This window comes from Melanerpes formicivorus, unplaced genomic scaffold, assembly GCF_026170545.1.
Source record: "Melanerpes formicivorus ecotype bairdi unplaced genomic scaffold, bMelFor1.0.p_v2 SCAF_121, whole genome shotgun sequence".
Lineage (NCBI taxonomy): Eukaryota > Metazoa > Chordata > Aves > Piciformes > Picidae > Melanerpes > Melanerpes formicivorus.
In genome coordinates this window covers 635,121-696,151 of record NW_027142473.1, presented here as the reverse complement: position 1 = coordinate 696,151, position 61,031 = coordinate 635,121, and the positions used below count along the sequence as shown (strand labels likewise).

The window sequence follows — 61,031 nt, the reverse complement described above, 5'->3', positions numbered from 1 at the left end:
GCTCCAGGAAGTGTCACCCGTAGCCATGTACCAGTGGTCAGCTGGAGGCAGAGGCAAGGCCTCTGCAGGGATGTTTTGGCAGGGAGGAAGCTCCTGTGCTTAGAGTAGAAAACCACAAGACGTGAAAAAGCAAAGAACAATGCACAGCCCTGAGGCCTGAGGCGTTCTGGGGGTGCAGGTCACAGCCCACCTGCCTCACACAAAGCTGCTCTTGCAGAGCAGTTGCACAGAGAACCACAGAGCAGCTGCAGAGCCCAGCTGCACAGGGACCACTGACACCTGGGGGTGTGCACCGTGGCACAGCCCTGTCCTGCTTGCTGGAGGACCAAGCACAGAGAGCTCTGCCAGCCCAGCCAGGCCCCCCCAGCCAAGAGACCCAGCCTGAGGCCTGCAGCCAAAGCAGGAGGATTGCTTGTGACTCCTGCAGAGCTGGAGCTGCTGTGAAGCCCCAGACAGCTGGGAGACGGCAGCTGTGGTGGCTGATCCTGCCCCAAGCAGGAGCACCCTCAGGCTGAATCCCTAAGGAAGTCACCAGGGCAAAATCCTGCAGGCACCATTAGGAACTGGTGAGGACAAAGCAGCCCAAATCCTGCCCCAGATCTGAACTGCTTCAGGAAACTTTTCCCCCCTACACTTTGCCACAGATGCTGAACATCATCTCTCCAACCAAGAGGGTCCTGATGACATCACATCCTCTCCAATGAGCAACACAGCCTCCCGAGGCGAGACAGAGCAGCTCTGCTCCACCACAGCCTCCCCAGGGACGGCCACCCCTCGGAGACGATGGCCAGGACTCCCCTCCTGCTCCTGCTGCTCGGCCTGGGGCTCTGTGAGTACGGACACAGGGCTGTGCGCTGCCCTCGCCGGCAGGCTGCCACCGAAGGAGCTGAGGAAAGGGCAGCTCCTGATCTGACGGGAGGGGAGCTGGGACCAGGCAATCCTCAGGGTCTCTTCCGACCCAAACCAGCCTGCAGGTCTGTGAAAAGGCTGACTTGGAGGTTTGCTCAGGAGCTGTGGAGGTCAAGGTGGCATTGCCTCAGCACCGGGCAGCCAGAGGCATGGCTGGAAGGGAGGGGGAAGGGGAAGAAGGGAGTTTAGCAGCGTTTGGGGAGTCACTTCAGAGAAGCTGGGAAGGGGCAGTGCCCCTGAGAAGGCAGCTGAAATGCTCCTCTGAAGGGCAGAGCCCCTCCTTAAAGCCTGGGGGACTCGGCAAGGATGAGCACCACGCACCGCCCCAGCAAGGAGACCTTGGAGCACGGTCCTCCTGTGGCACCCCACCCTGTGGAGAGGGAACAGGGCTTGCCTGAGGGCACAGGGCCCTTCCTGAGCAGTTCCCATGAGGGTTTCTCTGCAGCAGGCTGCCCTGGGATCCACGGCCAGGAGAACAGCATCAGGATCCGGTATGGCGGCAGCCAGGCGGGGCGCCTGCAGGCGGGCCAGCGCCTGGAGCTGGAGTGTGTGCCTGAGAGGAGGGACACTGGCATGCTCTGGATCCGCCAGGACGAGGAGGAGGCCCTGCACTTCATTGCCTACATCTCTTACATGAACAAAGTCACGTTTGAGGGGAACCAGAGGACATCCCCACGCTTCGAGGCGAGGAAGGTCAGCAGCTCCTACCAGCTGGTGGTGAGGGATTTCCAGCAGCGGGATGAGGGCAGATACTTCTGCCTGGTGAACAGCAACCAAATGCTGTACTTCAGCTCTGGCCTGCCTGCCTTCTTCCCAGGTCAGCTACACCTCCACCCAGCCCCACTTCTGTCTGCCAGAACACCCAGCACCTCCTGCCCATTCACCTCTCCCCCAACCTCCCTTTCCCTGCTTGCGTGCCCAGGGCGTGCTCTGAGCCCTGCCCCGCTCCCTCCTGCTGGAGCTGTGCTGCCTGCTCTCTCTTGGTGTCACTCCTGCCCAACGGCAGGCCCAGCATCACCTCCCCAGCCCCACTGCTTCATCCTGGTCATGGCTCTGAAGGGGTCAGACTAAAGCAAAGCACCATCTCCTCCTCCTTCACCTCACACAGGTCCTAGAGGTCCTGCCAGCCTCAGGCTGTTTGGGGGTTCTGAGGATGGTGGCAGAGAGCAAGAAGAAAGAAGCCTGTGGCTCCCTAGTTGCTCTTGAGAGACCCTCATTGGGGGGTCACTAACCAAAAGGGGCTGTAAAAAGTCCCCCCAGAGCTGAGCCCTGTGCTGACCACAGGAGCAGCCATGCCCTGCAGGGGTGGGAGAGCAGGACAGGAGAGAGCTGGGTTCTTGCATTTCCCACCATGCTGCATTGCTTCACTTACAGTCACCACCACCACCCCACCTCCCACCACCCAGCACGGCACCACCACACAGGACTCCTGCCTGAGGACCACGGATCCAGGTAGCTCTGATGCAGGGAGGGAGAGGGGAATGGCTGGGCACTGGTCCACTGGTACCATAGGGCATCCTGCAGAAATTTGGGGATGGGAGGAGAGAGGAAGTCCTTCGAGCTTTATCAGAGCTGGCAGGGTTAAACTCCAGTGCTTCAGCCCAGGAGGAAAGGCTGCAGATGCCAAAAGCAGGAGCATGTCTCATGCCTTGGAAGAGGGGTGGTAGAGCCTTGGGGGCTGGTGCTGGTGTGAGCCTTGGGGGCTGGGGCTGGTGTGAGCCTTGGCAAGGACACAAGCAAACCTTCAGTTAGGTGTCCTCCTCAAGCCCCCTGGGCAGTGCTGAGCGCAACAGTACTGAGCCAGGTCCATGCTGCACCTGCAGGCACCACTGGCTGGCCAGGGGAGGCTCCCGGCTTCACCACAGCCTTGCTGAACAGCAGGCAGCTCCCTCTGCTGCACCAGAGCTGGCTGTGAGCTCTCCTCTCCTCTGTTCCTGCAGGCACCAGCAGAGAGGAGCTGAGTCTCTTCTGTGACATCTTCGTCTGGGTTCCCTTGGCTGGTGCCTGCCTCCTGCTTGCCATCGCCCTGACGGTCACCCTCGCCGTGTGCCAGCGTAAGCCACAACCCCCCCGACGCTGCTCCAGCCCTGCCCTGCAGGGCTTTCCCACTGGAGCAGGCTGCCCAGACAGGCTGGGGGGTCTCCTTCTCTGGAAACTTTCCAAGCCCACCTGGACATGTTCCTGCTTGACCTACTCCGGGTGGCCCTGCTCTGGCAGGGGGTTGGACTGGGTGAGCTTTAAGGTCCTTTCCAACCCCCAAGGCTGTGTGATTCTGTGATTCTTGCTAGCCCCTTCACATAGGCACCAGGCAACCAGGATAGAGCCAGCCCAAGGGAAGGGCCCCCATTAAAAATCAGCCTCTCTGCTTCCCTCATCAGTAGGCTTAGCCTAGAAAGAATTCTTGATCTCTAGACTGCAAGGAAGCAGAGCAGATAAACCCAGAACTGGAGAACACTCTGGTGGCTCTACCATCCTTAAACTGGTGTCCCAGGGGGTGCAAAGGGACTTGCAAATCCAAATGCAGAGACTCTCATTAGCAGCTTGAGCTGTAACCAGAGCCAACACTGAACTGCACAGGTTCAGAGGCTGCTGAGGTTAAAGCAGGAATGAAAAACCTCTGGGTAGGAAAAAGTCCTTTTGTGGAGCTTCGAGTCTGAAATACCTTTACAGTCCCCTGAGCAAGCAGTGAGTGCAGATGTGTTTAAATCAGTTTAACTTCCTGATACTCCCAGAGGTGACATCAGTGTCATTTCACCAGCTCAGATCCTCTGTCTGGCACACCAGAGTGGTTTGCTGCTGAACTGAGCTGGCCAGATGCTCACCAAGCCTGCAGCCTGGAGCTGATGCAGGATGAATTCACCAGCTGAGCCAGTTTTACAAAGCACCATTTGCCAGCACCCTTCAGCCCTGAGGAACACTGACCACCATGGTCTGCAGCAGCAGGAAGAAGTGCATGAAAAAAGCACTGACAAGCCACAGGACAAAAATCCTTCTCTAGGGAAACAGCAGGGTGCCAGAGCAGGGGGCCAGAGCAGGGGGCCAGAGAAGGGGGCCAGAGCAGGGGGCCCACAAGTGGCCCAAACTCCCTCTGAAGTCCCCATGGGCCTCCCCAGTGACCTGCAGCATCACTGACCTGCAGATGCCGCTCAAGGGTTCACTTCTGTCTCTGAATGCTGATGTGAGTGTTCAGCACAAGGCTGCAGCAGGCAGCCTGAGCCCCCAGAAGTGGATCTTTTCACCCTGTGCTAATAGTAACAGCTGGAATTTCCTGCAGGAGTGGTCAGGGACTGGCAGAGGCTGCCCAGGGAGGTGGTGGAGTCCCCATGGCTGGAGGTGTTGCAGAAACCTGTGGCCATGGCCCTTAGAGCCATGGTTTGATGGCCATGGTGGGGCTGGGCTGATGCTTGGACTCAGTGGGCCCAGAGGGCTTTCCCAAGCAGAGCAACTCAGTGGTTCTGTGACACTGGATTTGCAGAAGACATCCCAAAGGAATGAGATGGGAGCTAGAAGAGGCAAGAGCCTGGTCCAGCTCGGCTGCAGGCTGCGTGGCAGCACTGCCCCTTGCCTGGTGCAGGAACTCAGTGCTGCAAATGCATTTCCTGCAGCATGCCAAAGCCACTGGAGGCAGCAAGAACAAATCCACTGTCAGTGCTCCCAGCCTGACCCTGCTGCTGCTGCTCCTCACATGTAAATTTAGTTCATGAAACTACTTCAGTGAGGCATGACCTGCAGCACTGCTCCCTCGCAGGGCTGTCCTCAAACATAAGCTTGGCTTAACCTTTGTTAGTCTTAGAATCACAGAAAGGGCTGGAAAAGCCCTCTCAGAGCACCCAGCCCAACCCTCTCTGACTCTGGCAGGGCTGGGGCTGAACCCTGGCCCTCAGCACCACAGCTCTGCCTCCTCCTGGGCAGCTTGTGCCGGGCTGTGAGAAGCCTTTCAATCGAGAAGTTTCTTCCAAAACTCAGCCTATCCCTTGGGGAACCTGAAGACAGCAACCTGCAAGGGAGTGCAGCCTTGCTGCAGCACTTCCTGAGCTGGGCTGGGAGCTGGGAGCTGGGGCTGTGGCACTAAGACTTTGCTTTTTTGTTCTAGAGACCAGGAGCCGAAGATGCAGATGTAAGAGGTTAGTGCCAAGAGCTCCTCCCTTGCTCCTCAGCAGCAGCTCAGCCCCAAGTGGTCAAGCAGGCAGGTGCCAAAAAGCAGCCTAAAAATTCTTCATCTGACACAGGGGGGGTGGGAGGGGACTGGGCAAGCACTTCAGGGGGGAAAGGAGACAGAGGACTCTCTTGCCCTGGATTGGGCTTTTTAACACCAATCTGAGCACTAAGCAGGAAGCCAGGAGATGGCTGTGGCAGCCCGAAGCACTTGAGCTTGTAACTAACAGCACATAACTAATGTGCTTGTAACTAATGCACTACTCCAGCTCAGGCTGGAGGGTGACCAGGTTTCATCCCTTCTCCCCCCAAACTCTTCATTTGATTTCATCACTGGACCCTCAGCTCATGCCCATGGGCTAGATGCAAATTGCTGCATCCCAAAGGCACCTCTGCACAATTCTGGACCAACACCACCATGGCTTTCTGCCTCTATTTCCCCAGCAGGCCCCAAGCAGAGGCTGACACAGCCCTAGCTGCCTTCCCTGAGGAGCAGCAGTGCAGATGTGGCTGGCTTCAGGGTTAATCTGTTTTCTAGGGCAGACAGGAGCCCTTTCCTTAAGCTTTCCCAGGGCAGAGTTAGGTTGGACATGAGGAGGAAGTTCTGCAGAGGGAGGCTGGGGAGACACTGGCACAGGCTGCCCAGGGCTGGGGTTGAGGCTCTGTCCCTGGAGCCATTGAAGCTCAGCCTGGCTGTGTCCCTGGGCAGCCTGCTCTAGCTGGAGCTGTCCCTGCTGCCTGCAGGGGCTTGGCCAAGAGGCCCTTGGAGGCTCCTTCCCAACCCCTGCAGTCTGTGAAGGGTTTTGTTTTTTCAGGCAGAACACATCAGAAATCATTGCCTGAGCAGTCTGTGTTTGAGGGAAGAGCAGTGAGTGGCAGCAGCTCCCCATCAGAGCACAGCCACAACCTCCCTTCTGGACCTCTCTGAGGAGACATAGAATCACAGAGTGGTCTGAGGGGAAGGGAGCTCCAAAGCTCATCCAACCCCCTGCACTCAGCAGGGACATCCTCCACTGGAGCAGGCTGCCCACAGCCCTCTCCAGCCTCACCTGGAATAGCTCCAGGGATGGAGCCTCAGCCACCTCCCTGGGCAACCTGCTGCAGTGTTCCAGCAGCCTCCTGGGGCAGAACTTGTTCCTCACATCCAATCTCAATCTGCTCTGCTCTGCTTTGAAGCCATTGCCCCTGGTGCTGTCCCTGCAGGCCTTTGCACACAGTCTCTCTGCAGCCTTCCTGTAGCCCCTTCAGGTCCTGGCAGGCTGCTCTAAGGTCTTTCCTGAAGGGCCCAGCCTGGCATTTTCACCATGGATATTTTCACACCCAGCACTGATCCCCTCCTGGCTTCCCAAGGGCTAACTGATAATGCTCTCCTTGCTGCCTCCTTAGCACCATGCTTGCATTCCTCACTTATCTCAGGCCCTGTTGCCACAGATGTCCTGTCCCTACAGGGATAAACAGGCTGCAGAGCTCTTCAATCTTCCCCCACACAGGGACAAGTGCCTCAGGAAATCAGCTCCCCAAGGCCAGCCTGCCCTCAGCAGCACTGCCACGGCAGAGCTCTCTCTGAGCACCTGCAGCACAGCTAAGCTTTCCTTTGGAGAGGGAATTCCTGCTGCTCTGAGCAGTTCCTGCTCACCCAAATCAGGCTCTTTGGAAGCTAATAGTGCAATTCACTCAGAGAGTGCCTTAGGATCTGGCCTGGGATCCCTGCTGGCAGCTGAAGGATTCATTTTCCACCAGTAATTAATTTTCAGGGCAACTGGGTGCCAAATCTCCCCCTTGTTAAACCAGCATCAATCTATCAGGTGCTGGAGAGTAGCAGTTTCCCTCATTGTGGGAGCATGCTGGCTGTCCAGAAAGCCTCCTCCTAATCTCTGCAGGAAAGCTGCCTGCAACAAGAAAACGTCCTTAGGAACTGACAGCAGCTTCCTCAGCTCCACAAAGGCACAGCCCTACAAAGGCACAGCCCTGGGCTCTTTATTGCTGAACGTGGAGAAAGGCTTGGAGAAAGGACAGGAGGGTGCAGGAGGCAGAGGCCAATCTGAGAGAGCCCTTCTGTGGTGTCACCAGTGTAACAAGCACACAGCAGTGTGCCTCCTTCCACTGCCTGCCACCAGCTGCAGTGCTGGCAGAGCCTCCTCCAGCACAAAGTGGACTTAGGAGCACACACAGAGCCAACCAGCTTGGAAGAGACCTCCAAGATCACCAAGTCCAACCCAATCCTAACTAATCAACCAGACCATGGCACTAAATGCCTCATGCAGTCCCTTCTTAAACACCTGCAGGGACCCTCCCTGGGCAGCCCATCCCAAGGCCAATCTCTCTGTCTGTGAAGAGCTTCTTTCTGAGGTCAAGCCTAAACTTTGCCCTGCGCAGCTCCAGACTCTGTCCTCTCCTTCTGGTCCTGGCTCTTGCTCTGCTGCTGCCCTTTGCAGCCTGCTGGTGGAGGTGCCTGGTCCCTGACCAACAGGAGCTGATCAGCAGGCAGACATGAACTGCCTGCTTGTTCCTCTCACCCCAAAGTGGCTCAAGCCTTTTGTCTCCCCAGGCCTGCACCCGGGAAGCCCAAGGTGAAGCCGGGCACGCCGAGCCGGCACGCCTAGCCCTGCTGGCCTCTGGGGCTGGCAGCTGCCACACAGGAGCCATCACCCAGCAGGGCTGCTGCTGCTCCTGCCCTCCAGCCTGCCGAATCTGAGAGGATGGAGCAGAGACACAGAGCCAGCAGGCACTATCCCTGTGCACAGCTCCTGCCCAAGCCTGCCCTTTGCAACTCAGCGCCAGGAGCCAGCTCCCAGTGCAGCCAACAGAGAGAGGGCAGCCCCAGCCTGAGGAGAGCAGGGTGGCAGCAGCACCTCTGCCCAGGGCTCTGGGAGCTTTTGGTGGGTTGGGTTGGGGTTTTTTATGCAGCCAAAATTGGAGTTTGCTACAAAGTGACTTAGAAATCAGTGGCCTCAGGAACAGCCTGTGGTGCCAGAGGGCTCCCAGGAGCTGTGCTGTGCCCTGCAAGGTAACACAGGGCTGCACTGGGGAGGTAAGTGTGGCTGAAAGGGGCTCTGCAGTCCTGAGGGCAAACATTTACTGTTTCCTCCTTGCTGTCCCTGTTCTGCTGCTAGCCCCACGTCCCCCTGTGCTCAGCAGTTTGCTGCTTTCAGAAGAGAAAGAGTCATTAAAACTAACCCCCAAGCACTGGTCCCTTGTTTGGCTAAGCAGAGCTGTGAGCATGCTGACCTGGCCTACAGGGCTTAACTACAGTGAATCCTGCTCCTTCCTTCCCACACTGGCAAGTCTAGACCTGAGAAACAATAAACCCAAGTCAGTGTTCCTGCTCAGACCCAGTGACATCTCTTTCTTCACTTCCCAGCCCCAGACAAGGGAAAACAACAAATGAGGGTCTGTGGAAGTCTTGGCTAAGGCAAAAGCAGGGGTTTGAGCCTTGGGGTGCCAGAGTTAAGTTTCCAGCCTAAAATGATCTACAAGCATCTTCCCAGGGAGCTGCAAGATGGGTCCCAGAACACTTCCCCCATCCCAGGGAGGTGCTGTGGAGGTGAATGAGATAAGGACTCTGGAGACACTCAGCTGCTCTTGCCAAGGGGCTGATAAACACCTGGGGGAAAACAGAATCAAAGAAACCCTTTGCTGATCTCCTCCTCTGCAAATGAGCTGGGAAAGAGATAAGTTCAGAGAGAAACAAAGTTCCTTCAAAAGTAGCTTTTGGTAAAGCTTTACAAACTTCCTGAGGGCCTAGAGAAGTGCATCCAGGCACCCAAGAGGGACTGGCAGCTCTTGGAGGGGGGTAGGAGTGAGGAGGGGGCACAGCCTCTGCTTCTTGGTGGCAAGGGACAGGAGCAGAGGCAATGGATCCAAGCTGCCCCAGGGGAGGCTCAGGCTGGAGCTCAGGAAATCTTTCTGCCCTGGAAGGGATCTCAGAGATTGGCAGAGGCTGCCCAGGGCAGTGCTGCAGTGCCCATCCCTGGGGGTGTGCCAGCAGCCTGTGGTGCTTAGGGCCATGGCTTGGTGCTGAGCCTGCAGTGCTGGGTGGAGGCTTGGGCTGGGTGAGCTTGGAGGTCTCTTCCAGCCAGATGTGCTCTAGGATTCTGTGACTGTCTCTGCACAGGCACCCACAGCAAAGCCCCAGCATGGGGATGCCTGGGGATGCTCAGACACTGACAAACACTAAGACTCAAGGGTGACCCCCTGCAAGGCCCAGGTGCTAAGCTGGAGAGAAGCAAAGGTCTCCCCACACCTGCAGTGCCAGCCCCTGCCCCCTCTGCGTCCATGTCCCCACCAGGTGCAGCTACATGTTGGCAGCATGCAGGAGATCTCTCACCACCCTGCTCCTAGGCAGACCAGCTCCAGCCTCTGGCCCCACTTTAACACACAGGGATTAAATCAATCTGACCTCACCCTACAGTCAGCTCTGACCATGCAGATGAAAGATCAAATCAAATCTCTCTCCCAGGAGCTTGTGCCAGAGTCTCCTGCTGCCTCAGTCTGAAGTGAGTCTCACCACACAAAGCTTTTCTGCAGAGCAGCTTATCAGAGACAGGAAGAGCACAGCCCCAGAGAGCATCCAGAGAGTCACAGAATGGTTGGTTTGGAAAAGCCCTCTGAGCTCACCCAGTCCAACATCAACCCAACCCCACCATGGCCCCCAGACCATGGCCCCAGGTGCCAAGGCCCCAGGGTTCTGGAGCACCTCCAGGCATGGGGACTCCACCAGCTCCCTGGGCAGCCTCTGCCAGGCCCTGACCACTCCTGCAGCAAAGACATTTTCCCTAACTCTCCCCTGGCACAGTTTAAGGCCATTTCCTTGTACTAAGCAGAAGAGACCAACCCCAGGCTGCCCAAGGAGGTGGTTGATGCCCAATCCCTGGAGAGGTTCAGGATCAGCCTGGCTGTGTCCCTGGGCAGCCTGCTCTAGCTGGAGCTGTCCCTGCTGCCTGCAGAGGCTTGGATGAGATGAGTTTGGAGAGTCCCTTCCAATCCAATGCACTCAGTGAGTCTGTGACCCCCACCTGCAGCTCTTTTGCTGCCCTGGGTCTCCACACCACACCAGAGCTTTGGTCCACATCACAGCACATTCCAGTAACACAGGCTACCAGGCAGTGCTCCTCCTGACCTCCAAGTTAAGATCCTCTCCCACTGCCTCCACACTTCCACAGGCACTTCCCTCCCTCTCCAGCTCTTCTGCATACACTCTGTAGATAGTTCATAGAGCCATAGCCTGGCTTGGGTTGGAAGGGACCTCAAAGATCACCCAGTTCCAACCTTTGCCATGGGCAGGGACACCTCCCACCAGCACAGCCTGCTCAAGGCCTCATCCAGCCTGGCCCTGAGCACCTCCAGGGAGGGGGCAGCCACAGCCTCCCTGGGCAGCCTGTGCCAGAATCTCACCACCCTCCCTGCCAAGAATTCCTTCCTCATCTCCAGTCTCAGTCTGCACTTCTCAAGCCTCAACCCATTGTCCCTCGTCCTGGCTCTCCCAGCCCTTGTGCAAAGTCCCTCCCCAGCTCTTCTGTAGCCCCTCAGGTACTGGAGGGCTGCTCTGAGGTCTCCCCAGAGCCTTCTCTTCTCCAGGCACTGCTGACAGCAATGCTCCACAGTGCTGCACTGAGAGCCTTGGTCCTGCAGCCAGAGCCCTGCTGCCAGGATGGCTGAAGGCAGTGTGGCTGGCTGTGGGTTTGCTGTGTTTCCAGCAGCCTTCACTTGACACAGGAAGCGCTGCCAGCAGGGGCAGCTGCAGCTACCCTCCACACAGCACAACCCCAGGGCACACTGAGGGCTGGGTCTGACCTCTCTTCTAACCCCAGTGCCAAACTCAGGGGGCTGTGGGCTGCCTCCTGCCTCTTTGCACTCCTCATACTGACCCTCACCCTGCAGGCCACAGCTCACACAGCACTCCAGGGGAGGCTCCACTCAGCACAGCCTCAGGACACATCCTGCACCCAGCTATGCAAACCCAGGTCAGTACTGACACAGCTGTCTGCAGGAACCAGCACCTTCTGGTGCAAGCTCTGCTCCCATGGCCAGGTGCTTCAAAAGAAACCAGAGAGGAAACCTCAGCTCTGAAGGCAATGGGAAACTTCATTCATAAATTCCTGAGTCTAGCAAGGCCTCAGCAGCTGCAGCACCCTGGAGCTCACAGCAGCACTGTCTGTGCAGCACATTCCCTCTCACACACAGGCAGCCCAGGTAATGGGCTTGTTCCAAACCCTCCTGCTCACCAGTGCCTGGCTGCTGTCAGCCCAGCTGGGGCTCATGGCTTTTCCTGGCTGCAACCAAGCTGTTAGCCATCCATGCAGCTCACTGAGCTCTGCTGGCAGCCTTCAGCTTCCTTTGCTCTTAGCCAGGTGGCATCCTGTATCTCTGCTCATGTCTGGGCAGCTCTTTAAGAGGCAGAGCTCAGGGCCCTCTGATTTGGGTTCTGAGATCTTAGAACTCTAGGAGCAAGCCCAGAGGAGGCTGCAAAGATGATCAGAGGGCTGGAGCACCTCCACTATGGGGACAGGCTAAGGAAAATGGGACCCTTCAGTCTGGAGAAGAGAAGGCTCCAGGGAGACCTTAGAGCAGCCTGCCAGTACCTGAAGGGGTTACAAGGATGGAAAGAGACTGCAAAGGCCTGCAGGGACAGGATGAGGGACAAGGGCTTTGAGCTGGGAGAGTGAGACTGGAGAGGAGGAAGAAATTGTTGGCAGTGAGGGTGGGGAAACTCTGGCACAGGCTGCCCAGGGAGGCTGTGGCTGCCTCCTGCCTGGAGGTGTTCAGGGCCAGGCTGGATGAGGCCTTGAGCAAGCTGTGCTGGTGGGAGGTGTCCCTGCCCATGGCAGGGGGTTGGAGCTGGATGATTTTGAAGGCCCCTTCCAACCCAAACCAGTCTGTGGTGATTCTATGACTCTGCAGATGGCCAAAGGGATCTACCACCCAAGCTGCACAGGAAGCCTGGCTGAAACCACAGGTACAGCATCAGCAGAAACATGAAGCCTCTCTGCCCCTGCTTACAGATCCCAGGAGTCAGCACAAACCGAGGCAGGAGCAGGGAGGTCATTCTGCCCCTGTACACTGCACTGGTTAGGCCACATCTCGAGTCCTGTGTCCAGTTCTGGGCTCCTCAGGTTAGGAAGGAGGTTGACTTGCTGGAAGGTGTCCAGAGAAGGGCAACAAAGCTGGGGAGGGGTCTGGAGCACAGCCCTGTGAGGAGAGGCTGAGGGAGCTGGGGTTGCTTAGCCTGGAGAAGAGGAGGCTCAGGGGAGACCTCATTGCTCTCTCCAACTCCCTGAAAGGTGGTTGTAGCCAGGTGGGGGTTGGTCTCTTCTCCCAGGCACCCAGCACCAGAACAAGAGGACACAGTCTCAGGGTGTGCCAGGGGAGGTTTAGGCTGGAGGTCAGGAGGAAGTTCTACACAGAGAGAGTGATTGCCCATTGGAATGGGCTGCCTGGGGAGGTGGTGCTCCTCCATCATTGGAGGAATTGCACTCTCACCCTGACCCAGCACCACCCAGCCAGCTCTGCACTCATCCTGACCCAGCACCACCCAGCCACCACTGCACTCATCCTGACCCAGCAGCACCCAGCCAGCTCTGCACTCTCATCCTGGCCTGTGCTGAATAAACTGAACCTGTACACATGCTGTTATGGGAGCCCTAACCAATCCACTTCTGCTGCTGGAGGCCTCCTGTGCCATTGAGAAGCCTTGGAGAAGACAGATTTACTGAGTTCTGAGGTGGAAGTGCTGTCAGGCACACAGCTGTGTTTGTGTGTTCAGTTCCTCCCCCCAGGAGCAAAAGGCTCACAAGTGATGCTCAGGATTGTGACTGAGGCACTCTCTGCACCTTCCCTCTGCCTCCAGCCCCAGGAAAGGAAAACCCTCAGTGACCAGTGTGCCACTCTAAGAAGGAAGAAGCCATCAGCAGTGACACTAAGGCTGCAAACAAACACCAAGGGAGGGAATGCAAGAGCAAGAGGGCCACCCACTGCAAAGGGGTGCTCAGCCTAGCCCAGGGCACAGCACCCCCCAGCCTCAGGATGCACTGGCACTGTGCTGCCTGGCTCCAGCCCAAACAGCCCTCTGGGGAGGGACAAGCTCCTGCTCCTGAAGGGCAGTAAGGCTTTGGCATCTGAACACACAGCTGCAGCTGCCCTGTGAGAGCTCCCCAGGTCAGGGTGAGCTGCCTGGGAGGAGTGAGAGCTCAGAGCAGGCTGCAAGCAGCTCCAGTTTCCCTGCTGAGCTCATGCAAACCCCACATCACAGAGGAATATTCAGTGTCTCTTCTCTCACTTATAGAGGACTAAATGATCCTTGAGATCCCCTCCAAGCTGCCATTGTATGAATCCCTGAAGGCTGTGTCTCTGCTGGGGCTGAATGCAGCCCAGAGCGGCCACTCTGCCCTACAGCTCTACTCACTACACATCACTGCTGCCACTCAAGCACTGTGTCTTGCTCTCAAAGCTCCCTCCCTGGCTGTGTCTTGCTCTCAAAGCTCCCTTCCCTCACTGCAGTCTGCTGATCACAGCAGTGCAAGAGGGGGGACAGATTAAGGAGCATGAATGTTTTTCCCCCTAGAGACAAATCAACCTCTCAGCCATAAACACATCAAAGAAGAGGGTGTCTGGCAGCAGGCAAACAGACCTTGGAGGAAACCCAAACTCCCTGCTTTGAACCTGCCCAGCTGGCTCTGAATGCTCCCAAACAACCTCAGCCCTAACGTTCAGCAGCAGCCATCCTGTAAAAGGTTAAGCACCAGGATGGGGAAAGGTCTCAGTCAGAAGTGATCAGAAGCTGATCAGGCCTTGCTCTGCAGCTTCTCCACATCTTCAGCAGCCTGACTCCCCCTGGAAGAGGACAGCCCAGAGAGGAGCTCAGCAGAGAATCACAGAGTTATTAAGGTTGGAAAAGACCTGAAAGATCAGCAAGTCCAACCTGTCAGCCAAGACCTCCTGACAGCTAAGCCATGGCACCAGCAGAGGTTTGGAGCAGGGCAGACTGGCAGCTCAGCCAGGCCTGTGTGCACTGTGCAGGGCTGAAGCCACTGCAGGGAAAGCCTTCCCTGAAGCCAGCAGTGCCTCAGAGAGCAGCTGATCACCCAGGGCAGCGAGGGAGCTGAGGACACCAGCTCTGTGCTGCTGGCAACCACAGCACTGCAAGAAGGGTCAATGCCTCTGGAGAACAAAAGGCTGCCTCTGGAGAACAAAAGGCTGCCTCTGGAGAACAAAAGGCTGCCTCAGGATTCCTCCTGTTTCCTACTCCCTGTTTGTAAGCCCTGGGTACAGCCTTGACACCAGAACATATCACAAGAGATTCCCACTTCAGACCTTTACTAAAGGTCATCAACAGAGTCAGCATCCCCCCTAACAGACACAGAAATGCCCACAGGCCCCTGCTCTGGAAGCTGCATGTAGAGCACACTTTTACACAGACATGGTCAAAAAATCCTTGGCTTAAGGCTCCCATGTGGATGGCCAGGCCCAGGCAGTGCTGGCAGCCACTCTCCATGGGTGCTGCCAGGGCTCAGGGCTGGGCCCAGTTCTCTTTGATGTCTACCAATGATCTGGGTGAGGAGCCTGAGGCAGTGTGCAGATGGCACTATATTGGGCACTAGTCCTGATCTGCTTGAGGGCAGGAAGAAGGCCAGGGGGGCCTGGCCAGGCTGGCTGAGCCAAGGTCAGCTGTATGAGGTTCAACAGGTCCAAGTGCTGAGCCTGCACCTGGGTCACAACAACCCCAGGAACGCTCCAGGCTTGGGACAGAGTAGATGGAAAGTCCCACGGCAGACCTGGAGGTGCTGGGTGCCAGCAGCTGGAGAGGAGCCCAGGGGGTGCCCAGGGGGGCAAGGAGGCCACCAGCAGCCTGGGCTGGAGCAGCAGTGCTGTGGGCAGCAGGAGCAGGGCAGGGATTGTGCCCCTGGGCTCAGCACTGGGGAGGCCACAGCTTGAGTGCTGGGGTCAGGTTTGGGCTCCTCACTCCCAGAAGGACCTTGAGGAGCTGGAGCAGGGCCAGAGAAGGGCAGCAGAGCTGGGGAAGGGTCTGGAGAAGAGGGCTGGGGAGGAGCAGCTGAGGGAGCTGGGGGTGTTAGGGCTTTAAACTAGGTCTGAAGGGGGTGGGTGAGGCAATTGGTCCCTCTGCAGAGGAAAGAGTAGGGCACAAATTAGGGGCCATTGAGAAGTGGGAGCCCAGCTGCAGTGCATAGACACCAATGCATGCAGCCTGGGCAACAAGCAAGAGGAGCTGGAGGTCCTGATCCATCAGGGCGACTATGATGTAGTCACCATCTCAGAAACATGGTGGGACAGCACCCACGATTGGAGTGCTGCACTGGGGGGTTACAGGCTCTGTAGGAGAGGAAGGCGAGGGAGAAGAGGAGGAGGGGTGGCTCTGTATATTAGGGAGTCACTCTCTGCCACACAACTTGAGGTGGAGAATGAAGCGATTGAGAGCCTGTGGGGTAAAATCAGAGGGCAGCCTAACAAATCTGACATCCTGCTTGGAGTCTGTTACAGACCACCCAACCAGGATGAGGAGGCTGATGAAACATTCTACAAGCAATTGGAGGCTGTCTCAAGATCATCAGATCTTGTCCTTGTGGGTGACTTCAACCTGCCAGATATCTGCTGGGAACTTAATTCAGCAGAGAGGAGGCAGTCCAGAAGATTCCTGGAGTGCATGGAGGACTGCTTCCTGACACAGCTGTTAAGCGAGCCTACCAGGGGACAGGCTCTGCTTGACCTGCTGTTCTCCAATAGGGAAGGGCTGGTGGGAGATGTGATCGTGGGAGGCTGCCTAGGGTGCAGTGACCATGAGATAGTGAAGGTTTCAATATGCAGGGAGATAGGGAGGAGCACCAACAGAACCTTCACCTTGGACTGCAGGAGGGCAAACTTCAGCCTGTTTAAGAAACTTATTTGCAAAGTTCCCTGGGTAGCAGCCCTCATGAACCAAGGGGTCCAGGCTGGTTGGAGCTGCTTCAAACAGGAGCTCTTGAAGGCACAGGAACTGGCAGTTCCCATGAGCCGAAAGATGAGCCCAGGGGAAGGCTCTGGGCCTGGATGAGCAAGCAGCTCCTGGAGGAGTTAAGGGGAAAAAGGAGGCTGTATCACCTTTGGGAGGAGGGGAAGGCTTCTCCTGATATATTTGATGATGTTGTTAGATTATGTAGAAGAAAAATTGGGGAGGCAAAGGCCCAGTTGGAACTGAAGCTGAACACCTCTGTGAAAGATAACCAAAAGCATTGTTACAAATATATTAACACTAAGAAGAAGGGCAAGAAGAACCTGCACTCCTTATTGGACCTGGAGGCGAACACTGTGACTGAAGATGAGGATAAAGCTGAGGTCCTGAACACCTTCTTTGCCTCAATGTTTAACAGCAAGGCAGGAGGAGTTCAGGACGAGTGGCCTCCTGAGCTGGGTGATGGGGTCAGGGAGCAGTGCAGTGCCCCGGAAATCCATGAGGAATTAGTTGGGGACCTGCTGAGCCACTTGGACACTCACAAGTCCATGGGACCGGATGGGATCCATCCTAGGGTGCTGAGAGAGCTGGCAGATGAGCTGCCAAGCCACTCTCCATCATTTTCCTCCAGTCCTGGTGCACCGCTGAGGTCCCAGATGACTGAAACTGGCCAATGTGGTCCCCATCCACAAGAAGGGTCGGATGGAGGAACCTGGAAACTCCAGGCCTGGCAGTCTGACCTCAGTGCCAGGGAAAGTGATGGAGCAGATTATCCTGGGGGCAATAACTGCAGCTGAAGGATGGCCAAGGGCTCAGGCCCAGCCAGCATGGATTCAGGAAGGGCAGGTCCTGCCTCTCCAACCTGATCTCCTTCCATGCCCAGGTGACTGCCTGGTGGCTGTGGGCAGGCTGTGCATGTGGTCTGCCTGGACTTCAGCAAGGCCTTTGACACCATCCCCCACAGCAAACTGCTGGCCAAGCTGTCAGCCCCTGGCTTGGACAGCAGCACTCTGAGCTGGGTTAGGAACTGGCTGGAGGCTGAGCCCAGAGAGTGGTGGTGAATGGTGCCACAGCCAGCTGGCAGCCAGGCACCAGTGGTGTCCCCCAGGGATCAGTGCTGGGCCCTGTGCTCTTTAACATCTTCATTGATGATCTGGATGCGGGCATTGAGACAGTCATCAGCAAATTTGCAGATGACACCAAGCTGGGAGCAGATGTTGGTCAGTTAGAGGGCAGAAGGGCTCTGCAGAGGGACCTTGCCAGGCTGGACAGATGGGCAGAGTCCAACAGGATGGCATTCAACAAGTCCAAGTGCCAGGGGCTGCACTTTGGCCACAGCAACCCCAGGCAGAGCTACAGGCTGGGGTCAGAGTGGCTGAGAGCTGCCAAACAGAGAGGGACCTGGGGGTGCTGGTTGGCAGCTGCCTGAACATGAGCCAGCAGTGTGCCCAGGGGGCCAAGAAGGCCAAGGGCATCCTGGCCTGCATCAGGAACAGTGTGGCCAGCAGGAGCAGGGAAGTCATTGTGCCCTGTACTCTGCATTGGTTAGGCTGCACCTTGAGTCCTGTGTCCAGTTCTGGGCCCCTCAGGTTAGGAAAGATGTTGAGCTGCTGGAAGGTGTCCAGAGAAGGGCAACAAAGCTGGGGAGGGGTCTGGAGCACAGCCCTGTGAGGAGAGACTGAGGGAGCTGGGGTTGCTTAGCCTGGAGAAGAGGAGGCTCAGGGGAGACCTTCTTGCTCTCTCCAACTCCCTGAAGGGAGGCTGTAGCCAGGTGGGGGTTGGTCTCTTCTCCCAGGCACCCAGCACCAGAACAAGAGGACACAGTCTCAAGCTGTGCCAGGGGAGGTTTAGGCTGGAGGTGAGGAGAAAGTTCTTCACCAAGAGAGTCATTTGCCATTGGAATGGCTGCCCAGGGAGGTGGTGGAGTCCCCATGCCTGGAGGGGTTCCAGAACCCTGTGGCCATGGCACCTGGGGCCCATGCTGGTTGGACTGGATGATCTCAGAGGGCTTTTCCAGCCAAACAGCTCCATGGTTCTGGGGCAGAAGGAGCAGCTGGAAGCACAGCACTGCTGTTGTGCCACGCTGCAGAGCAGAGGGGAAAGAGCAGCTGCCAGCTGCAGCGTACAGAAGTGATCTGGATGCAGAGGTCAATGTGTTGAGACTCTTCAGTCTCACCACACAGCAGCCTGTGCACAAAGGGACCAGGTACAGGCTTCACAGTCTGGTCCACAGCTGTAGTAAGTGACAAACCCCACTTGCCAGCTGAGCTTTGCCATCAAACACTTCCTGCTCCTGTCAGAGACCATGCAGGCAGCAGCTGCTGGCTGTACCTGAGGCATGGGTAGCTCAGAGCATTCTTCCCTGTGCAAGCACTTTGGGTTAGCAGAAGGCTATGGGGGGTGGTAGTAGCCATCCTGCATCAGCCCAAGGTGCTGGAGGTGGCTGGAAGCATGCAGGGCTGCACCCCGAGGCCCAGGGGCACAGCCCATGGCTGCCAGCACAGCAGCACTCTGCATTAACCTGCTGGCATCATCTGCTGGTGGAGCTCCTGCACTGCAGGCTGCCAGGCCACAGCCAGGAGAACTGCAGCTCCTGCTGACAAGAGCCCAGATTTTCACACCACTCCTGCCTCTGGAAAAGCCCTTTCAAAGCCCCCAGCCCAACCATTCTCTACCTCTGCCCAGGCTGGGGCTGAGCCATGGCCCTCAGCACCACACAGCCCTGCCTCTGTGAAACAGCTACAGGGATGGACATTCAACCACCAACCTGGGCAGCCTGGGCCAGGCTTTGAGAACCCTTTCAGTCAAGCTGAATGTCCCAAGGTACAAGCTGAAGCCATCTCCTCTCATCCTCTCACTTGTTACTAGGGAGAAGAGGCTGATCCCAACCTGGCTCCAGCCTCCTCTCAGGGAGCTGTAGAGAGCAAGGTTGTCTCCCTCAGCCTCCTCCAGACTAAACACCCCCAGCTCCCTCAGCTGCTCCTCCCCAGCCTTGTTCCCAGACCCTTCCCCAGCTCTGTTGCCCTGCTCTGGCCCCGCTCCAGCTCCTCAATGTCCTTCTGGGAGTGAGGGCCCAAACCTGAGCCCAGCACTCAAGCTGTGGCCTCCCCAGTGCTGAGCCCAGGGGCAATTCTGAATGAGGTATGAACCTATCCAGTGCAGCCTTTAAAAGCGAGACCAGGACCCCTCAGCATCAAAAACACTGCAACACCCAAGCTGAATGTGCAGCCTGGAGCCAGGGAGCAGCTGTGCCATTCTTATACTCCAAGCAGCTGCATTAGAGGCTCTATCACCACTCACTACTGCTCAAGCAGTACCAAAGTAACAGCAGCACAAGGGGGACAGAGATGCAGCACTCACACTGCAGGGTGTTCGTGAGGGGTTGTGGAGATGTTGGGTTGGTTGTTTTGGTTTGGGATTTGCTGTTTGGTTTGTTGATTTTGTTGCAATCTTTCACACATCATTTCCCACAAATCCAAAGCATTAAGCAACTCACAGAATCACTGAGTGCTAAGGGTTGGAAGGGAGCTCCAGAGCTCACCCAGTCCAACCCCTGCCAGAGCAGGAGCACCCAGGAACACATCCAGGTGGGCTTGGAAAGGCTCCAGAGCAGGAGACTCCACAACCTCTCTGGGCAGCCTGCTCCAGGCTCCAGCAGCCTCACACCAGAGACGTTTCTCCTCCTGTTGAGGTGGAACCTCCTGGCTTCCAGCTTGCCCCTGTTGGTCCTTGTCCTGTCCCTGGACACCACCAAGAATGTCCTGGCCCCTTCCTCCTGACCCCCACCTCTCAGCTATTGACAGACATTGATCAGCTCCCTCTCAGCCTTCTCCTCTCCACACCAATCAGCCCCAGGGCTCTCAGTCTCTCTTCACAGCAGAGCTCTTCCACTCCCTTCAGCATCCTCATAGCCTCCCCTGCACTCTCTCCAGCAGCTCTCTGTCTCTCTTGAGCTGGGGAGCCCCAAACTGGACACAGCATTGCAGCTGTGGTCTCAGCAGGGCAGAGCAGAGGGGCAGCAGAACTCAAAACTCCACTCCTAAGAAAGGGTTAAAAGCCATTTCAGCAAGACCAGAAGCCTGGCTGGCAATTCATCTCCTCGCCCATTTACTGGCGGTTTCAGCAGGCAGCAGCGCCGCGCTCCTCCACACTCTTGCGCCGCGCTCCTCTGCAGCCCCACACCGCGCTCCTCCGCAGCCCCACACCGCGCTCCTCCGCAGCCCCGCACCGCGCTCCTCTGCAGCCCCGCACCGCGCTCCTCCGCAGCCCCACACCGCGCTCCTCTGCAGCCCCACACCGCGCTCCTCTGCAGCCCCACACCGTGCTCCTCTGCAGCCCCACACCGCGCTCCTCTGCAGCCCCACACCGCGCTCCTCTGCAGCCCCACACCGCGCTCCTCTGCAGCCCCACACCGCGCTCCTCTGCAGCCCCACACCGTGCTCCTCTGCAGCCCCACACCGCGCTCCTCTGCACTCCTGTGCTGCTCTCCACTGCAGGCCGGCGCTGCTCTCCTCTGCACTCATGCGCCGCTCTCCACTGCATCCCTGCGCCACACTCCTCTGCATTCTTGTGCCGCTCTCCACTGCAGGCCGGCGCCACTCTCCGCCGCACTCATGCGCCACTCTATGCCGCAGCCCCGCGGCGCTCTCCTCCACAGCCCCACGACGCTCTCCACTGCACTCTTGCGCCGCTCTCCGCCGCAGCCCCGCGCCGCTCTCCTCTGCACTCTTGTGCCGCTCTCCGCCGCACTCTTGCGCCGCTCTCCGCCGCAGCCCCGCGCCGCTCTCCTCTGCACTCTTGCGCCGCTCTCCTCTGCACTCTTGCGCCGCTCTCCTCTGCACTCTTGCGCCGCTCTCCGCCGCAGCCCCGCGCCGCTCTCCTCTGCACTCTTGTGCCGCTCTCCTCCGCACTCTTGCGCTGCTCTCCGCCGCAGCCCCGCGCCGCTCTCCTCTGCACTCTTGTGCCGCTCTCCGCCGCACTCTTGCGCCACTCTCCTCCGCAGCCCCGCGCCTCTCTCCGCCGCACTCTTGCGCCACTCTCCTCCGCAGCCCCGCGCCTCTCTCCGCCGCACTCTTGCGCCACTCTCCTCCGCAGCCCCGCACCTCTCTCCGCCGCACTCTTGCGCCACTCTCCTCCGCAGCCCCGCACCTCTCTCCGCCGCACTCTTGCGCCACTCTCCTCCGCAGCCCCGCACCTCTCTCCGCCGCACTCTTGCGCCACTCTCCTCTGCACTCTTGCGCCGCTCTCCACCGCAGCCCCACGCCTCTCTCCTCTGCACTCTTGCGCCGCTCTCCTCTGCACTCTTGCGCCGCTCTCTGCCGCACTCTTGCGCTGCTCTCCGCCGCAGTGTGTTGTGCCAGGGAGCAACCAGGCTGGCAGCAGCCAGCCCAAGCAGCTCAGCTGGGGGCTCGTTTGCACTGCAGACACCGGAACTCCCCCTGCAGCTCTGCCTGCCTTGTGTGGGACAGGGCAACACGCACAAATCTATGCACACTAGAGAAGATTTCACTGTCAGGGTCTACATCTCTGACCTCGTCAATGGAGCAGGGAAAGGGCAGTGGCAGCAAGGTTCTACTACAAAAACAAGGCTAGAAGCAAAGTGTTCTCAGGCTACAGAAAACTTACTACCTGCCAGTGACTGCTGTAGGGCTGAGCTCTGCCCAGGGCAGAGCTATGGTCAGAGTGCACCAGAACATGCTTTGCCCCCACTGAACAATGAATACTGCTACAACTGGTTGGGGTTGGATAACTGTTTATAAATAGCACACCGTAAGGACTATCAAACTACACAGCAAGGTGACACTGAGAGCCTGACCCTGCACACAGAGCTCAAGGAACAGGACTACAGAGGCCAGAGAGCAAAATGCCATTGACTGCAGGCAGTTCCACTTCAGAATTTATTGAAGGTTCTCTTACACAAACACTTCTGGAGCCTGAAAACCCAAAGGGGCAGGACTGCCCACTCCCCTCTCTGCTCCAGCACCACCCTCAGGACTCAGTGATGGATCTCAACAGGCAGCCCCTGGAGGCTAATAGATTTTCATAGACTTTATATATATATATATATATATGCACATTTACTTTGAATTCTATGTAAAAGTTTGAAAAAACCTTTGAAAGAAAACCACAAATCTCAGAATATATCACAGCTTCCTCAGCCAGAAAAGTACAAATCAGTCCCAGGGCCACTCTCCAACTTATCAAACCCGGTGGGGCGGTTGGGCTTGGGGGGGGGTGGGGTTCTGCAGTATTTGCCTTGCATTTTATGTACAGGTGGCAGGAAATAAAATCTTCCACAAACATTCTCTAATGTGAAAGTTATCAATAGAATGATAGAATCAGAGCAGGAAGGATATTAAACTGGGGGGGGGGGGGGGGGAGGGGCGGATCCATTTCTGCCTTTAAAAAGTAAACAGTCACCATATAGTTAAGTACAAAAACCTGCATCCAATGACAGCTGCTGGTGTAGTAACTTGATCAGGTATGGAGACCAAGAGTAGAGTAAAGCCCTATGGTAATAATATTTGTGTAGCATTTCCACTGGGGGTTGCAGAGACTAAATGTTGGCCAAGCTTCCGGAGGGTTTCCTGGCGGAGCGCAGGGGTCCCCAGGCGGCCGCAGAGGCGCAGCCAGCATGGCTGTGTGCTCCCCAGCTGCACCTCGGCTCCACAGCGTCACTTACAAACTGCACCACGGAGCTGTCCTTCAGAAAAAGATCTGCTTGGCATCTCCAGGGCTCTGCTCCATCGGGCAGTAGGGGCATTTTAACCTGGGGACAAAGACAAGGGTGAGAATGGCAGCAGTGCCAGAGGCAGCCCCTCCCCAGCACCGCCCTCTGCAGCCACACGGCCTTCCCTGGCTCCAGGACAGCCAAGCTCAGGATCACAGAACACCAGGGCTTGGAAGGGACCTCCAGAGATCACCCAGTCCAGCCCCCTGCCAGGGCAGGGCACACAGGAACACATCCGGGTGAGTTCTGAATGGCTCCAGAGGAGACTCCATGGCTTAGGTTGGAAGGGACCTTACAGATCATCTGCTCCAATGCCCCCACAGCAGGCAGAGACACCTCTCACTAGACCAGGCTGCTCAAGGCCTCATCCAGCCTGGCTCTGAACACCCCCAGGGAGCAGGCATCCACCACCTCTCATTATCTTCTCTCCCACCTTTCACCCACACACCTCTGAAATACTGCTCTCCATGATTCATCTCTCCCTGCTGCTCCTGGGGTAGGCTTTGCATTTTAGTCTTTCTGAACAGGCTAGGAGCTTCCCCCCTGCATTCCTCAGCATTCCCTGGGTTTTACTGCCAGGTTCCCAAAAGGCTGGGATTTTACAACCCTCTTAGCTCCTGCAGGCAGTCACCAGAGAGCTCAGCCTTGCCTCCCTGCCAAGGTCTCCACTGACAATTCCACCTGCTTGCAGTATCTCTTCTAGCACTGCTCCATTTCCCCCAAACTCTAGGTCCTGGCCTTTCACCACTCCCAAGTTAATACTGTCTGAGCTGTGAGGTCACTAGAGCTGTTCAGTGAAAGCATCAGAAATGAATGGCTGGGGACAGTAAAATAAAATCATTTGGGTTGGAAAAGGCCTTTCAGAGCATTCAGCCCAACCCTTCTCTAACCCTGCCAAGGCTGGGGCTAAGCCATGGCCTTCAGCACCACAGCTCTCTCTCTCTGTGAAACACCTCCAGGGCTGAGGATTCAACCACCTCCCTGTGCAGCCTGTTCCAGTTGAGAACCCTTTCAGTCAAGAAGTTTCTTCTGAAGTCCAACTTAAGCCTCCCCTGGTGCAACTCATGTCCTGTCCCTTGTTACTAGGGAGAAGAAAGCAACACCCACCTCAGCCCAGCCTCCTCTCAGGGAGTTGTAGAGAGTGAGAAGACAGCTGGGCCCAGCACTGAGCCCTGGGGACTGCCCACCAACTGGATTTAGCTCCATTCTTCACCACACTGTGCCTGGCCATTCCTACCCTCTCTTATCCAGGGAGGTGTCCACCCACCCAAGCCATGAGCAGACCCACAGACTTGTGTAAGTGCTGCAGCAAGTCACTCCCCATCTCCTCTTGGATTTAGGGGAGCTTCATTCTGCTCCCCATCTCTACCTTCCAGTGCAGAGGAATAAGGCAGCAGCAAGTTTAGTGACTTTAAATGACTGAAGTCCCCATGAAGGCACAGCCTGGGGCTTTCCTAACAGCCACACCACTCAACATTTCCATGCTGGGTTCTGCCAAACAACTGATTGCTCCAAATTAGGCTGCCAGCCTCCATGCAGCTGCAGATAGCCAGCCCAAAGTGCCACTAGATCCTCCTCAAGGAGACCTGCACAGCTCTGATTCCCATTTCCTCCTTCCCAAAAACCTGCAGGCACCCCAATGGATATTGAAGGTGGCCAGCAGGGCTGGGGAGGTTCTGCTGCCCCTCTGCTCTGCCCTGCTGAGACCACAGCTACAATCTGTGTCCACTTTGGGGCTCCCCCAGTTCAAGAGACAGAGAGCTGCTCGAGAGAGTCCAACAAAGATTACCAAGATGCTGAAGGGAGTGGAAGAGCTCTGCTGTGAAGAGAGACTGAGAGCCCTGGGGCTGATTGGTGTGGAGAGGAGAAGGCTGAGAGGGATCTGATCAATGTCTGTCAATAGCTGAGGGCTGGGGTCAGGAGGAAGGGGCCAGGCTCTGCTTGGTGGTGCCCAGGGACAGCACAAGGCACAGCAGGGACAAGCTGGAAGCCAGGAGGTTCCACCTCAACATGAGGAGAAATTTCTCTGGTGTGAGGCTGCTGGAGCCTGAAGCAGGCTGCCCAGAGAGGTTGTGGAGTCTCCTGCTCTGGAGCCTTTCCAGCCCCCCCGGATGTGTTCTGGGTGCCCTGCCCTGGGTGCCCTGTCCTGGCAGGGGCTTGGACTGGGTGAGCTCTGGAGCTCCCTTCCAGCCCCTGCCATTCTGTGATAATTCAGCTACCTGTTCAGTTCAGAAGCCATTGCCCCAGAGGTTTTAAAGGCTGTCTCATGCATTACTAACCTTGCTCCCAATGAGAAACCCTAGAAAAGCCTCCATCTGACAGCAGAGTCATTGTCACACCTTGCAGACCCCCCCTGCTGGCTGCATTCCTTCATGTACTATCATTTTCCACCTCAGGAGGGCCAATGGCACCCTGGCCTGCATCAGGAACAGTGTGGCCAGCAGGAGCAGGGAGGTCATTCTGCCCTGTGCTCAGCACTGGTTAGGCCACACCTCGAGTCCTGTGTCCAGTTCTGGGCCCCTCAGTTTAGGAAGGAGGTTGACTTGCTGGAACGAGTCCAGAGAAGGGCAACAAAGCTGGGGAGGGGTCTGGAGCACAGCCCTGTGAGGAGAGGCTGAGGGAGCTGGGGTTGCTTAGCCTGGAGAAGAGGAGGCTCAGGGGTGACCTCCTTGCTCTCTACAACTACCTGAAGGGAGGTTGTAGACAGGCAGAGGTTGGTCTCTTCTCCCAGGCAGCCAGCACCAGAACAAGAGGACACAGTCTCAGGCTGCACCAGGGAAGGTTCAGGCTGGAGGTCAGGAGGAAGTTCTACACAGAGAGAGTGATTGCCCATGGGAATGTGCTGCCCAGGGAGGTGGTGGAGTCACCATCACTGGAGGTGTTCAGGAGGAGACTTGACAGAGTGCTTGGTGCCATGGGTTAGTTGATTAGGTGGTGTTGGTTGATGGGTTGGACAGGATGATCTTGAAGGTCTAGTCTAGTCTAGTCTATTGCAGTGCCTCAGCCCAGCTTGTCTGTCTTTTGGGTCACCCTCCACGATTCAGCAGCTCTCACCCATCCTGGGCTTAGGAATTCAGCTTGCCTGAAACTCAGCCTTCTGCCCTAAGACTGTGTGCAACAGGAGCATGGTACTTACTTGCTGCCATTAAACATTTTATTCAAAGCATCTCTGGATATAATGTGGCCACAGACTAGCTTCATGGGGGGGTTGTTATCTGTCGTTTGCTGCCGGAGGATGGGACAGGCAAATATGGAATGGTACCAACACTTCTTCCCCAGGTCCACTTCAATCTGTGAGAGCAAATCAAGGTTAACAATTATCTCAGACAGTTATCCCTTTAGGTCATGGCTCATACTCCAGAGGTTTCACCACCCCAGGTGCAGGCAGAGAAATCCCTGCCTGACAGTGCCCCAGGCAGGATTCCTGGAATGGTGATGCCTGCTGCTTCTCCCACCCCCACCACAGCACCGCACCATGCCAAGGGCAGATGGAAGCTCTGGCATGAAAACCAAGCTGATGACCCAGCAAGACTTCCTGTATTGCCTGGGCAGGGATTTCCAAAGGGGTTTAGATGGCACATCTCATTTAAAGGGGGTGAAAAGAGAGAGTAAAGAGAAAGAGCCCTGGATTGACTCTGCCAATGCTCTGCAGCTTCTTGGAAGCCTCTGCCAAGGCTGCCATGGCAGTAGAGAAGTGCAGCAGACCCATTTCTTTTCAGTACCAACACAGAAGACACTGAGGCACAACTCCCACCCCCAGGACAGGATGACTTCAGACAGGGCACATCTGACAGAAGAATGGCTCTGGGACTTCAGGGGTTGACTGAGAACTGAACTCAAAGCACAGCTTCTGTACCCCAGGCTCCTGGCTCTGACAGGCTTAACCTTGCCCAAAACCTGACCTTATCATCTTTTCATGCTGCTTAATCTCAGACTTTGCACAATGCTGCCTGAGCAGTACAGGCTCAGGCCCCTCCTGCAAGGAGGCTTGCATTAGGGTGTTAGAGCTGAGTGTGTTATTAACTGAGCTCCAGCTGACAGCAAATGCTCCCAAATGCTCCCTGGCTAGATGGCAGGGCATGAACCTGCCACACTCAGAGGTGACATTCTCAGTGTGACAGAAAATGTAGCTGAGAAAATCTCACCACAGGTAATTACACTCTAAATTGATCTCTTCCAAGAGGCTAACCCAGCTCATGCCCAGCTTGCACTGAACAGGTTTGCTGTTCAAATGAAGAGCAGGCCACTGGAGAGCTACACACACCTGCAAAGAGCTAGAAAGGGAAACTGGGGCTTCAGCACAACTGAACTTCAGCTCAGCTGACACAGAGCAGTAGTGCTGGAAGCATCCCAATTCAGTCCCCACGTCCCCAGATGTGGCACTAACTCCTTCCTCTCCTATCTGCCTGACAAAGTCACTGCAAAGCAGCCCATGAGCAGAGCTGGAGCCTGGCTAGAGGAGGTGACTGCTTCCCAGGGGCATGCATTCCCTTTCCAGTTGCACAGAAACACCTCAGGTGCTCAGCTGAGTGGACACTGGGAGCATTTGTCTGGTGAGGGTGAAAGGGGGGTAACAAGGGATGAGGGGAGCAGCAAACCAACCTGAGAGCTCGAAGCCTGCCAGGCTGCACTGGCTCAAGCTGGAGCAGGCCCCTACAGCACTCTGAGCAATGCCTGCTGAGGGAATGAAGGGTGGGCTAGGGGATTTGAGGGACTCTCTGCTGGGGGGGCAGAGACAGGGGAAGGGGGGAAAGGCAGCAAATCCCAGGCTATGGCAATCCATGACAGACAAATGTAATGGAGCCAGCAACAAGAAACAACCTGGGGACCATGCTGGTCACCAAGCAGCTGCCACCAAAGCTGGGCTGTGCAGCAGGCAAGAATGCAAAGCTGAGGTCTCAGGGGAGAGGCACAGCAGAACCTCACAGACTGCAGGAGGGCTGTGCAGGGGAAAGGGACTGGGGAGGAATGGCCAGGAAGAGTCAGATGTGCCATGGCAGTGTTTGAGGGTCCATGGACAGGCAGTGCAGAGCGCCCCCTGTGTGCTTTCACCAGTGCAGCTCAGTCTGCACCAGCCAAGCAGGAGGGAGATCCCATGGCTCTCTATCAATGAGCTCTATGCAGCTGTGGTTTGTGGGTGACACTGTGCCAGTGTCCTGGGGGGCATGGGGGTGTCTGCCATTCCTGTCCAGCTTCACTGCTGGCTCAGCCTACAAATGGGAAGCAGCAGCCACATCCCTTGGCCTGGGGCACAGACCCCAAGGCCTCTGTCCAGTAGGAAGCCTCAAGCCCCAGAGCTGGTGGAGGGGGCAGCCTGTAGGACATCCTCTAATGTTTGGCAGCACAGAAAACTGAGAGCAGCATTCCCTGCTAGAAAGCTGCCCTGGCCCAGCCCAGCATCCACTCACCGGCAGCTCGTCCTTCTGGTTCCAAACTCCTGTGCACTGCCTCTGCTCAATCACAGCCTTGATGTTAATCAGAGCTGGTAATGCTACACAACCTGCTGAAAAACTGCAGAGAGAGGCAAGGTTAGCACACAGGAAAGCAGCCTGTGATGTCTGCTGACTTTAAACATTAGCTGCTGCTGCCTCACTCAGCCCTTGCCTGTACTCCTGAGCTCCCTTCATGCCTAACAACAAGAGTCTGGGGACAGGTTATCAGCTCCCCTGTATCAGGCACCACATGCTGGACTAGAAACAACAATGAGCTGATCTTTATACCACCTGCCTTGAGTTTGTGCTGCACAGGAGGAAGATGGTGATGCATAGGTGGCTGCTCTCAACTAGGGGAGCGTGATGCAGCTCAGGAGTCTGCTCAGAGTTTTCATTACAGCTGACTAGCAGGTAAGCAAATGTCTCCTTCCACTTGCACCCTGAATCAACAACACACAGGTAGAACAAACACAGGAAGGCAAGTGAAGGAAGGAAACCACCACTTGTAAGCAGGGTGGCAGCATGCAACTGAAGGGTAGTGTGCTGACAGCTCAGCCTGCTCTGGGAGTCACCAACTGCCAGAACTTATGTCACTAGGTTCCAGAAGGGAAAATGGCACTGAATCCCCAGGTGCTTGGATGGATTTAAGGCTAATGGCAACACTATAGGCCTGGAAATCACCAGCAACAGAAAGCAGCTTTGGCCTTGGTATCAACCTGCTCTGTCTCTCTGGCAGATTGCTCCTTGTCTACAAAGGTCACAACCTTCATCTCCCTTCTGCCCCTTGGCTTTGTTTGTGCAGGAACCTTCTGGCTAGTTTACCTGGGAGGGCTGCACCTGACACCCCTGGGTCTCTTGCTTAAATTCAGTAAATACTCACCTCCCCCCCATCCAGCAGGGCCACTTTCATCCCTGCCCTTTGGGGATTTCAGCCCTGAGTGTGACCTCTGCTGGCCCTGTGGGAAGCTCAGACAAGCAGGGTTTGTAGAAATAAAGGCACTGCTGCTTTAAAGGCTCTCTGTGAACACATCTCTGCAGGAGCTCTCTAGAGTGCCACAACTCAGGTAAACAAAGTCCAACAGTGCCCTGCTGGCCTCAAGAGCCTGCACCATGGCCTCTCCAGGACAAGTTCTTCCCCTGACTCCATGCAGTAACTCACACCTCGAGGCCTGTCTGGGCTTAGACAAATCCTGGCGAAACCCACCAGCCTTCAGAGAAGTGCCCATGCTGCAGTAAGCAAGCTTTGCTAGAGCAGGGCTTTGACTTCAGGCTGGTTAGCTCCTGGCAGCACTCAGCCCAGCTCAGCCCAGCCTGTCAGTGACCAGAGCAGCAGTGCTGCCTGCACGGGGCACACACCGGTGCCAGCGGCGGCACGCCGGGCACGACACCGGCCCCAGCCCCAACGGCAGCAGCAGGAGCAGGGGCTTCCCACTTCACTGCCAACCTCCTGGCCAACTGCACTGCCAGCTGCACTGGGGTCAGGGTGTGAGCAATCCAAATGTGAAGGATTGCTGTTAACTGGGCTGCAGCCAAAAGAGATGAAGCTTTAGGTAGCTGTGAAATTCCTAAGCTGGAACTCCCAAGGCTTCCTGGAGAAACAACCTGGCAGTGCTCCTCCTCTCCTGCTTCTGCTGTGCTCTGTGACAGAGAGGCCAGCAAGCAAAACCTTAGAGCGTTTTAAGAGCTCTAAACTAAGCACAGAAGCTTATTAATAAGATTGGGAGAAAAAGCCAAACCCAGAAGCAGAAAGAGCCAGTGAAACTTCTGCCAAGAACCAAACCCAGCCCAGCAGGAGACATGATTTGCTGTCTGCTTAATGTCTGAGATGAAAGTTAAACCATCAGGTGAGAGTAACTGGGGGAACGGTTTGGTTCATCTCCAGAGAAGCTAGAAGGCTCAGCTGGTTCACCTTCACATTTCCCACAGCTCCTACAGTGTCAGATGTGCTGCTGAACTTGCCAGTGCCTCCTTCCCCTCTGCAAAGGTTAAGTCCAGCAGCTGCAATGCTAACACAACTCTAAAGCATTCTTCTATGGGGAAGAGAGGTGAAATGGTGTGGATTAAAATGACCAAACACCAGGCAAAGCCTGGCCCCAGTTTCCAGGTGAAGAGCAGGGCCAGCTCTCACACCTTTGCTGTAGGAATAGCTGCCTGATGGCCACCCTCAGCTTCCACACTGCTGTCAAATCCATGGAAGTCTTAATCCATCCAAGAATGATTCCTCTTGAGCTGCAAAGGTAGAGGGTGAAGCCCAGCCCATGGGAGCTTCTGATTTCAGATCAATGCCACTGTTGTTAGAGCTCACTCTAGCTACAGACTTTATTTAACACAGGCCACATCAGACTGCTGCTCAGAGGCAGAGTGTGTCCTCAGCAAGTGAACAGAAACCAAAGCAGCATGCACCTGGTCTGAAAGGCAAGTGGAAAGCAGCATACCTAACACTGAGAGGTGATTCCACAGAGAGCCCCAGGAGGGCACAGGCATCCCTTGTGAAGATGTCACAGATGTCTGCCCACTGGTTGGCATCGAGCAGGTGAACGTAGGGCGAGTTCTCTATGCCCTGCCGCAGGTACACCAGGCTGCCCATCAGCACCTGGATATCTGAGAGGGACCAGCAACACTTACATGACACCAGCAAGAAAACCTCCTGCCTGCACTTCCACCTGTCCCAGGCAAACAGGCAGACCCCCAAACCAACCACAGCCTCACCTCTGCTAAACAGCTCCAGCCCCCCAGGGCAGGCAGCTCCAGTGCAGACAGGCTGCAGGGCAGCGACTGCCTGCAAGGAGCTTTGCTCTGCTGTGAGCTTGCTGACACACAGCACCCAAAACCCAAGGAGCTTTGCTCTGCTGTGAGCTTGCTGACACACAGCACCCAAAACCCAAGGAGCTTTGCTCTGCTGTGAGCCTGCAGACACACACAGCACCCAAAACCCAAGGAGCTTTGTGCTGCTGTGAGCTTGCTGACACACAGCACCCAAAACCCAAGGAGCTTTGCTCTGCTGTGAGCCTGCAGACACACAGCACCCAAAACCCAAGGAGCTTTGCTCTGCTGTGAGCCTGCAGACACACACAGCACCCAAAACCCAAGGAGCTTTGCTCTGCTGTGAGCCTGCAGACACACACAGCACCCAAAACCCAAGGAGCTTTGCTCTGCTGTGAGCCTGCAGACACACACAGCACCCAAAACCCAAGGAGCTTTGCTCTGCTGTGAGCTTGCTGACACACAGCACCCAAAACCCAAGGAGCTCTGCTCTGCTGTGAGCTTGCTGACACACAGCACCCAAAACCCAAGAGCTTTGCTCTGCTGTGAGCTTGCTGACACACAGCACCCAAAACCCAAGGAGCTTTGCTCTGCTGTGAGCTTGCTGACACACAGCACCCAAAACCCAAGGAGCTTTGCTCTGCTGTGAGCTTGCTGACACACAGCACCCAAAACCCAAGGAGCTTTGCTCTGCTGTGAGCTTGCAGACACACAGCACCCAAAACCCAAGGAGCTCTGCTCTGCTGTGAGCTTGCTGACACACAGCACCCAAAACCCAAGGAGCTTTGCTCTGCTGTGAGCTTGCTGACACACAGCACCCAAAACCCAAGGAGCTTTGCTCTGCTGTGAGCTTGCAGACACACAGCACCCAAAACCCAAGGAGCTTTGCTCTGCTGTGAGCCTGCAGACACACACAGCACCCAAAACCCAAGGAGCTTTGCTCTGCTGTGAGCTTGCTTACACACACAGCACCCAAAACCCAAGAGCTTTGCTCTGCTGTGAGCTTGCTGACACACAGCACCCAAAACCCAAGGAGCTTTGCTCTGCTGTGAGCTTGCTGACACACAGCACCCAAAACCCAAGAGCTTTGCTCTGCTGTGAGCCTGCAGACACACAGCACCCAAAACCCAAGGAGCTTTGCTCTGCTGTGAGCCTGCAGACACACACAGCACCCAAAACCCAAGGAGCTTTGCTCTGCTGTGAGCCTGCAGACACACACAGCACCCAAAACCCAAGGAGCTTTGCTCTGCTGTGAGCCTGCAGACACACACAGCACCCAAAACCCAAGGAGCTTTGCTCTGCTGTGAGCTTGCTGACACACAGCACCCAAAACCCAAGGAGCTTTGCTCTGCTGTGAGCCTGCAGACACACACAGCACCCAAAACCCAAGAGCTTTGCTCTGCTGTGAGCCTGCAGACACACACAGCACCCAAAACCCAAGGAGCTTTGCTCTGCTGTGAGCCTGCAGACACACACAGCACCCAAAACCCAAGGAGCTTTGCTCTGCTGTGAGCCTGCAGACACACACAGCACCCAAAACCCAAGGAGCTTTGCTCTGCTGTGAGCCTGCAGACACACAGCACCCAAAACCCAAGGAGCTCTGCTCTGCTGTGAGCTTGCAGACACACAGCACCCAAAACCCAAGAGCTTTGTGCTGCTGTGAGCTTGCAGACACACACAGCACCCAAAACCCAAGGAGCTTTGCTCTGCTGTGAGCTTGCTGACACACACAGCACCCAAAACCCAAGGAGCTCTGCTCTGCTGTGAGCCTGCAGACACACACAGCACCCAAAACCCAAGGAGCTTTGCTCTGCTGTGAGCTTGCTGACACACAGCACCCAAAACCCAAGGAGCTTTGCTCTGCTGTGAGCTTGCTGACACACAGCACCCAAAACCCAAGGAGCTTTGCTCTGCTGTGAGCCTGCAGACACACACAGCACCCAAAACCCAAGGAGCTTTGCTCTGCTGTGAGCTTGCTGACACACACAGCACCCAAAACCCAAGGAGCTCTGCTCTGCTGTGAGCTTGCAGACACACAGCACCCGAAACCCAAGAGCTTTGCTCTGCTGTGAGCTTGCAGACACACAGCACCCAAAACCCAAGGAGCTTTGCTCTGCTGTGAGCTTGCAGACACACACAGCACCCAAAACCCAAGGAGCTTTGCTCTGCTGTGAGCTTGCAGACACACACAGCACCCAAAACCCAAGGAGCTTTGCTCTGCTGTGAGCTTGCAGACACACACAGCACCCAAAACCCAAGGAGCTTTGCTCTGCTGTGAGCTTGCAGACACACACAGCACCCAAAACCCAAGGAGCTTTGCTCTGCTGTGAGCCTGCAGACACACACAGCACCCAAAACCCAAGGAGCTTTGCTCTGCTGTGAGCCTGCAGACACACACAGCACCCAAAACCCAAGGAGCTTTGCTCTGCTGTGAGCCTGCAGACACACAGCACCCAAAACCCAAGGAGCTCTGCTCTGCTGTGAGCTTGCAGACACACAGCACCCAAAACCCAAGAGCTTTGTGCTGCTGTGAGCTTGCAGACACACACAGCACCCAAAACCCAAGGAGCTTTGCTCTGCTGTGAGCTTGCTGACACACACAGCACCCAAAACCCAAGGAGCTCTGCTCTGCTGTGAGCCTGCAGACACACAGCACCCAAAACCCAAGGAGCTTTGCTCTGCTGTGAGCTTGCTGACACACAGCACCCAAAACCCAAGGAGCTTTGCTCTGCTGTGAGCTTGCTGACACACAGCACCCAAAACCCAAGGAGCTTTGCTCTGCTGTGAGCCTGCAGACACACACAGCACCCAAAACCCAAGGAGCTTTGCTCTGCTGTGAGCTTGCTGACACACACAGCACCCAAAACCCAAGGAGCTCTGCTCTGCTGTGAGCTTGCAGACACACAGCACCCGAAACCCAAGAGCTTTGCTCTGCTGTGAGCTTGCAGACACACAGCACCCAAAACCCAAGGAGCTTTGCTCTGCTGTGAGCTTGCAGACACACACAGCACCCAAAACCCAAGGAGCTTTGCTCTGCTGTGAGCTTGCAGACACACACAGCACCCAAAACCCAAGGAGCTTTGCTCTGCTGTGAGCTTGCAGACACACACAGCACCCAAAACCCAAGGAGCTTTGCTCTGCTGTGAGCTTGCAGACACACACAGCACCCAAAACCCAAGGAGCTTTGCTCTGCTGTGAGCCTGCAGACACACACAGCACCCAAAACCCAAGGAGCTTTGCTCTGCTGTGAGCCTGCAGACACACACAGCACCCAAAACCCAAGAGCTTTGCTCTGCTGTGAGCCTGCAGACACACACAGCACCCAAAACCCAAGGAGCTTTGTGCTGCTGTGAGCCTGCAGACACACACAGCACCCAAAACCCAAGAGCTTTGCTCTGCTGTGAGCTTGCAGACACACAGCACCCAAAACCCAAGGAGCTCTGCTCTGCTGTGAGCTTGCAGACACACACAGCACCCAAAACCCAAGGAGCTTTGTGCTGCTGTGAGCCTGCAGACACACACAGCACCCAAAACCCAAGAGCTTTGCTCTGCTGTGAGCTTGCAGACACACAGCACCCAAAACCCAAGGAGCTCTGCTCTGCTGTGAGCTTGCAGACACACACAGCACCCAAAACCCAAGGAGCTTTGTGCTGCTGTGAGCCTGCAGACACACAGCACCCAAAACCCAAGGAGCTTTGTGCTGCTGTGAGCTTGCAGACACACACAGCACCCAAAACCCAAGGAGCTTTGCTCTGCTGTGAGCTTGCTGACACACACAGCACCCAAAACCCCAGGCTGTGCTGGGTTCAGCTTGAGGTGGTTCACCTGACTCCCATCTTCCCCATTCCCCACTCCAAAGGTTCATTTCTCTCCACATCCCCCCCAGCAGAAAGCAGCAGGTGACTCCTGCAGGAGGATTCCTGCAGCCTGGCACAGGCCTGCTCCAGATCCCAGTCACTATTGCTCTGTTGGGCTCTCTTTAAAAACAAAAAGGGACTTCCCTCAGCTGGTAAGGACTCAGGTTACACATCTTAAAGACAAAAATAAACCACACTGAGGTGCTGGGGGTGTCCAGAGAGGAGCAGTGAGGCTGCTGAGGGGCTGGAGGGCAGGTGAACAGTGATTGTGCCTGCGTGGCACAGGGGAGGATTCACTTGAATCCTGGGGTCAGGTTTGGGCTCCTCACTCCCAGAAGGACACTGAGTGGCTGGAGCAGGTCCAGAGAAAGGTAATCAAGCTGGGGAAGGGTCTGGAGAAGAGGGCTGGGGAGGAGCAGCTGAGGGAGCTGGGGGTGTTTGGTGTGGAGCAGAGGAGGCTGAGGGAGACCTCACTGCTCTCTACAGCTCCGAGAGGAGGCTGCAGTGAGCTGGGGGTTGGGCTCTGCTCCCCAGTCTCAGGTGACAGAAGGAGAGGAAATGGCCTGGAGTTGTGCCAGAGGGAGGTTAGATTGGAAGTGAGAAAAAACTTCTTTGCTGCAGGAGTGGTCAGGGATTGGCAGAGGCTGCCCAGGGAGGTGGTGGAGTCCCCATGCCTGGAGGTGTTCAAGAGGCTGTAGCTGTGGTGCTTCAGACATGGTTCAGTGGCCATGGTAGCTGGGTTACAGTGGGACTCAGTGACCTCAAAGGTCTTTTTCAACCTTAATGATTCTATGAAAGTCAAAACAATAGAGCAAAGCATTTGGGCTGTGACCTGTGCCTCACCCCAGTGCTGGGAGGGCCCTTCCCAAACTCACCTTTCTGATGGTTGAGGGCAAAGGGCTGGAAGTTCTTTGCATACTGAAGGGCTTCTCTCTGGTTTGCTGTGCCCCCCATCAACAAACTAATGAAATACAATCTGTGCAGTTTGAACTCCAAGGAGCTGTTCTGTGCCATCAGCATCTCTCTGTTGGATACCGCCCACCTGCAAGGAAGGAGGAGACAGGAGTCATGAGGAGCCAGCCCACACCACATGAGAGCACTGCCATCAGCAGCCACCTCATCCAGCCAGAGCCTGACTGCTCCCTGAACTCCTGACAGTTACACAGAGCAGGGCAAGACCCTTCCCAAGTGATGGGTACAGAGGACAAGCTACAGAAATGATGCTGGTGCTGCTGCACAGGGCAACCACTGCAAGGTTCAGAGTCATACAATGGTTGGACTTGGAAGGGACCTTCAGGATCATCCAGTTCCAGCCCCCTGCCATGGGCAAGGACACCTCCCACCAGCACAGCCTGCTCAAGGCTTCATCCAGCCTGGCCCTGAACACCTCCAGGGAGGGGGCAGCCACAGCCTCCCTGGGCAGCCTGTGCCAGTGACAAGAATTTCTTCCTCATTTCCAGTCTCAATCTACCCTCCTTGAGCTTCAACCCTTGTTCCTTGTCCTGTCACTGCCAGTCCTTGCCAAAGGTCCCTCCCCAGCTCTCCTGTACCTGCTTCAGGTACTGAAAGCTCTAAGGGCTCCCTGGAGCCTTCTCTCCTCCAGGCTGAACAGCCCCAGCTCTCCCAGTCTGTCCCCACAGCAGAGGTTCTCCAGCCTCTGATCATCTCTGTGGCCTCCTCTGGACCCTCTCCAGCAGCTCCAGGTCCTTCCTGTGTTGAGGGCTCCAGAGCTGGCCCCAGCCCTGCAGGTGAGGTCTCCCCAGAGCAGAGGGGCAGGATCCTCTCTCTCCAGCTCTGGCCACACTGCTTTGGATGCAGCCCAGGCTGCCCTTGGCCTCCTGTGCTGCCAGTGCCCATTGCTGGCTCCTGTCCAGCTTCTCTCCCCCCAGCACCCCCAAGACCTTTTCTCTCAGGGCTGCTCTCAAGCTCATCATCCCCCAGCCTGGACTGGTACCAAGGATTTCTCCAACCTAGGTGCAGGACCTTGCACTGTGCCTTGTGGAACCTCATGAGCTTGCCCACAGCCACCCCTCCAGCCTGTCCAGGCCCCTCTGTGTTCACACAGGCATTTGTATGTCACCCTGAGAGGGGAACTGCATCTCTGGGGTCCTCCAAGACAGATAGGATTAAGATCTTACCATGAAGGGGAAGGGAATCAGTCACAGTGTCATATTTTACCCTGCATCAATTTTGTCTCCTGTGCTGCTGCCAGCCTGGACAACACAAAGCTCTCCTTTCCTGGGGCTCACTTAGCAGGACAAGGCTCATGCCTGGCTCCCAAGGAGCATTCTTAAGATACACAGCAAGCAAAATGAGCTGTGGTGGTCAGAGCACTGCAGAAAGAAGTTCTCTCTGTTATTTGGATCTCATCCATCCCTTTTCTTGAGGTGTTTCTGGGGGGTTGTTTGGGTTGGGGTTTTGGTTGTGGCTGTTTTGCTGGGGATTGGGGGGTTGATGTTTGGGGGGTTTTGAGGCTTCCCTCCCCCTTAACTCAATGTAGTCAGGCCTACATCAATCCAATTTTTGTCTTAAGAACTTCAGATTTCAATGCTCTTCAGTCCATCTGTTTCTCATTAGTGTTAATTAGCTCTACTGTTTTCACTCTGGAGGCCCCATTAAGCAAAGAGCTTTTCACTTTCCAGTAAGGAAGTGAGGTAGTCCTTGAAAGGAAGGGGTTGGAGAGGCTGAGGTTCTTTCAGCCAAGACTGAAACAAGCAAATGAAGCATTGCTCCAGGCTGCTCAAGCTTTCAATGCAAGACTGCCTGCTGCATTTATGAGCAGGTATCTGCATTCCACTTGCTGTTTACTGGCAAAGCTCTGTGATGACAGCAGGAACCCTTCAGTAGGAGACAGTGACAAAAGTAGCCTTTGAACTAAGCAGCAGCCCTGCTGGCCCTGAATTCAGATGAGCAGCCTCAGCAGACTGTCAGCATGGGAGGGAGGGGCACACCTCCTGACCAGATGCACAGAATGGTTTCGGTTGGAAGGGAGCTCCAAAGCTCATCCAGTCCAAGCCCCTGCACCCAGCAGGGACATCCTCCACTGGAGCAGGCTGCCCACAGCCCTCTCCAGCCTCACCTGGAATAGCTCCAGGGATGGAGCCTCAGCCACCTCCCTGGGCAACCTGCTGCAGTGTTCCAGCAGCCTCCTGGGGCAGAACTTGTTCCTCACATCCAATCTCAATCTGCTCTGCTCTGCTTTGAAGCCATTGCCCCTGGTGCTGTCCCTGCAGGCCTTTGCACACAGTCTCTCTGCAGCCTTCTTGCAGCCCCTGCAGGTCCTGGCAGGCTGCTCTGAGGTCTCCCTGGAGCCTTCTCTTCTCCAGGCTGAACACCCCCAGCTCCCTCAGCCTGTCCCCATAGCAGAGCTGCTCCAACCCCCTGAGCATTTCCAAGGCCTCCTCTGGACCCTCTCCATCAGGTCCAGGTCCTTCCTGTGCTGAGGGCTCCAGGGCTGTACACAGTACTCCAAGTGAGGTTTCAGCAGAGCAGAGCAGAGGGGCAGAATCACTTCTTTGGATCTGCTGGCAACGCTGCTTTGGATGCAGCCCAGGGTGTGCTTGGCCTTCTGCCTGCAGGGGGGGTGGGTCTGGGGGGGTTCCTGGCTCTCCTGTTTGTTTTGTGTGGATTCTTTTTAATGATCAATATCCCTGGTTTAAACTGAGCAACAGTGCTCAGTGCCAGCTAAGGAAACAAGAGCCTGAAATCAACAACCATAGACCAATAAACAGGTGAAAGACAAAAGGCTCTTAGCAAGAAACCAGCCCCCAGGTCTAGCTTCATCCAGAGTGCAGCAGAACAGCCCCAGCCCCTGCCTGCCAGTGTTCACCACCACATCAACTGTGCTTCATCTTGCTGAGATCCACTCTGGTTTTCCAAATTAGCTTTCAAGGAAGGCTTTCCATTTTTAGCTCTTTTGAGTGGCAGCAGAGATTTGTATCAGAAGCAAACAGCCACAGGAGCAAAGCCTGAGGTGTCTGGTCTAGGATGTGCTGTTCCTGTTGCCAGTGGAGAGAGGAAAAACCAACAAGGGAGCTTTAAAACATTCACCTCCCAGACTCAGCCACCAGTGACCACCACACCCCACCCAAAATGATACTGTCTGTGCCTTTTCCCTTCTGAGACTCCAACCCATCTGATGGTTTTAAAGCTCAGAGTGTACTATGCAAAGCACAGGTACAGAGAGCCCTCTTCCACCTCCTACAGGGAATGTAGTGGACATGAACTGCACAAAGGTGAGGGAAGATTAAATTCAGTGTAAGCTACACCCACAAGGTCCCAGCCAACAGCAGCAGCTATGCACCTCACTGCCTCACAGACAGAAGACAAAAGCTCTTCCCTGAGGTGTTGCAGTCAGAAGATTTTACTCTGCAAAGTCATTGCCACAGACCTTCAGAATGGGCTCAGGATGGCCAGAATCTGGCCAGAACCTGCAGGTTTCCTCTCCCCCCCTCACCAAGCTGCAAGGAGAAAAGTCACTGCAAATGAATGGGATCATGCGGAGGTACAGAGACTACAGGGCTTAGGGTGCAGGGCCAGACAGCTACAAAGTCACAGTATCACCCCCCACAAAACAGGGAGGTGTGATGGGCAGCTGTACAGGATTCAGTTCTGAAGTGCTGGGACTTGTGTGAGGGAGAGTGGCCAGGAAAAGAGAGCTAGGGTTTGGGGTTGTTTTTCAGATCAGACCTGAATACTGACTGCTCTCCATCACCACAGCAGGGCTCTGAAAGGCCTTCTGGGAAGCCATTAACCTGCCAACTGCCTCTCAGTGGCAGTGACCACCCAGGTTTGCTTGTCTCCAGCACTGCCTTAAGCTGAGCACCAGCTGCAGAGCACTGGCAGAGCCAGAGAGGCTGGTTCCAGCCCGTGGAATTTGCATGAGCAAACCCTGCTGTACTCCTCTTGGTTCCTGACTCTGGAGTCAAACACCCTGCAACAGCTGCTTTCTGCTCCAGCACCTAACCCCAGAGCCCCACTCTCAGCAGCTTTTGTGCCCCCTCAAGCTGTATTCACTGGCACCACTTGGAGCCATTTATTAGCTTTCTGCCCAGAGAGCTCAGTGCCACCCCTCCAAGCTCCTCTCACACTGAAGCTGCCCCCCCAGGAGCAGTTTCTATCTCTGCTCCTGAACACCCTGCTGGAAAGTGCCATGGGCAGCTCCTTCCCCAGCAGCAGCAGCTCTGGGGGTAACTGGGAAGGTGAGACACCAGTTAGCTCCAAAACAGCCTTGTCCCATCAGGCTTTGCTCCTCACTACCAACCAAGGCTTCCACACTACAGAGCATCATTGTAAACAAGAGCTGCCTGTGCCCAGCAGCAGGCACAGACAGGCAGAGCTCTTGCTCTGAAGTGTGCAAACAGAACAAACATCATCACCAGAAGACAGAGAGAGTGGGGAGGGAGCCCTGCACACAAAGGCTGCTGCTGACAGTGCAGCCATTCTCTGGCCATGCAGCTGCCTCTGCAGGCAGGACCTTGCCTTCTCCTGGCCTGGTAAACATGGAACACATCACAGCAGTGACAAGGTGTGGCTCAGGGGCAATGGGCAAGCAAACTGGAACTAAAATACACTCAGTGCCTGCAAGTTCCTCTTCCCCATGGAGTGTCCCTCACAACAGCTTGGTGGCTGCTTGAACTACAAGGAGCTGACAGTGAGCCTCACTTCAGCTGGAACCCCAAACATTCCAGGGCTGCTCCCTCCAATTAGCCAATTCAATAGCAATTAACCACTCCAGCTTCCAACCTGGGTAACTATAGTCAAGGATCAGCTATTCAGGTCAAATTCTGCATGGCCCAGAGGCACATCCCAGGACTGAGCTGATGGAACAGAGGGAGAGCAGTGACAAGTGATGTCCCTCAGGGCTCTGTGCTGGGACCACTGCTGGTTAACATCTTTGCCAGTGACATGAACACTGGGATGGAGGCACCCTCAGCAAGTCTGTGGATGACACCAAGCTGTGTGGTGTGGCTGACAGCTGGAGGGAAGGGATCCCTCCAGAGGGACCTGGGCAGGCTGAAGAGCTGAGCCCAAGCCAACCTCATGAAGTACAACAAGGCCAAGGGCAAGGTCCTGCAGCTGGGTCAGGGTAATCCCCAGCACAAATCCAGGCTGGGTGAGGAGTGGCTCCAGAGCAGGCTGCAGGAGAAGGCCTCAACCTCAGCCCTGGGCAGCCTGTGCCAGTGTCTCACCACCCTCCCTGTGCAGAGCTTCCTCCTCATGTCCAACCTAACTCTGCCCTGCTCCAGGTTCAAACCACTGCCCCTGGGCCTATCCCCACAGCCCCTTCTGAGCAGTCCCTCCCCAGCCTGCCTGCAGCTCCCCTGCAGATATTGAACTGCAGCTCTGAGGTCTGCCTGGAGCCTTCTCTTCTCCAGGCTGCACAGCCCCAGCTCCTTCACCACCTTTCTCCTCACTTGCAGCACCAGCTTGTCAGTCTAACTATTGTAAAGTCTACTAAGGCCAAGAAAATATCCTGGTCCAAGGGCTGATGACACACTTCAGACACTCCCAGACATGGCTGTGTCCTGAGCCTTCAGCACTCCCCACTGGCTTGCATTCACTGAATCTTCACTTGCACATCTGTCAGGCCAGGAGCCCAGCTGCAGCTCATCTCTCCTGCAGTGCTCCCCAGCACTGACCTGGCAGCCTGCAAAGTGCACCCCTACCCATCCACTCCCCCTGCCCTCCCCCTGGTTCCTCATCTGCAAAGGGAAGGTGACTCCAGGAAAAGTGAGGACTTGGGTTACAAGTCAAAGGCTTGGTGAATCCAAGGGGATTTGGGGTATGCAGAAGTTCAGTAAGGCCTGGTATCCTTCAGGGCTGCACCTTGTGGCAGGTTCACTGATGAGTCCCTGTAAGATCAAGTGCCCATCAAGGCAGGCAGCTGCTACTCCCTGTGAAGTTCCTTCCCAAAAGCTGAACTCAGCATCACAAATGGCTCAAGTGAATCCTCAAGGTGAGGAGGAGAGCCTCAGTTAAGTGCTGCCCAGGGCAAGAGACACTGAGAGTGCAAAAGGAGGAAGGGGTTCACTCAGTACCCAGGCTGCTTGAAGGACAAACAGGGCCACACCAAAATACAATGCAGGCAACATTTAAAGTGAGAAGGTGAGGATTTGGTGAAAGCATTGCAAAGACAGGGAGGGAGGAAACCCTGAAGAGACTCACTCTAGGGCGGGTCTCAGAACTCTGACTTTGAGCGCTTCCAGTATCCGGTTCAGCTCCACGAAGGGCTCCTTCTGGCTCTGGTCTATCGAGAGGCCAGACTCCTGCAAAGACAACGGCAGGGGTTAGCGACAGCGCGGCAGCGCCGGACTGCCTCGCCGCTCACCCGCACCGTCCAGCAGCGCCCCGGCGAGAAGCGGGAGGCAGCGCCCCGGCGCGGGAGGCGGGAGGCAGAGCCCCGGCGCGGGAGGCGGGAAGGCAGAGCCCCGGCGCGGGAGGCGGGAGGCAGAGCCCCGGCGCGGGAGGCGGGAGGCAGCGCCCCGGCGCGGGAGGCGGGAGGCAGAGCCCCGGCGCGGGAGGCGGGAAGGCAGAGCCCCGGCGCGGGAGGCGGGAAGGCAGAGCCCCGGCGCGGGAGGCGGGAAGGCAGAGCCCCGGCGCGGGAGGCGGGAGGCGGGAGGCAGCGCCCCGGCGCGGGAGGCGGGAAGGCAGAGCCCCGGCGCGGGAGGCGGGAAGGCAGAGCCCCGGCGCGGGAGGCGGGAAGGCAGAGCCCCGGCGCGGGAGGCGGGAGGCAGCGCCCCGGCGGGAAGCGGGAGGCAGCGCCCCGGCGCGGGAGGCGGGAGGCAGAGCCCCGGCGCGGGAGGCGGGAGGCAGAGCCCCGGCGCGGGAGGCAGAGCCCCGGCGTGGGAGGCGGGAAGGCAGAGCCCCGGCGCGGGAGGCGGGAAGGCAGAGCCCCGGCGCGGGAGGCGGGAAGGCAGAGCCCCGGCGCGGGAGGCGGGAAGGCAGAGCCCCGGCGCGGGAGGCGGGAGGCAGAGCCCCGGCGCGGGAGGCGGGAGGCAGCGCCCCGGCGGGAGGCGGGAGGCAGAGCCCCGGCGCGGGAGGCGGGAGGCAGAGCCCCGGCGCGGGAGGCGGGAAGGCAGAGCCCCGGCGCGGGAGGCGGGAAGGCAGAGCCCCGGCGCGGGAGGCGGGAGGCAGCGCCCCGGCGCGGGAGGCAGCGCCCCGGCGCGGGAGGCGGGAGGCAGCGCCCCGGCGCGGGAGGCGGGAGGCGGGAGGCAGCGCCCCGGCGCGGGAGGCGGGAGGCGGGAGGCAGCGCCCCGGCGCAGGAGGTGGGAGGTGGGAGGCAGAGCCCCGGCGCGGGAGGTGGGAGGCGGGAGGCAGAGCCCCGGCGCGGGAGGCGGGAAGGCAGCGCCCCGGCGCGGGAGGCGGGAGGCAGAGCCCCGGCGCGGGAGGCGGGAGGCAGCGCCCCGGCGCGGGAGGCAGCGCCCCGGCGCGGGAGGCGGGAGGCAGCGCCCCGGCGCGGGAGGCGGGAGGCAGCGCCCCGGCGCGGGAGGCGGGAGGCAGCGCCCCGGCGCGGGAGGCGGGAAGGCAGCGCCCCGGCGCGGGAGGCGGGAAGGCAGCGCCCCGGCGCGGGAGGCGGGAAGGCAGCGCCCCGGCGCGGGAGGCGGGAGGCGGGAGGCAGAGCCCCGGCGCGGGAGGCGGGAGGCGGGAGGCAGAGCCCCGGCGCGGGAGGCGGGAGGCGGGAGGCAGAGCCCCGGCGCGGGAGGCGGGAGGCAGCGCCCCGGCGCGGGAGGCGGGAGGCGGGAGGCGGCGCCCCGGCGCGGGAGGCGGGAAGGCAGAGCCCCGGCGCGGGAGGCGGGAGGCAGCGCCCCGGCGCGGGAGGCGGGAGGCGGGAGGCAGCGCCCCGGCGCGGGAGGCGGGAAGGCAGAGCCCCGGCGCGGGAGGCGGGAGGCGGGAGGCAGCGCCCCGGCGCGGGAGGCGGGAGGCAGCGCCCCGGCGCGGGAGGCGGGAGGCGGGAGGCAGAGCCCCGGCGCGGGAGGCGGGAGGCGGGAGGCAGCGCCCCGGCGCGGGAGGCGGGAAGGCAGAGCCCCGGCGCGGGAGGCGGGAAGGCAGAGCCCCGGCGCGGGAGGCGGGAAGGCAGAGCCCCGGCGCGGGAGGTGGGAGGCAGCGCCCCGGCGCGGGAGGCGGGAAGGCAGCGCCCCGGCGCGGGAGGCGGGAAGGCAGAGCCCCGGCGCGGGAGGCGGCGCCCCGGCGGGCAGCAGCGCCCCGGCGCGGTTACCTGGCACAGCTCCTCGGCCACGTCCAGCATGCCCTGCCGGAAGAAGTGCTCCACCATCACCTCGTTGAGGATGCGCTGGCTCTCGGCCTGCCAGCACCCGTCGATCCCCACGCTGCTGATGTCGGAGTCAAAGTTCTGCAAGGCACAAAGGCTCAGTCAACAGCCTGCGGCGAGCCAGCCCCTGGCACTTCCCTGGGCTCAGCTGACCCTCGGTCACCGCTGGGTCCAATGGAAGCTGCTTCATCAGCTCCCAGTGCGGACTCACAGAACTGACAGCGTTGGAAGGGACCTCAAGGCTCAGCCAGTTCCACCCCCTGCCATGGGCAGGGACACCTCACACTGCAGCAGGTTGCTCACAGCCACCTCCAGCCTGGCCTTAACAAACTGCCAGGCAAGAGGCTTCCACCACCTCCCTGGGCAACCTGTGCCAGGCTCTCACTACCATCGTGGGGAACAACTTCTTCCAAAGGTCTAATCTAAATCTCCCCTCCTCTAGCTTGGATCCACTCCCCCTTCTCCTGTCACTACCTGATGTCCAAAAAGCCCCTCCCCAGCTTTCCTGCAGTCCCCTTCAAATACTGGAAGGCCACAGTATGGTCTCCTCAGAGTCTTCTCTTCGCCCAACCGAACAACCCCAACTCCCTCAGCCTGTCCTCACACAACTCTTTGGCTTGCTGGATTCACATCTTAATATCATTCAAAAGACACAAAGTACAACCCTGGCCAGCAAATCAGAAACCTGGGTAACTGATAAAGGGGTTTCCAGACAACACTGGAACCCAAGCAGCACCATGGCTGCACTGCTGTCACACAGAGCTGCCCCCCTGGAACCCAAGCAGCACCAAGGCTGCACTGCTGTCACACAGAACTGCCCCACTGGAACCCAAGCAGCACCATGGCTGCACTGCTGTCACACAGAACTGCCCCCCTGGAACCCAAGCAGCTCCATGGCTGCACTGCTGTCACACAGAACTGCCCCACTGGAACCCAAGCAGCTCCATGGCTGCACTGCTGTCACACAGAACTGCCCCACTGGAACCCAAGCAGCACCAAGGCTGCACTGCTGTCACTGCAGCACAGGGAATGAGCTCTCACTCAGTCATGTTTTGCACAGCTGGGAGAGAGGCATTGCTGGAAAAGGAAAGCACTGCTTCTCTCCACCCCCAATGAAACTCAATGCTCTGAAGCCCAGAACATCCCAACCACAGGATAAGCTCTGAAAACCTGAGAGCTCTTGAAGAGATCTAACCCTGATGATCCTTCTGTCACATACTTTTAGGCCAGTGGCCTACAGGCATGTTCCAGGAATAAGGACAAATATTGTCACAGTGACTCTTCAGTAACACTTGGCACTGCTTGGCACTGTGCCTCTTGGCAGCAGGAGAGCAACACTCATTCCAGTGCAGGGCACACCACCGGAGTGTGGCTGCTAACGTGGGTTATGGGCAGGGTAGAGAGTCACTGCCTGCAACAAACCTCCTGCAACAGCAGCAGAGCTCAACAGCTGGTGCCCTCACTGCTGCCCAACCTGCTGACCTGGGCACTGTGGCTTGGGTCAGAAGTGCAGAGCTTCAGCTGTGCTGGTGAGGATCCTGCACAGCATGGGAACCCCAACCCAGCTCCCAGCCCTGCTCCTGCCAAAGCCAGCCCCAACCCAGCTCCCAGCCCTGCTCCTGCCAAAGCCAGCCCCAACCCAGCTCCCAGCCAGGCTCCTGCCAAAGCCAGCCCCAACCCAGCTCCCAGCCCTGCTCCTGCCAAAGCCAGCCCCAACCCAGCTCCCAGCCCTGCTCCCAGCAAAGCCAGCCCCAACCCAGCTCCCAGCCAGGCTCCTGCCAAAGCCAGCCCCAACCCAGCTCCCAGCCCTGCTCCTGCCAAAGCCAGCCCCAACCCAGCTCCCAGCCAGGCTCCTGGCAAAGCCAGCCCCAACCCAGCTCCCAGCCCTGCTCCTGCCAAAGCCAGCCCCAACCCAGCTCCCAGCCCTGCTCCTGCCAAAGCCAGCCCCAACCCACCTCCCAGCCCTGCTCCTGCCAAAGCCAGCCCCAACCCAGCTCCCAGCCAGGCTCCTGGCAAAGCCAGCCCCAACCCAGCTCCCAGCCCTGCTCCCAGCAAAGCCAGCCCCAACCCAGCTCCCAGCCCTGCTCCTGCCAAAGCCAGCCCCAACCCAGCTCCCAGCCAGGCTCCTGGCAAAGCCAGCCCCAACCCAGCTCCCAGCCCTGCTCCTGCCAAAGCCAGCCCCAACCCAGCTCCCAGCCAGGCTCCTGGCAAAGCCAGCCCCAACCCAGCTCCCAGCCAGGCTCCTGCCAAAGCCAGCCCCAACCCAGCTCCCAGCCCTGCTCCTGCCAAAGCCAGCCCCAACCCAGCTCCCAGCCCTGCTCCTGGCAAAGCCAGCCCCAACCCAGCTCCCAGCCAGGCTCCTGCCAAAGCCAGCCCCAACCCAGCTCCCAGCCAGGCTCCTGCCAAAGCCAGCCCCAACCCAGCTCCCAGCCAGGCTCCTGCCAAAGCCAGCCCCAACCCAGCTCCCAACCAGGCTCCTGACAAAGCCAGTACCAGCCACCCCCCAGAGCTCTGCACTGTGCCTTCCTTTCCTTCACTCCCTGCTTCATCAGCCACCTCCACATCTCCTCTGGTGCCATCCTGATGTCCTCATGAGAAGGGGCAGCCTCCTCATCCCTGCACACCTTCCAAAGCACCACTGCCTTAGGTCTCTTTCCAAGCTTTGACCTTCAGCCAGCAAATCATCTCCTGCACCTTTCAGAGGTGGAGCACTTCCACTGCTGCCACTGATCACAGCTCACAGGATGTTAGGGGTTGGAAGGGACAATGCATTGAGCCCAACCCCTCTGCCAGAGCAGGACCATAGAATCCAGGGCAGGTGGCACAGGAACACATCCAGATAGGACTTGAAAGGCTCCAGAGAAGGAGACTCCACAACCTCTCTGGGCAGCCTACTCCAGGGCTCTGTCAGCCTCACAGTGAAGCAGTTCCTCCTCATGCTGAGGTGGAGCCTCCTGTGCTGTAGCTTCCAGCCTCCCCTTTAACAACTCTTTCAGCTGTGAGCTCCCTGCCATGCTGCTCAGCATTCAGCTCTACCTTGGAAGCAGCATTCTGAAGACCAAATATTCCCCCACTTGTGCCAACCCTTTGAAATCTTTGGGTGCTCCACATTTGCTGACCCTCGTGTGGCTGGCCAGACCCCACCAGGAGGCAAGAGAGCCCCCTCAGCAGTGCATTACAGCAGCACCACAGGCAGCAGCAAGGACACAAAGCTGGCCCTTGACAGGGCCAGGGGAATCAGCAGCAGTCTGGAAATATTCTACCTTACTTCTCATGCAATGTCAAGTGCTGCTGAATGTACAATGCTGTGAGAAGGAACTGTATCCTTCTGGGCAGCCATGAGAGCTCAGCCTATGCCTTAAATGCCTTCCCATTGCTTGGGGGCAGAGGTGCTACAGCCACTTACCTCAGTTCCTCCACAGAATCCAGGTTCTGTTACAACAACCCTCTGAGCCTTGAGAGCCACCAAAAGGCCATCAGAAGTGAGATCTTTTTAAATCCCATCAATGACAGCCCCCACCTGCAGCACTGCCTCCAGCTCTGGGGCCCCCAGCACAAGAAGGACCTGCAGCTGCTGGAGAGGCTCCAGAGGAGGTCACAAAGATGAGCAGAGGCTGCAGAACCTCCCCTGGGAGAGTTGGGGCTGTTCAGCCTGGGGAAGAGAAGGCTCCAGGAAGACCTTAGAGCTGCCTTCCAGTACCTGAAGGGCTACAGGAGAGCTGGGGAGGGACTTCGGACAAGGGCTGGGAGGGACAGGATGAGGAACAATGGATTGAAGCTTGAGGAGGGCAGATTGAGACTGGAGAGGAGGAAGAAATTCTTGGCAGTGAGGGTGGTGAGACTCTGGCACAGGCTGCCCAGGGAGGCTGTGGCTGCCTCCTGCCTGGAGGTGTTCAAGGCCAGGCTGGATGAGGCCTTGAGCAGGCTGTGCTGGTGGGAGGTGTCCCTGCCCGTGGCAGGGGGCTGGAACTGGATGCTCTTGCAGGTCCTTTCCAACCCAACCCATTCTGTGTAACTGAGTCACACCACCCCAGATGTGCTGCAGAGTCACACCTTGCCTGAGCACAACCTGAGCACTTCAGTTTGGTTTTCTCTCCCTCTCACTGTCTGATCAGCCTGCTCTGACCTCTGACCTTCCCTGGGCTCTGACCTTCCCTGGGCTCTGATTTCAGTAACATTTTCTGATGTCTCTGTTACCTGTGGGACTCTACAGCTCTGCATCCCCTGGGGCCTGACTGCAGGCCACAGTGCCTGTCCCATGCAGCAGAGATTCCTGCTTGCCTTTGGCCTATCAGTGTCACAACTGCCATGCAGACAGCAGATGCTGGTGGCTGCACCTCTCAGCTTGGCTTTCTAAATGCTGAGTGTGCCAACTGACAGCACAGGGGCTTTGATAAGACTGCACAAGCTGAGATAAACCTCACCACTTACACACTCCAGAAAGCTTAAAGCCTGAGCAGTACAAAATAAGCCAAGAGCAGCATCAGATAATATTCCTGAGGAACAAACCTGTTTTTCAGAGCCTAAATACTAAGCCTAGGGCTGAAGTGTAGAATGTTCTGTGCTAAACACACCAAAGGCACCACATAAAGGACATCACTGATACCTGCTGCAACAGGGGACAGTGACCAGCAGCAGGGGGGCAGCGATTGTGCTCCTCCCTGTGGCACTGGGGAGCCTGCACTTCAATCCTGGGTTAAGTTTTGGGCTCCTCACCTCCAAGAAGGACATTGAGAGGCTGGAGTGAGTGCAGAAAAGCTGGTGAAGGGCCTGGAGAACAGGGCTGGGGAGGAGCAGCTGAGAGAACTGGGGGTGCTCAGGCTGGAGGGAGCTAAGAGGAGACCTCATTGCTCTACTCCCCAAAAGGAGGCTGCAGTGAGGTGGGGGTTGGGCTCTGCTCCCTAGTCTCAGGTGACAGAAGGAGAGGAAGTGGCCTAAAATTGTGCCAGGGGAGGGTTAGATTGCAGATTAAGAAACATTTCTTTGCTGCAAGAGTGGTCAGGGATTGGCACAGGCTGCCCAGGGAGGTCCCCATCCCTGCAGGTGATAGGAAACCTGTGGCCATGGCAGCTGGGGCCATGGTGGGGCTGAGTTGATGTTGGAGGGGATGAGCCTGGAGGCCTTTGCCAGCCCAAACCATTCTGGGATTCTATGATCTCAATGCACATACAACTGCTACTAGGAACAACAGGATGTGAAGAAGGATGACTGTGCAGGACAGTTGCACTCCTCAGTCTCTCAGCTGAGCCTGCTTTGTGTGTTCCTCCTTCCTCCTCAATTGTCAACCCAAATACAAACCAAATCCATGCATTTGCCCTGTCTGGTCAGACTTGGCTCACCAGACAAAGCTGCACTTGCAAGGACTCTGGATTCATCCAGCCACATTCTTCCCAGCAGCACAAGGAAATGCTGCTCAGGACAGGCTTGGAGTTTGCCTGTCTGGAGGCTTTTACATGAAGCAAACACTAAGTTCACAGAAGTCTGACTTGCCAAAACAGAGATGGGATGAAACCCTTGGCCCTTTAAACCCAGCTTCAAGTCCAGGGGGAGAAGAGAAATAAAAAGACTCAGCACTTACTCTCCCTTCCTGACTGAAGGTGTTTAACTACTGGGACAGAGTGCTGCCAGAGGGAGAACATTCCCCAGCCCCATGGAACATGCTCTGAGTTGAATTCAAACCAGTCCAGGGGAGTGAGTGATTTGCAGGGAGGGAGCTGAGTGAAGCAGCTGGTAGCAGCTTGTGAACAGGGTGGTAAATTCTGGCAGCAGAGGAAATGACAGAGTAACAAAGGAAAACTGGAGGCACAGGTTCCCTTTCAAAGGGAACAATGCTCTTTGGAAGGAAGGGGAACCCTCTGTGGCAGCCATGCAGAGCTACCAGCAGAAAAGGCCAAGCTTATCAGCTCAGCTCTCCAGGAAGCAGAGAGCCAGACTGGGACCTGTGCTGTTTAATGGCTGTATCAGTGTATAGGCAGTGGGAGCCAGGCACCATCAGCAGTGTGCAGAGGACACCAAGCTGAGTGCTGCTGTCAGTGTGCCAGAGGGACAGGATGGCATCCAGAGGCACCTGGACAAGCTGGAGCTCTGCCTCCAGTTCTGGGGCCCCCAGCACAAGAAGGACAAGAGACTGCTGGTGTGGGTGCAGAGGAGGCCACAGAGATGAGCAGAGGCTGCAGAACCTCCCTGTGGGGCCAGGCTGGGAGAGTTGGGGCTGTCCAGCCTGGAGAAGGCTCCAGGGAGACCTCAGAGCAGCCTTCCAGTACCTGAAGGGCTCCAGGAGAGCTGGGGAGGGACTTTGGACAAGGGCTGGGAGGGACAGGATGAGGAACAATGGATTGAAGATTGAGGAGGGCAGATTGAGACTGGAGATGAGGAAGAAATTGTTGGCAGTGAGGGTGGGGAGACTCTGGCACAGGCTGCCCAGGGAAGCTGTGGCTGCCTCCTGCCTGGAGGTGTTCAGGGCCAGGCTGGATGAGGCCTTGAGCCACCTGTGCTGGTGGGAGGTGTCCCTGCCCATGGCAGGGGGCTGGAAGTGGCTGATCTGGAAGGTTCCTTCCAACCCAACCCATTCTATGAATCCCCAATGACTACAGCAGCTTACAAAGTGTCCAGCTGAGCCCTGCCCACAGGCAGAAGGCTGCCCCAGTGCTGGAGAGAAGGAAAGGTAACCTGCAATTTGCCAGCAGGTGATACAAAATGCAGGCTGCAGTGGGAAGTTTGTTGGTTCTACCTCTGCCAGCTGCTGTCATTTGGGTGCACCACAGCAAGCTGGCAGCAGCAGGTTTCCCAGTCTCAGACCAGGCAATAAAATAATGAGTTGCATTGATCTGAGCCTGAGAAGACAGAGCCCAGAAGGCCACAAGCAGTGCTGTGGAGGTGTTAATCCCCCAGGCAAACAAATGAGGATCTACCTGTGTGACAGAAACACATCTCATGGAGCAAGGCAAGGGCTGTGCTTTCAGTTCTAACAGGCAATTCATTCAGGAAGCAGCAGGCTTTGGCCCAGAATGCAGAGAGAATCAATGCACTAATCAATGACAGCTCATTACTGCCACTGGGTTAAGCTTAAGCAGGCTATGCTGAAGGCATGGGGGAGGGTTCTGGGACTCAGATGCCAGCACAGACCTTGCTGGCAGGTTTCAAGCATACTGTGCAGCAGCACAGTGGAAGTGCATTAAGCACCTGTGGAAGATTCCCTCCAAATGTCAGTGTGCAGGGGAGCACAAAGTCCCACCTGGCCTGGGGCACTCCATGCACTCCTGACACACAGGCTAAGGCTTCAGGGTGCACTCTCACAGACTCACAGAATGGGTTGGGCTGGAAAGGACCTGCAAGAGCATCCAGTTCCAGCCCCCTGCCATGGGCAGGGACACCTCCCACCAGCACAGGCTGCTCAAGGCCTCATCCAGCCTGGCCTTGAACACCACCAGGCAGGAGGCAGCCACAGCCTCCCTGGGCAGCCTGTGCCAGAGTCTCCCCACCCTCACTGCCAACAATTTCTTCCTCATCTCCAGTCTCAATCTGCCCTCCTCAAGCTTCAATCCATTGTTCCTCATCCTGGCACTCTAAGCCCTTGTCCAAAGTCCCTCCCCAGCTCTCCTGGAGCCCCTTCAAGTACTGGAAGGCTGCTCCAAGGCCTCCCTGGAGCTTTTGCTTCTCCAGGCTGCACAGCCCCAACTCTCCCAGCCTGTCCCCACAGGGGAGGTTCTGCAGCCCTCTGCTCATCTCTGTGGCCTCCTCTGGAGCCTCTCCAGCAGCTGCAGGTCCTTCTTGTGCTGGGGCCCCAGAGCTGGACATGGGTTTGAAGCACTTCCCTTAAGACATCAGTCAGGAAAAAATAACAAATTGTTACATGCAAGTGTTTTGAATTAGGTCCAGCAGAATGTTAGGCTCCAAGGAGACAATTCCCAACCACTGCTCAGACCTTCATCAAGAGAGGTCCTTCAACATGAGCAGCACTGGGCAGCTGTGGCCTTCCCACTGCTCCTGGTCTTTTGATGCCAACCCCACAGATACCAAAGAATACTGAAACCCCAGGGGAGTAAGTACATTGAACACACTAAGTTGAGCTCCTTTGTGAACCTCCCAGTGATAAAACCCTTCTGAGACTCAGCAGCCATGGAGAGGACTTCTGGTGATGTAGGGCATCCCTTCTCTAACAAAAATAGCAGGTACACTGAAGACAGCAGGGCAGAGGCAGCACTGCAAAAAGCATGCAGGTGAGAAGTGAAGCAGCAGTCTGGACTCTGCACTCACATCCAAACTTTACTGAGCTTTGAAGTGCTCTCTTCTGTGGCCTCTAAGAACTACTCTCCAATCTCCACTGAGCATTCACACCCTCTCTGTAGGACCTAGAGCTGCTACACCTCAGAGTATTGACAGGAGGAAGGCAGAACCAGACCTGAAAGCTCACTGGTACAAAGGCCAGTGGCTAAGGCAGAAATGGGGAGTTCCAAACTTGAGACAAGATTACAGAGAGTTGTTTCAGGCTTCAAAGCAGTAATGAGGATGGAATTTTGCTCCAGTTAATTGGTTTAGATACAGCAGCAAGGATTAGAGCCAGCTGTCTCCTTAAGCTGTGGCTTGGATTAATGCTCTCAGTGCCACACTGGAGCCCTCCAGGAGGGTCAGTCAGAGATACAGGCACCACATCAGCCCTTCCTCAGACACTCTGCCCATGAACAGAAGGATGGACCTGGGTCCTTCACCACACTGCTGTTAGGCTGCACTGGACAAGGCTTTCCTACTAACCAAGTTGAACTGAGATCCCCCAAGGAGGAGTGCTCTGTGGTGCTGTGTCCTGTGGCCAATGCCTCTCTCCAGACAAACAGCTTCAGCTCCTACTGTGCTCCTTAGAAAGGCTGTAAGGTGAGCCCCAGACCAACTGCTTAGACTAAACCATCACAAACATGTTCCAGTGAGAAGCTCAACACGACCCAGCAACATGCACTGGCAGCCCAGAAGCCAAACAGCCTGGGCTACATCAAAGGCAGCATGGCCAGCAGGCTGATGGAGGGATTCTTCCCCTCCAGTCTACTCTGGGGGGACCACACCTGGAGTCTTGTGTCCAGCTCTGGAGCCCCAACACAAGAAGAGCATGGAACTGTGAGAGCAGGACCAGAGGAGGCCATGGAGATGATCAAAGGGCTGGGCACAGGCTGGGAGAGCTGGCATTGTCCAGCCTGGAGAAGGCTCTGGGGAAACCTCAGAGCAGCCTCCCAGGATTAGAAGGGGGCTACAGGAGAGCTGGAGAGGGACTGTTCACAAAGGCATGGGGTGACAGGACGAGGGGGAATGGCTTCAAACAGGGAGAAACTTGGTTTAGAATTTCTTCCCAATGTCTGATCTTTCTCCTGATGGTGGTGAGGCACTGGAGAGCCTACCCAGAGAGCTGTGGAGCTCCAAGTCTGGAAGGGCTCCAAGCCAGAGTGTCTGGGGCCTTGAACATGCTGGTCTAGCAGGAGGTCTCCCTGCCCATGGCATGGGGTTGAAACCAGATGATCTTTAAGGCCCCTTCCAACCCAAGCCATTCCAGGACTCTGTCATATGAGCATGTCCAAAAAAAGCAAGTACAAGGCTCCAGGCACACAGAACTGTGTTACACAAAAGAACAGACCAGAGAGATGCAGGAACTGGCACATGGCCTGGAGGAGTATGTATGGCCCCACTGACCACAAAGCAGCAACAAGAGTGCTGAGCATCCTCTCAGAGAATTGTTAATGTCTACCCACAAGAGTATCTTCAGATGCCAGTTATGCTCCTAGCAGTTCCAGGGTGAAGAGTGTCTGACATGCAGAGCTCCAAAGAGAAGCTCTCCTACCTGAATGTTTGTTATGGCACAGGCATGATGAGATGTTCAACCTACTCCATCCCCATCAAGAACATCATGTGTTAGGAAACTGAGCCCTAAGAACCAGCATCACACCTGAAGTGTATGTCCTGAAGATATCTGGGTTTATCCTGTCCCCTAAACCAAAATGCTGCTTCTGAGTTCTCTGCTGACAATTATCTAGAATCACAGAACAGACCTCAGAGATCATCTACTCCAACCCCCTGCCATGGGCAGGGACACCTCTCAACTAGCCAGGTTACTCAAGGCCTCATCCAACCTGGCCTTCAACATCTCCAGGGAGGAGGCATCCACAGCCTCCCTGGACAATCCATGCCAGAGTCTTGCCACCCTCACAGTGAAGAATTTCTTCCTCAGATCCAATCTAAACCTGTTCTCCTTTAATTTAAATCCATTTCCCCTTGTCCTGTTGGTGGGCATCCTTGTAAAAAGTCCCTTTGCAGCCTTCCTGCAGGCTCCCCTCAGCTATTGGAAGGCAGCTCTAAGGTCCCCCCAGAATCTTCTCCTCTCCAGGCTGAACACCCCCTGCCCTCTCAGCCTGTCCTCATAGCAGAGGTGCTCCAGTCCCTGGATCATCTTTGCAGCCTCCTCTGGCCTTCTTCAAACAGCTCTGTGTCCCTCTTGCAGTGGGGACACCAGAACTGGATGCAGTGTTTGAGGTGGCATGCAATACATGTCTTAAACCCCAGGCTTTCTTACAGTGAGAGAGAGTGAAGCCCACAGGTTGCTGAGCACACTGAGCCTGGCGGTACCCAGAGGGCTTCAGGCATCACCTGCCCCACAAGGACCACTTGGCACACAAGCTCTGAAAGCAAGCACTGCACACCCCAGCATCTTGCCTGTGCTTCTGTAGTTGAGAGGAAGGGTTAAGATGAGCTGCAGTGTACATGCCAGCCCTGTGCCATCACAGAACACACACAGCACCACAATCAGAGCAGGGGTAAATACCTTGTCGATGGCTTTTCCAACTCGGGACACGCTGCTGTGGATGTCTTTATGCTCAGAGGCCAGCTTTTGAACTGTGTCTTTTATTCTTTTACAACACTGTGTCATAACCAGTGAGATTGTCCCTGACAGGTCTCCATCTTGATCTAGAGAAAAGAGAGGAGAATGACTGTCAGAAAACACAAGCAAGCGAGCGAGCGTTCCGAGGCGAGCCGCAGGAAGGGATCCACAGGCATGGAGAGAGAGATGCAGCCCAGGGAGCTGCACAGAATGTGTGGGGCTGGGAGGGACCCCAGGAGATCATCCAGTCCAACCCCCCTGCCAGAGCAGGAGCACCTAGAGCAGATCACACAGGAACTCCTCCAGGCAAAGAAGATCAGCTGAAATGAGGGGAGGCGGCCAGGACACCGCTGACTCCAGCCAGGGGCATGGAGCACTGACCAAGGGCAGCAGCTCACAAACATCATGTCCAGCTCTCACAGGTCTCAGGCACAGCAGATCTTTGCTTTCAGAAAGGTCCATTAGAGTGCCATTTCAACAAGGGGCCAGCAAAACCTTGCCCCACAGGCTCCTCACTGATACCCAACTCTGCACTTGAGCTGTGTGAAACTGCTGCTGCCTGCCCTGGGGGAGCAGCTCTGAACAGTTCAGCCAGCCACTCTCAAACACTCCTCACTGGACCATGAACAGCCCAGAAGGGACCTGCCTGTGAGCAGCAGGTCCACACTTCCCTCTTACATAAGATGTAGTCCCTAGAAGCTGTGGCATGTTTGACCTGCTGTCCCAGCAGTGGCTGCAGTGCTGCACAGCCATTCTGTGACCAAAATCACACCAAAGGCTGACAAGCCCTTGACCACACCACTGCTCTGGGCAGTTCACATGCTATGTGGTTCAACTCAAACACAACTCAGCAGCTTTAGCTGTAGCCCTCCCCCCACCACTCCTCTGTGCTTTCCCCCAGTAAAGCAAGCAAGCTTCCTTTCAGCTTTCCAGTTCAGAACACAAGGAGAATCTTTTCCACTCCTATCTCTGGAAGCCTCCTTCCAAGTTCATTCCACCTGAAGAATTGTTCTTAACAGCCTTCAACTGCAAGGGAAAGCTAATTTAAGTGGGAGAACAGCCCAGAAATGCTTCCTTCACATTCCAGACCCAAACCCCCCACATGAAAAACCAAAATCCCTGAAATACCTCTTTAGAAGGCAGGCTTGGAAAGCAATCCCATTCTCCTCAAAGCCTCTTCCCTTCTCCTTCAACACTCTAACAACCTTTGCTTTCAGCAGCATGCCTGAGTCCATGTCTGGCCCTTCATGGAGAGCAAAGCACAGGCACACCCTGCTGCTGTGAGAGCAGGAACTCAAGACCCACAGAAACAAACTGCACCTCTCTCAGTGTGCCCTTAGCAAGATGCCTGAGGAGAGCAAAGGGAACCCAGGAAACAGCTGTAGGAGTAGGCAGGAGCTCAGCAGCCACTCATTCCAGGTCCCTACCTCTATGCATCCTGACCCTCAACCCTGCTGCTGGCATCCATGAAACCCATCTTCTGTGGTACACCAGCCCTGGAAAAGCACACAGCTCCTGTTCATCCCTGGAAGCCTGAAGAGCATTTCTGCAAGAGCCACAGCTTTTAAGAACACAAAAAGCTTTCTCTTTTCCCCCTCCCTCCAGACACATTGGCTCCTGGGCAAAGAACTAAGAGGCTTCCATATTCTTCCCAGGGACTGAGTGAGGAGTAACAGGATCCAAGCAGTCTCTTTATTGCACATTCACTGGCTTGACACCACACATCTTGGTGTAAAAATGAGTGTTTCACTCAACCATTACAGAGTTTGCCTCCTAAAATTACTTCCAAGACAGTCATGTCTTGGCTGCTAGTTAGTGCTTGAGACAGCCTTTAAAACCACCTGCAGGCTCTCACTGAACTGTCACCACTTTTGCCAGGACAGAACCAGTTGGAAGTGCTGCAGCAAGCAAAATGCCAACCCTCACTGCCCAATAATAAAACTCTTCACAGTGATTTGTTTTGCAAGAAAAGCCATGAAGCTAAAATCCAAACAACTTCCATGTGCTCTTACCTCAAGCAGCTAAGTGAATTACTCACCCCTGGCACTGCAGCAGAAACCAACTACAGCAAAGCAGTGGGAATGGCTAAAGGTAAAGCCAGCAGAGCTGCAAGAGAAAGGACTTCCCCCCATGGGCTACTCCTAATAGATCAGCAGAGTCACAGAGTGTCAGGGGCTGGAAGGGACCTTGAAAGCTCACCCAGTCCAAACCCCTGCCAGAGCAGGGTCATGTAGAGCAGGTCACACAGGAACACAGCCAGGAGGGTCTTGAGTTTCTCCAGAGAGGGAGACTCCACAACCCCCCTGGGCAGCCTGCTCCAGGCCTCTGTCATCCTCACAGGGAAAAAAATTTCTTCTCATGTCCCCATGGCACTTCCTCTGCCTCAGCCTCCACCACTGCCCCTGGTGCTGGCATTGGGCAGCCCCCAGCAGAGCCTGGCTCCATCACCCTTTACATATTGATAAACATTAATGAGGTCACCCTCAGGCTCCTGTGCTCCAAGCTAGAGCCAGCTCCCTCAGTCTCTCCTCACAAGAAGGAAGCCTGCAGACAGCAGTAGCAGTAACTCAGTGTTCAGAGCACACCACAGCCCAACAGCTTCTCCCTGGTTTGTGCACCTACAGTTCTAAACTGAAACATCAGTGAGGAGGCATCAGGCACAGGGCAGAGCCCAAAGCCAAGTTTAGTCAGCCAGACACGTTTACACACTCCAAGAATCCACAATCTGCTGAGATATATTGGGGGGGAGAGAAGACAACCTTTGTCTTCCTATTCACAGGCAGACTGCAGTTCAGAACAGTCCCATGGCTGCTCTGGATTTAGGTTTTAATATGAAAATAGATAACACATTTTAAGGGGCTGTGTGAGTGGGGGGAAAAAACTGCTGTAGAGGTTGAAGCAGCTTCTAGCAGTTCCTTTTCTTCACCCACTTCCTATTTAAGACCTATTTAAGGTCTTCTCACACATCTTTCCTTTCAAATCTTGTCCTACAGGATTAATTTCTTCAGCAGTGAGGTTTCTCTTCCCTCTCTTTTGCTTTGAAACTGTACACTCAGGCACATTCCTGCAGCTCACAACCCCCAAACTGCAGAGGTCTGGCTGTCTGCACCCCCATCACTATTCAGAAACACTCAGGATGCAGCGTGCCAGATCTGCACAAATGCCTGCTCTTGTTACAAAGTTGTTGTTAAGGGGAAAAAACCACCAAACCCAACCCACCCAGCCCCTATTTCTCACACAGAAAGGAAGCTTACCCCCAGCTGCCAAAACTGAGCAGAGTGCCCAGATGTTTGAGGGTGCCCTGACAACACTGCCTTCATTCTACAGTCCTTGCTGAAAGCAAGCTCATTGTGGGCTGTACTCTGGTGGGACAGCATCACCACTCACTTGGGAAGTGCTGAAAACTCCTTCAGTGCCCTCACAGGGCAGCCTCAAAACCTTTACCCCAAGCCTGCCTGGAAAGTCCAGTGAGGACCCTGAAGGAGCTGCACACTGGCACCCTTTAATTTCATTACAAAGAAAGTAAAAGCCCTGAATCTGCCACAGGATTCTTACAGTCCCCCAGAGCCCTGTGATGATCAGGACAAACACAGGTGTGAGCGCACAGAGCCTTCCAGGCCAGCTCACCCCTCAGTCATAGTTTCATAGTTTCATTCAGGGTTGGAAGGGACCACAAGGATCATCTAGTTCCAACCCCCCTGCCATGGGCAGGGACACCCCACACTAGATCAGGCTGGACAGAGTCTCATCCAGCCTGGCCTTAAACACCCCCAGGGACAGGGCCCCAACCACCTCCCTGGACAACCCATTCCAGGGCTTCACCACTCTCATGGGGAAGAACTTCCTCCTCACCTCCAGCCTGAATCTCCCCACCTCCAGCTTCATTCCATTCCCCCTAGTCCTATCACTACCTGAGATCCTGAGCAGTCCCTCCCCAGCCTTCCTGTAGCCCCCTTCAGATACTGGAAGGCCACAATGAGGTCACCTCAGAGCCTTCTCTTCTGCAGACTGAACAGCCCCAACTCCTTCAGTCTGTCCTCATAGGAGAGGTGCTCCAGCCCTCTGCTCATCCTCCTGGCCCTGCTCTGGACACCTTCCAGCACCTCCACATCCCTCTTGTAATAGGGGCTCCAGAACTGGAGGCAGTACTCCAGGTGGGGTCTCAGCAGAGCTGAGCAGAGGGGGAGGATCACCTCCCTCGACCTGCTGGCCACACTTCTCCTGATGCAGCCCAGGATCTGATTGGCTTTGCGGGCTGCAAGTGCACACTGAGAGCTCCTGGTGAGCAGTCTGTGAAGACCCACGTTATCAGCTGTCCCCTCTGCACCAGCCCACCCTGTCTCAACCAGCACAGCAGACACTCATTGAAATGCAGCTCACAACAACGCCAGAAGACCAAATGCTCTTCCACCCTGACGCCTGGGAACTGCCGGAGCTGCAGGTTCGCTCCCTGTGGCAAGGGCTGTGCTCGCAGCGGCTCCGCCGCGCCGGGGCTCCTGCTGCTGCTGCTGCTGCTGCAGCCCCGCGCACCGAGCGGGCTCCGCACCCGCGCCCGCACAGGGCTGCAGCAAACGCCTTCTGCTCGGAGCCCAGCAAAAGCACATCCCGCCGAGCAGCGGCGCGGCTCAGCCTGCCCGCCAGTTCGGGCTGCAGGCTCCCATCGTTGACCCCTGAGCCATCGCCGGCCGCCTGCACGGCCTCGGGTAAATCAGTGCAGCTGCCTCCCCACCTCCTCCCGCCCCGGCAGCACACGCCGCGCCACCTCCGGCTCGGGGGTTTCGCAAGGTTTAAACGCCTCCTGTTGACAGCGTGCCGTGACCAGCCAGCCCGCCTGCGCAAGCATCAGCATCAGCTGCAAAACAGACAAGCCTGGGGAGCCCGTGTTTACTTCCTGCCGCTGAGCGCTGCGCCCTCGGCGCTTCCAAACCCAGCCACGGCAAGAGAAAAGAACTTACTGACTTGGGGGGGGGGGGGGGAGGAAAAGAGGGCAGCTGTGCTGTTTATTCCCCTGAGGGTGACCAGCCCCCCTGCCAGCCAACATGAACGCATGAGGCCGAAGGCGCTGACCAGGGTCACGCAGCACCTGCTGACCAGGAGCAAACACTCCTCAGCAGCGCACGGAAGGCAGGCAAGGGAGGGCCCGTACCTGGCTCTGCCTTTAATGCTTCTCCTGCAGGAAACTCACAGAGCTCCGACCCTAGGAAGGTGCTGGAGAGAGACCCTCAGCTCAGCCCTCGCCCCGCAGAGCTTTCATGCTGCCCGGGGCCGGCCCCTACGCAGGGCTGGAGCCCGCAGGAGCTCGACCCGGAGGCTGGAGGCAGGGGGGTGGGTGGGTGTCTGCCTGGAGGGGTTCCCCCCCGCCCACAAAGGCCAAAAGTTTTGAGCCTCTAGAGATTTCCCACCCCAGAGGAAGGAGCTGGGCCCTGCCTCCTCAGGGAAGGGGCAGAGGGGAGCGGGAGGGGGTCCCCACGTACTCTCCGTTTGAAGGATCTCCCGGCGCAGCCCGCCCGCGTACTGGATGAGCTCTTCCAGGCTGCGCTCGCAGAGCTGCCCGTAGCCCGAGAACTTCTGCAGCACCTTCTCCAGCTCCCGCTCCACCGTCACGCACTGGTCCATAGCGGCCGGCACCGGGCCGCGCTCCTCCTCCTCCTCCACCTCCTCCTCCGCTGCCAGGCCCCCCTCTCTGCCCGGACCCCTCCGCCTGCCCGCCCCACCCTCGCTGCCCTCCGCCAGCACCGTCTCGCCGATGCGGCCCGGCTCGGCGCGCCGCTCGCTCCCAACTTCCCTGCCTCCTCCGGCTGCGGCAGTTGTGCGCAGGCACCACCGCGGGCAGGCGGGGACCTCGGCGGCGCTCGGCACAGGCAGCGCCGCGGACACCTGGCGCGGGGACCTTGTCGCAGGCCGCGCGGGGCGGGGCGGCGGTTGACTGCTCAGGCAGCGCGGCGGGGCAGCCCTTGCCGCCCGCCGGGACGAGGCCGGGGCCGCTGAAGGGGTCGGGTCAACTACCGGAGCCTCGCGGTCTGGGGGCGCTTCGGAGCTCCCGGGCAGCGCTGAACTTTAGGTTCTTCAGTTAGGTGGCCTGTAGGGCAGGGAGAGGGCGGAGGTGCTAGGGCGCAG

At 56.8% G+C, this 61,031-nt stretch overlaps 2 protein-coding genes across 2 annotated transcripts; one reads left to right on the top strand and one right to left on the bottom strand.

The window, feature by feature from the left end:
* The first annotated feature begins 661 nt into the window (after positions 1 to 661).
* CD8A (CD8 subunit alpha) lies at positions 662 to 8,386 on the top strand. The gene is made up of 6 exons (XM_068167609.1): positions 662 to 829; positions 1,358 to 1,726; positions 2,284 to 2,361; positions 2,850 to 2,963; positions 5,003 to 5,033; positions 7,613 to 8,386. The coding sequence occupies exons 1-6, from the start codon at positions 784 to 786 to the stop codon at positions 7,665 to 7,667; spliced, it is 693 nt and encodes a 230-aa protein (XP_068023710.1). The 5' UTR covers positions 662 to 783; the 3' UTR covers positions 7,668 to 8,386.
* Positions 8,387 to 21,741: 13,355 nt separating this feature from the next.
* RMND5A (required for meiotic nuclear division 5 homolog A) lies at positions 21,742 to 60,759 on the bottom strand. Its single transcript, XM_068167611.1, has 9 exons — positions 60,389 to 60,759; positions 54,858 to 55,000; positions 44,006 to 44,140; positions 41,956 to 42,056; positions 35,664 to 35,830; positions 30,604 to 30,769; positions 28,145 to 28,247; positions 25,873 to 26,027; positions 21,742 to 22,775 (listed from the first exon to the last, which is right to left on the bottom strand). The coding sequence occupies exons 1-9, from the start codon at positions 60,528 to 60,530 to the stop codon at positions 22,712 to 22,714; spliced, it is 1,176 nt and encodes a 391-aa protein (XP_068023712.1). The 5' UTR covers positions 60,531 to 60,759; the 3' UTR covers positions 21,742 to 22,711.
* Between the last annotated feature and the right edge of the window lie 272 nt (positions 60,760 to 61,031).

Coding starts and splice junctions, on each gene's coding strand:
- CD8A (XM_068167609.1), top strand. CDS start 784: ATGGCCAGGACTCCCCTCCTGCTCCTGCTGCTCGGCCTGGGGCTCT. Junction 1,727..2,283: donor CCTGCCTGCCTTCTTCCCAG/GTCAGCTACACC, acceptor CTTCACTTACAG/TCACCACCACCACCCCACCT. Junction 5,034..7,612: donor CGAAGATGCAGATGTAAGAG/GTTAGTGCCAAG, acceptor TTGTCTCCCCAG/GCCTGCACCCGGGAAGCCCA.
- RMND5A (XM_068167611.1), bottom strand. CDS start 60,530: ATGGACCAGTGCGTGACGGTGGAGCGGGAGCTGGAGAAGGTGCTGCAG. Junction 55,001..60,388: donor GGAGATCCTTCAAACGGAGA/GTACGTGGGGAC, acceptor TCTTTTCTCTAG/ATCAAGATGGAGACCTGTCA. Junction 35,831..41,955: donor GTTCTGAGACCCGCCCTAGA/GTGAGTCTCTTC, acceptor CCTTCCTTGCAG/GTGGGCGGTATCCAACAGAG.